The sequence below is a fragment of the Perca fluviatilis genome, chromosome 19 (genome assembly GCF_010015445.1).
Source record: "Perca fluviatilis chromosome 19, GENO_Pfluv_1.0, whole genome shotgun sequence".
In the NCBI taxonomy this organism is placed as follows: Eukaryota; Metazoa; Chordata; class Actinopteri; order Perciformes; family Percidae; genus Perca; species Perca fluviatilis.
This window is the reverse complement of record NC_053130.1, coordinates 29,333,173-29,402,957: the sequence shown is the minus strand read 5'-3', so window position 1 is coordinate 29,402,957 and position 69,785 is coordinate 29,333,173. Positions and strand designations below refer to the sequence as shown.

General features: G+C 40.0%; 1 protein-coding gene across 1 annotated transcript; it reads left to right on the top strand.

Annotated features, from left to right (window-relative positions):
* Window positions 1–30,927: 30,927 nt before the first annotated feature.
* Window positions 30,928–58,409, top strand: cdh1 (cadherin 1, type 1, E-cadherin (epithelial)). Its single transcript, XM_039783645.1, has 18 exons — window positions 30,928–31,298; window positions 32,219–32,333; window positions 36,926–37,014; window positions 37,472–37,699; window positions 42,803–42,943; window positions 43,872–44,027; window positions 44,833–44,977; window positions 47,878–48,050; window positions 49,978–50,106; window positions 50,600–50,785; window positions 50,992–51,236; window positions 52,008–52,150; window positions 52,311–52,402; window positions 53,084–53,216; window positions 54,323–54,541; window positions 56,174–56,304; window positions 57,024–57,167; window positions 57,524–58,409. Exons 1-18 carry the CDS (start codon window positions 31,248–31,250, stop codon window positions 57,737–57,739), a joined length of 2,736 nt encoding a protein of 911 aa, XP_039639579.1. The 5' UTR covers window positions 30,928–31,247; the 3' UTR covers window positions 57,740–58,409.
* Window positions 58,410–69,785: the final 11,376 nt, after the last annotated feature.

Here is a 69,785-nt window from a genome sequence, read left to right as displayed (position 1 = left end):
GTTGTGTGAGATACATTACCAGAGTTTCTGTCTATGGTGAAAAGGCCAACAGGAGGCTGATCAGCTCCTGGTACAGTGATGCTGTAAAAGATCTTCTTTACTTTATCCTAATTAGGATGGATCTGGATAAAACACAATACATCAAAACTCTCACTGACTACAACAATAGTTACAATATTGTTAAACAATTTTCACTACAGTAAGGAATCAATGCAAAAATATTTGAGTTATACTGTATTTACATTTTTGAGGTACAGAAACCTGAAGTTGTCTGGTTACAATATTCTAAATCCTGTTATCAAGACAACAAGTTAGTTACTTTGTGACTACATGCCTGTTTAATCATCATGGTACAGCTGAGAACAACTATGCTCTTTCATTATCGCAATTGAAAAACTTTTGATTTCTCCTGATAACATGATTACAACTGTCATAAAAAAACAACTCAGGAAGACCAAGAAAACAAGAAAAACAATGAAAATCAGAGCTCAATGACTACAGTGGAAACCAACCTGAAGTCATCCTTTTCAAAAACAAATATTCAAAATACAGTTCAGTACCAAATTCTCAGGTACAAGGGGCTTTATTTTCTCTTACTTGAGATACTTTTAGGGGGTAGGGTCCTTGGTCATTCTCAATGACAGTGAGGTCTGGAATAACCCATTCTCTCTTCCTCCTCCTCAGCCCCTCAACCGACTTGAGAAATTGCAGAATGGGCACCTGTTGATTAGGTGCACTCTGAAAGAAGATGCACATTTGTAGCCAGTTATATTGCAACAGAAACTTAAAATGAATCTCTTTACATGACAATGCTTAAATATCTGATCATGTTACTTCTGTAAAAATGCTTTAAAAAGCAGAAAGACTTTCTTCCAGCATCTTTTGTCTAGTAAATGTGTAATGATTTACAGAAGACAGCTCTTTTATTCATCCATACAAACAAAACCAGATCGATGTTTATGGATAGACAGATAATGACGCTAACTACTAGTAATTGGTAGCAAGCAATTTTAATAAATGCCTTAGAGAGCAACTTTATCATCAGATTCTCCTAGAACCCTCCCTCTTAAGAAAAACGCAACAGAGGAGTGGGGGGGAGGGGGAGATACTTAAGGATGTGTGGCTACATAGTATTTGAAGTGGGTGGTGTTGTGGAAACACTGTCATGGATGAGCATGGATTGCAACCTAGAGCTGGTAGTTGGAGCTAACCAGTGAGCAGCTGATTTTGGTCTTCGTGTCATCACTGTAAAGCTAGATAATCTATATCTATAATTTGTTATTGTAAAGATCAGTACAGGGCCAGATACATTTGCATAGATAAACAATTAAACAAGTACTCCTATTAAATTACAATACACAAACTGAAAAAATTATGCTGTGTAGAATTTTTTTTTAATTGACATACTAGCTTACACACATCTAACATTAAGAACATACAGTAGCTATGAAAAAGCCTTGGTCTAACACAATGGAACCAGTGAGTCTTGGACAGTCATAGACTATTTTTTTATGTTCAAAAACGATGTACATTGGTTAAAAGCTGTACTATTGGCTCAATAATTAGTATATCCGGTCATACAGCAATCTTACTCACAATAACATTAAAAACTAGTAGACGTAAAACAGTTTGGAGATTAAACAGTTCACTTCTACAGGACAAGAAATTTGTATAAAAATTCAAAATATATTGTTTGAATATATAGAATTAAACGATACAGAGGATATAGATCCAATTATATTATCCGAAGGAGCTTAAAGTGATGGTTCGGAGTAATTCACCCTAGGGTCCTTTGCACCATGACCTCGAGCCAAACACCCCCCAGAAGCTTTTTTCACCTGGGTCTAACACTGGGAGAGTTAGCTAGAGTAGCGTTATCAGCTGAATAGCTTAGCATCGGACGCTATCGTTTGTATCTTGTACACTTACACCTAATGCCCGAAATGATACCAAACGTCTACAAGTAGTACAAATAGGTTATGCTCTCATAAAACGATGGATTGGAAAGTTTGTAAGTACACCAGAAGTTTATGAACACTTGCCTGCTCTCCTCAGCTCTCTGTTGCTGCTGCTGCTACCTGCAGTTAGACGAGTGCTTAGGGCCGTCTACAAATTACTCACCGAAAAGAGTTACAACAAAAATATGTATTAATTCAATGATTAAATAAGGTAATGTCTCCAAACTTACCTCAATTATTACTTGGCTCCTGCTAGTTATACTACAGCACTTACTTTGAAAAAAAAGTTAATTTAATAAATATTTTTGTTGCATCTCTTTTCGGTGTTGTAATTTATAGACGGTCCTAAGCACTCGTCTTACAGCAGTAACAACAACAGCAGAGAGCAGAAGCCAGCAGGCAAGTGTTATTTACATAAACTTCTGGTGTACTTACAAACTTTGCAATCCATCGTTTTATGAGAGCATAACCTATTTGTACTACTGTAGACGTTTGGTATCATTTCGTGCATTATTAGTGGGGTAATTTACGAGATACAAACGTGGGTCCGTTAGCCCCTGCGCTAAGCTATTCAGCTGATAACGTTAGTCTACGCTAACTCTCCCAATGTTAGACCCAGGTGAAAAAAGCTTCTGAGGGGGTGTTTGGCTCGAGGTCATGGTGCAAAGGACCCTAGGGTGAATTGCTCCGAACCATCACTTTAAGTAGTCATGAGGGGTCACATTATTCCATATTCCTTTGCACAAAAAAAGACTAGAGAAGCACAACAAAATAAGTTATTAGAGCATTACAAATAATGGAGGATAAACAGGATGACAAATAGCACTAAAGATGAAACTAAATGAAGGACAAAGCATTTAGAATTAGATAACATACGCACATTGGAGATTGATAGATTAATGAGATTTACAAAGGAATGCTATGATAGTGGACCAACAGCTCTGAAAATGTTGGCTTATAAACTTAAAAGACAAATGAAGAAAGCCTATCACCAAACTTAAACCAGATCAGGCAGAAACAATAACTAATAAAGAAGAGATTGCAGAGGAATTCGCAGAATACTATGAAACATTATACACAAGTGAAGTAAACAAGGTTAGAAATAAAATTAAAAAATGTTTGAGCAACCTTCAATTACCAAGAGTAATACAGGAAAAAAATATTAAATTGACAAAGTAAATTACTGCAGAGGAAATCAATAAACAAATACAGGGACTGAAAGCAGGAAAATCTCCAGGAGATGACTGATTTACAAATTAATTTTATAAAAAGATTTAGCAGGCAAATAACTCCTATAAAAGCATACAATTATGCATTAGATACAAGAAAATGGGCACAGACATGGCAATCTTCTATAATAACAGTCATTTATAAAGAAGGGAAGGATGCTACAAAGTGTTCCTCATACTGGCCCATATCACTGCTAACACAGACTATAAAATAATACCAGCGATACTAGCTAATAGATTAAAAGTCATCATTACAGATATAATTGATACAGATCAGTGTGGCTTTATTCCAGGAAGACTGCTGGCAGACAGTAAACTTAATTGATTATGCTCAAAAGCAAAACGAAGATGTTTTGTTAATAACATTAGATGCAGAGAAGGCTTTTGATTTAGTGAGTTGGCCTTTCATGTTTGAGACCCTTACCAGCTTTGGCTTGGACAAAAAATGTTGCCTATGGTTACAAGCAATCTACAGCCATCCAACATCCAGAGTGAAAACAACTGGTATACTATCAAGAAGATTTAAAATACAAAGAGGAACCAGGCAGGGATATCCCCTATCCTCTCTCTTATTCACTATATAAACTTAACACAAAAAGTAATTCAATTTGGGTTTGGTAGATTATTTCTCTGTGGTAAGAATCTTGATGAAATATATGAGAATAACTACAGTGTCTTGGAAAGTAAAATAAGACAGGATCTGAACAGATGGAGAATAATACCAGACGGAATATTAAGCAAGGTAGAAACAATAAAAGCGATGGTCCTCCCACAATATGATTTCTAACTTTATTTGGAATAACACAAAACAGAGAATCAAATTAAAAATCTTACAACAACTGAAAGAAGAGTGCGGGTTAGGTGTTCCAAATCCACAGAATTATTTTCATGCAACACAAATTCCCACAATAATGAAGTAGATGAAAGGGAATACAAAAGCTTAATGGATAAAAATAGAAAAAGAAATAGCTACAATACACATTGGGACATTACCATTCATAGGAAAAGCAGCATGGAAAAAAAAATACAGGACAGAGCCAAAATCCAAAATCAGATTACTGGGCTAGTTAAGGGCTAGTAACATACTCTCAACTACTTACAAAATACTCAATAAATTCATATGAAATGACAGCCTCCAAATATGATATGATATAATAATATTTTTTTTTTAAGCATTTACAGGTAAGAAGTTACCTTATGAAATATCTAGAAGAGTTTGAATAAAAAAATGGCCTAAAACAATATTTGATTGAAAATAAAATAAAAGTAAAAGAAAAGCTTTCAAATATCTACAAAATATTACAAAACTCACTATTGTAGAAAATAATGTAAAAGAAAAATGGGAATAAGAAGTGGAAATGATCATATCAGCAGAAGAATGGAGAGAGTCACTAACTGGAAACTTTCAGACTTTTCAAAATACTGGCGGGAGTTTGCCTGCAAAATGAGCATGAGATACTTCATTATGCCACATAAGTATTGGAAATGTTAGCCCTTAGATGGGACTAGTTGCTGGAGAGGATATGGGGAACAAGTAGCAAACTATACACACACATTCTTCACATGTCCAATATTAATACCCTTTTGGGAAGAGATCGAGAAAACCCTAAAGTATATTTTTGTTTTAAAAGGACCTCTGAAAATTGAAAATATATTGGGTATTAACCAACAAGAAATTATACTTTCAGAAGACATGCATCTTTTTAACATACTACGTGTGACTGCCATGAAGCAGGTGACAAGGACATGGAAACAGTTAAATCCACCAAATTAATTAATTAATGGCTGTCAACAATAGAGCAAACTTTTTGTTCCTTTTTTTAAATTCTGGTTTTGTTTTGGCATTTTGCAGTTATTATTTATTAGATATTCATTTCTTTGTACATGTATAAAAAGGAAACGTGCAATGGACTCAGAAGTGTTAACGATTGTCTAACAGAGGCTGAAAGAAAATTGCAATAAAGTATTTTAAAAAAAATAAAAAGATATGTGTTGTGGTAGCCACATCCATCAATGGTTTCAAGAGGTATCACAATAAAAAGCCAATTTTGGGCATTATCAAAAATATGGAATACAAACAGATAATGTCAACAGATTACTCCTGGTGTCAGCTGTAGTCTCCCATAGATTCCCCAAATGAGGGAATCACAAATCCATATTTTGTGGTAGTGGGGGACTGCATTCACACTCTACCCTGTAATAAAGAAAAAATAAATCTGATGTATTATGGTGTAAGTATGAAGATTCTGTCCTGTCTGTATGGGCAGTTTTCTGAAATGGACCGACTAAGGCAAACTTATGGTTTGCAGAAAAGTATGGAACTGTCAGGCTGCATCTTCCCTTTTGGCAGCAGTTTTGGGCCTTTGACAGCTGCCCTGCTGAAGACTATAAAATATTATCTGATAATAATTTCCTTCATCCTTAGTAACAAATAAATATTAAGACAACCTTAAAGACAACCTCAAATATGGAATTATAGTTGAATCTAACTTCTTATATCTATATGAAGCTCAGCGTAAATTCTTTCAGGAAGACTTCTAATAACTTCACCTCTCTCTCCCTAATTTTCGTCCGGAAAGACTGGACCTAGTCCCTCTTGGCTCATAACCTAGGAATTATCCCAAAGTACAGACTCTCTTTTCAGCTGTCTGCTTAAAGACAGTGTACATTTGCTGCCTGCCTAGTAAAACAAAACCATATAAATACCATTTTAATACTAAACCAAACTTGGAGAAACTAGGACAATGGTAAATTGAGTGATAAAACCATGGGTAAAATATTTGTAATCACATTGTCATGATGACTTAAAACTACTCTGATAGTCTCCCTTAATTCAACTTCCTGGATATATATATGTGTGTGTGTGCGTGCGTGCATCAAGCCTGGGTTACCTGGCTTCACACTGTTATACCCATTGTTGTCCAGCAGATGGAGAGACATTCTCATCTATATATCTATACACAGTATGGCAATAAAAAGCATTTAACATGGCGAAATTAATGGAGATTAAACAGTGAATCATGAATTACCTTCATTTTCACAATGACTTCTTCTCAAAAGAGTAATGAATGTTAAGACTTAGGGCGTTTTCACACATACCTCGTTTGGTCCGGACTTTCAGACTTTTTAGTTTGATCCGAACCAAAATTACAGGTGTGAAACCTCCCCCGGACCACGGTCCGGATCAAAAGACCAAATTTTGGTCCGATAAAAAGAGGTGGTCTCGGTCCGGACCAAACTGAACCATGGTCCGGTTCGTTTGTAGTGTGAAAGCGTTTTTTGGATGGTTCGGACTTTCGGACCAAATACAAGAAGCTCTGGCAGGCTCCCCTTGTGTTACAAGACCGGGGAAGCTCCCTTAAGGAACAGGTGCTTAGAGAGAGAGAGAGAGAGAGAGAGAGAGAGAGAGAGAGAGAGAGTGACGGTGAATGCGCTCAAAGAAGACAGCTGTCTGCTATCAGAGTAGAGAATACATCAGCAGTTTATTTGTTAAGTGGTAGTAAATGTACAGTGTAGGTTTCAGTTTGTCTCTGAATAAATGCTCCAGAAAGAAAGTTCCCGTATCTTGCATCTCAACATCACAACAAAGGGGGAGAGCAGCAGTCAGTTGAAAAAACTCCGACACAGAGAGAGGGACGGGGATGCCCGCCTACAAACCAATCAATTATAATTATCTGGAGACGCAGCTCACGTATGTGATGACGGCAGGACGTAGTTTTGTCACGTATAGATCTTTAGTGCGCTTGCAAAACTGCAGTGTGAAACCAAAACTTACCAGATCAAATGTATACAATGTAACAAAAACATGAACCTTGGTCCGGACCTTGGTTCGGACTTTCATGTGTGAAAACGCCCTTACATTGTACTACTAAATTTCTATTGAAGAAGTTCTTCTTAATTACAATACTTAGCAGCTTTGTTATAAAATGTCCACTCAGTGACATGCAGTTACGCAACATTGGACAGTTTAATGATTCAGGTTTTGCAGCATTCCCATCTGTGTTTCACTTGAGGCCAGAACCCACCCCTGTCTATAACAAGGTTTTGTTTAAAGAGTGGGAAGTCTCTTTTGCTGCCATTGTTGCTTTCACTTAGACATTAGTCTCCGATCACAACAGCTGCACAAGGATTCAGTGTCCCAAGACCAGTGACATGGGCCTGTGAAGTAATTTTCAAACAATTAGTCTGCCTATCTGAAAGGAAATGAGCAAATAGATCAAGTAATTTTGTTTGTAATTGATGCTGAATCAAATGACCTTTTAAAATAGACTTGTCTCTCATAGTTCCAAACATACTGATAATCCTCACCTTAACCTGCAGCTCTATAGAGCTTTTTACCTTTTTTTTGTTTTTACTTCCAAGTCACATGTTTGAATCTCACCAATCTCATCAACGCCTCCTTATAGACTTAAAACGGAAAGCAGTTTCCAGCCAATGATCAGACAAGCTGAGTGTATGCAATCTGCTCTGCATGGAATGGTAGAGTTAAAGTGAACAAGCGGCTGGTGAAAAATGTTAAGCATCTTAAAGCTAAAGAAAGATCATTTTCTTGATTTAAATAGGTTCCTCAAATGCAACATGCTTGTTTTAAGAGGATCCTGTGACGTTTTTCTGTACACAAAGTTTCTGTTTACAGTTATTGTTTCTCACCGCTAAGGTTCAAGATTTTTATTATGACACCAATTATATGCGAAGCTGGGCAACTCAACCCACTGATGTGCTGTGCTGTTCGCACTACCCTCCTCAGCGCCTTACAGGTTCATGCTTGTTGTGTCTAACAAGCCGATATCGCCTCAACAAGTGATGATCGCACAAATTATTTTTGACTGCAAAAATGGAGGACTAAATGTGATTTCAGTTCATGTAATTTGCTTTTTTTCTTAATTTGTAGACCAGCAGTTACAGTTGAAATGCGGTTAGTCAATTTTTCAATCAATTTAATGTGTGTCATGTGAAATCATGTAAAAATACAGTTTAAGTGAAATCTGTCATTTCCTTTCATTTCTGCAATAAAAAGCATTGTGCTCATTTTGGATCCTAATGTCATGGGTGTTGTCATTTTCTTTTGATGAGTAACAAACCACCGATTCCTGTAAAGCAGGCCTTCCGGGTGAGTTGATGCTTGCCACAGCCTGCCTGACTACAGTGACTTTGTTTTATAGCTGCACATCTGATAAGACCTGCAACTGTGTGTGTGTGTGTGTGTGTGTGTGTGTGTGTGTGTGTGTGTGTGTGTGTGTGTGTGTGTGTGTGTGTGTGTGTGTGTGTGTGTGTGTGTGTGTGTGTGTTTGTGTGTGTGTGTGTGCTGTTTGCTTCTATTTGCATTGGAATGGAGGATGCTCCGCCCAGCTTGACTGTGAGCTCTGTGTCTGAGCCTGAAGGGAAAAACAGAAAACATTAGCCACACATCGTCAGACCTTGATACTTGAAGACTGGGTATTGTTCTATTGTTTTATTCAAATGCACGATGGGTTCATAGCTCAAGAGTAAAATGTAATGCTTGGCCTGGCTTCTCTGTTTTGAAGGTGGATTTGCTCCCTGTGTTGACTAATGACTGTAATTCTAAAGAAGAACGACGCCTACACTCACAGAGCCATGACAATAGACTGGTAGTTAAACACACGCAGAAAGGATAAAGAGAGGTTAAGGTGTAGGGTGTGGTCTGAAGCTTTAGAGATAAACAGCAGACAGGCCTTGTCCTTAGGCAGTATTCGTCTTTCCAAGTAATATGGGGAATTAAGAATGCAGAGAAATTCTTCTGGTTTGTACAAACCAGTGAAGTTCCATGTAGGGAGAAAAAAGTACTTGCTTACAGCTTGTCAACTGTTTTTTTTTTTTACCCCCAGGACAGACTGTACTGGTTTCCTACACTGTCCAAGCAGATTGGCTCCTGCTGATAATGTGTGAAAACAGCTCACAAACACACTGTTTGGTTTTTGAAAAGGCTCAGTGATTTTCTAAAACAGCTGGCAATTGTAATTTTTATTTTACAAAATGTTACTCAAAAACAGGGATAGATGCTAACATGTGTAAGCACTGGCCCCTGAGCTACCAAGCCCCTAAATTCCGTGGCCAAAGAACATCTTTGGTGGCCCAAATGTAAACTTATAAAATTGGTACAGAAAAGGCAATTTCACGCAACTTAACACAGCCTTCCTTAACTGTGACACTTCAATTAATAAAAAAAAAACTAACAGAATTAAAATGTATGATTATTTATTCAAATTTAAAACAAGTTCTTTGTAATATACAGTATATATTCTCACAGTCTCTTACTTCACAGTCAATCTTTTTCAACCCACAATTCTCTGCCTCATACACACTCTCCTTCCCTCCTTTCACTTTTATCTTTCACTTTGTCTTTTCTGTATTATTTTTGTCAATACTGAAATAACAATCTCGATAAAATATTATCTCTAAGGTCATTATATTTCCACGGAAAGGAGAGTATCTAACTAATTACCTCACACCAAGTGTGGTAAAGATTGAGTGAACCAGAGAGAGAGAGGAGCTCACAACATTCATAACACACAAGCACTACTTTGTGTGTTTGAGGAGGTGAAAGGTTATGTATTTGATGAGCGACTGTGTATTTAAAGTCAAAATTAAAGTAATGTGCCGTTTTGCTTACAGCCAGTAAAAGCTGCCTCTATGTATTTGTTTTCATAAGCGGTTTCCACTTTCTGCGTACATATCTCAACCTCTCTCACCCAAATCAGTGAGCGCTGTACTGCAGTGTGTAGCAAATGCCGGAGCTGATATTAGCATTAAAGAGTGGATGCACAGGCGATTAAGTGATATCCCCGCAGATGCAGTGAGGTTGAAATAAAACCCTGAGGCCTTTTTTGTCTGAGACCGAGACAACAGAAAGTAAAAATGCTGTAAAAGCGCTTTGATTTCCTGTCAATCAGACACGCTCAGACAGGAGAAGAAGACAGAATGCAGCAGCTGTAGTTTCGCTATGCCATACCTTCCTCCACAGCGCTGCAAAGGGGGGTCTGGCTAGTCCACACAGCATTCCGGGGTGGGAGAAAAACGTGTTCTGTTTTTTTTAAACCAATCACAATCGTCATGGGTGGCACTAAGCGCTGGACAGAGCCACTGTGCCGCTGCAAAATAGCTTCGGGAGGGAACTTGTTTTGGTGGAACATGTGTACGTTGAAAATTGTTTTAGTGGTGCAACAGAAAACTCAGATTGGACAGATAGTCTAGCTAGCTGTCTGGATTTACCCTGCAGAGATCTGAGGAGCAGTTAACCATAGTCCTCAAGTTAAAACTATTCAATTCAATTCAATTTTATTTATAGTATCAAATCATAACAAGAGTTATCTTAAGACACTTTACAGCAGGTCTAGACCACACTCAAGACCCAACAATTCCAATAATTCCCCCAAGAGCAAGCATTCAGTGCAACAGTGGTGAGGAAAACTTCCTTTTAGGGAGAAACCACGGACAGACCCAGACTCTTGGGCGGGTGTCTGACAGTGCCGGTTGGGGGTACGATAAACAGTGGCAATTATTGTCACAATAAAGATAATGGAACTATGACTTCTGTAGTTTGCTACACTGTTATGGGTCTTACTGCCTTGTTATCTGTGTTAACGCTAAAGCTATGTTTACTGAGTTACCCTATAACTTCACTACCACGATTGTAAAACTTACAATAATATCAAACATGTTTGATTTTGCTGCCATATTAACAAGTTTGAAAATACATTGGTTGTCTCGTAGATTCTGCTCCATAGCAAAGATGGCCACTGTTGACAGTGGATAGTGTCAAGTGCTCCACACTAAACATTTTGACCGTTTTGAGTTCAGCATCAGTGCACTGCATTTTACCATACTTTGTCAGTGTGAACGCACTATGTACTCAAAATAGCAAGTGTAAGTACAAAAGTGCATGAATTAAGACACAGCACTAGTAACTAGTTTCTGTGTTCATGGTAATGAAGAAACCTGTTACCCAGTGCAACATTGTGGACAACAATGGAACTATATGGCACAGATGAATATGATATATCTCCGTGAACCATCACCTTATCGTGGTGGAGAGGTTTGTGTGTCTCTGTGAACCTGAGGGCTGTGTTGTCTGGAGCTTTGTGCTCCTGGTAGGGTCTCCCAAGGCAAAGTGGTCTCAGGTGAGGGGCCAGACAAAGAATGGTTCAAAAACCCCAATGGAAAAACAAGGTAGAAATGGAGTGACCCTGCCCGGAGGAAGCCCGGGGCCCCCGTCTGGAGCCAGGCCCAGACGCGGGCGCCTCGTGGGCGAAGCCTGGTGGCGGGTTTGCCACGGAGCCCGGCCGGGCACAGCCCGAACAAGCTACGTGGCTCCCATCTTCCAGCCCATGGGCCCACCACCTGTGGGAGGAACCGCTGGGGTCAGGTGCGCTGCCACATGGGTGGCAGTGAAGGTCAGGGGCCTCAACGGACCAGACCCGGGGAGCAGACGCTGGCTCTGGGGACGTGGAACGTCACCTCTCTGTGGGGGAAGGAGCCGGAATTGGTGCGGGAGGTGGAGCGCTACCGGTTGGATCTGGTGGGGCTTACCTCTACGCACAGTCTCGGTTCTGGAACTGTACTCCTGGATAGGGGTTGGACTCTTTTCTTCTCCGGAGTTGCTCAGGGTGTGCGGCGCCGGGCGGGTGTGGGGATACTAACAAGCCCCCGGCTGAGCGCCGCTACGTTGGAGTTTACCCCGTGGGACGAAGGGGGTCGCCTCCCTACGCCTGCGGGTTGTGGGGGAAAACTCTGACTGTTGTTTGTGCATATGCACCAAACAGGAGTTCGGAGTATTCGGCCTTCTTGGAGACCTTGAGTGGAGTCCTGCATGGGGCGCCAGTGGGGGACTCCATTGTTTTGCTGGGGGACTTCAACGCACGTGGGCAATGATGGAGACACCTGGAGAGGCGTGATTGGGGAGGAACGGCCTCCCTGATCTAAACCAGAGTGGTTGTTTGTTGTTGGACTTCTGTGCTAGTCATGGATTGTCTAAACTGAACACCATGTTCGAACATAGGGATGCTCGTCAGTGTACCTGGTACCAGGAGCGCCCTAAGCGGGAAGGTCAATGATCGAATTTTATAATCGTTTCATCTGATCTGAGGCCGTATGTTTGTGACACTCGGGTGAAGAGAGGGGGCAGAGCTGTCAACCGATCACCATCTGGTGGTGAGTTGGGTCAGGGGTGGGGAAGACTCTGGACAGACCTGGTAAGCCCAAACGTGTAGTGCGGGTAAATTGGGAACGTCTGGAGGAGGCCCCTGTCCAACGGACTTTCAACTCGCACCTCCCGGCGGAGCTTTGCGTGCATCCCTGTGGAGGCTGGGGGCATTGAACCAGAGTGGACAATGTTCAAAGTTTCCATTGCTGAAGCTGCGGCGAGGAGCTGTGGTCTTAGGGTCTTAGGTGCCTCAAGGGCGGTAACTCACCGAACACACCGTGGTGGACACCGGTGGTCAGGGAAGCCGTCCGACTGAAGAAGGAGTCTTTCCGGGATATGTTATCCCAGAGGACTCCGGAGGCAGTTGCAGGGTACCGAAGGGCCCGAAGGGCTGCAGCCTCTGCCGTGAAAGAGGCAAAGCGCGCGGTGTGGGAGAAGTTTGGAGAAGACATGGAGAAGGACTTTTCGGTCGGCACCAAAGTGCTTCTGGAAAACTGTTCGCCACCTCAGGAGGGGAAAACCATCAACTTACATAACAAGATGGGACACGTATGACCTCAACCCGAAGAGGTTAAGGCGGTTTGGAAGGAGCACTTTGAGGAACTCCTGAATCCGACTAATACGCCCTCTATGTTAGAGGCAGAGCTGGAGGATGACGGGGGGATTGTCGTCGATTTCCCAGGCGGAAGTCACTGATGTAGTCAAACAACTCCACAGTGGCAAAGCCCCGGGGATTGATGAGATCCGGTCCAGAAATGCTCAAGGCTCTGGGTGTGAGGGGCTGTCCTGGTTGACACGTCTCTTCAACATTGCGTGGAAGTCTGGAACAGTGCCAAAGGAGTGGCAGACTGGGGTGGTGGTTCCCCTTTTAAAAAGGGGACCAGAGGGGGTGTGCCAATTACAGGGGTATCACACTTCTCAGCCTCCCTGGTAAAGTCTACTCCAAGGTGCTGGAAAGGAGGGTTCGGCCGATAGTCGACCTCTCAGGTTGAGGAGGAACAATGCGGATTCCGTCCTGGGGCGTGGAACAACGGACCAGCTCTTCACTCGCAAGGATCCTGGAGGGGCCTGGGAGTATGCCCAACCGGTCTACATGTGTTTTGTGGATTTGGAGAAGGCGTATGACCGGGTCCCCCGGGGAGATACTGTGGGAGGTGCTGCGGGAAGTATGGGGTGAGGGGGTCTCTACTCAGGGCCATCCAATCTCTATACGACCAAAGTGAGAGCTGTGTCCGGTTTCCGGCAGTAAGTCGGACTCCGTTTCAGGTGAGGGTTGGCCTCCGCCAGGGCGGCGCTTTGTCACCAATCCTGTTTGTAATATTTATGGACAGGATATCGAGGCGTAGTCGGGGTGGGGAGGGGTTGCAGTTCGGTGGGCTGGGGAATCTCATCGCTGCTTTTTGCAGATGATGTGGTCCTGATAGCATCATCGGCCTGCGACCTTCAGCACTCACTGGATCGGGTTCGCAGCCGAAAGTGTGAAGCGGTTGGGATGAGGATCAGCACCTCTAAATCGGAGGCCATGGTTCTCAGCAGGAAACCGATGGAATGCCTTCTCCAGGTAGGGAATGAGTCCTTACCCCAAGTGAAGGAGTTCAAGTACCTTGGGGTTTTGTTCGCGAAAGTGAGGGGACAATGGAGCGGGAGATTGGTCGGAGAATCGGCGGCGAGGTGCGGTATTACATTCCATCTATCGCACCGTTGTGACGAAAAGAAAACTGAGCCAGAAGGCAAAGCTCTCCCGGTCTGGTCAGTTTCGTTCCTACCCTCACCTATGGTCATGAAGGCTGGGTCATGACCGAAAGAACGAGATCCAGGGTGCGCGAGCGCAAATGGGTTTCCTCAGGAGGGTGGCTGGCGTCTCCCTTAGAGATAGGGTGAGAAGCTCAGTCATCCGTGAGGAGCTCGGAGTAGAGCCGCTGCTCCTTTGCCTCGAAAGGAGCCAGTTGAGGTGGTTCGGGCATCTGGTGAGGATGCCCCCTGGGCGCCTCCCTAGGGAGGTGTTCCAGGCACGTCCAGCTGGGAGGAGGCCTTGGGGAAGACCCAGGACTAGGTGGAGGGATTATATCTCCAACCTGGCCTGGGAACGCCTCGGGATCCCCCAGTCGGAGCTGGTTAATGTTGCTCGGGAAAGGGAAGTTTGGGGTCCCCTGCTGGAGCTGCTCCCCCCGCGACCCGACACCGGATAAGCGGACGAAGATGGATGGATGGATGGATGGAATATGATATATCAGGCTTTGGATACACACAAAATAAATGTAATTAATATGTTAGTTTATGGTCTTTTCATGGGATTTGTTAAATTTTAAAACGATCCTTTTACAGTGTACAATTTCCAGCTAACTTAAGACTCATACAGACATACATTCTGTTTGACCTGTGTCTCTTTGTGTTGTGTTAGGTTAGCAGTAAAGTATATCATTAACTGTCCAAGTGAACTTTGCTGCTATCACTTGGAAGATCAACAATGGCAAAAAAAGAGAACCATTTGTTCCTCTCCCATAGCACATGACAGGAAATAACCCAGCATTTCAGGGTTTTATGGCTTGTTTGGGAATAGGCACAACATGATGCTCATATTTGGTCATTCCTTCATGAGTCTCAAACACACAAGTCCATCTTCATCAGCTAGTATCACACGGATGAATCAATATTTACAGCATTATCAACTTGTGAGTTATGTGACTTTTGGCTCCCTACCATTGTTTGGCAAGCCACTGCAACTAGAAATCTAATCAAACAAATACAAATATGCAGCTATATTGTGATTTTCAGCCAAATACCCTTTCCCACCAAAGGGAAGGATATGCAGGGTTTTTAATGTGGGTAATCCCTCTAACAATATGCGATAGACTCCTTTCGTGTCACGTGTCATGTTCAACATCATAAACAACAGAAAGCCGGGCTTGTGTGTGTGTGTGTGTGTGTGTGTGTGTGTGTGTGTCCAATATCCAATGCTGTCCAAATTGCTGCAAAATCCAAACCACAAGTTCATTGGGTACCCAGGAAAACAAGTGTTTATGAGATATTTCAAAGACAGACGCACATACATACATACACACACAGAGTCGTCCCTTTTTATTAGATAGATGATCTCTTATTTCTCGATTCCTAATTGCATTGTTTCAAAATCATATTAATAATTGCAGTCTCTTGTACATCTGCAAACCTACGTCCTTCATGATATCTTTTGCTTTTCCACTCTGTAGAGAATTTAAAAACTGTGTCAGTGTGTACAGTATAGTTACTATAAAAAACTTTACAAAATATTATAGCAAGGCATGATAACCAACCTTATTCAGACAATGCAGTGCAGTAAATGGATGGCTTAGAGCTACAAATGTTTATGGCCTATATAGTCATTTAATAGTTGCATGTCGGTTTTTTGACCACTAGCCATGGAAAATACATACAGCCTTTGTTGAATCTGATTGCTATGATATGGAATATCCGTGGAAGTAAAAATGTCAGCGGTCGGCACTACATGGGTCAGCACAAGGTAGAATACTTGCTCTGGATAAAGGGAAGGCTGAAGCACATAGGTAGATAGGACAGATGCAGTATCTATACGGTCCAGCAGTATCAATTTCTCCTCCACTGTTGTTGTTGTTCAGCACTTGTAGGATGTGATGATTGGTCATTGTGGAATTTGACCCGCCCTTCCTCCACTGTGATTGGATGGCAGGGTAAAAACTTCAACTCTCTGCAAACCGAAAGAAAACCAGGCAAAACCAAACAGGCAGCGCTTAGCGCAGAATATACTCTCAGCACCTCCTCACACTTTTTTGCATCGTGTGAATATGCGGCGCTTCCATGGCAAAGCATTAAAAATGTATAGTGGCCTCAGGAAAAAAAACGCTTTGATGGACACACAACACTAGCAAATAAAGTGCACTTAGTGGTCTGTGAACAATTTAGTTAAAGTAACTACTTTGTATATGTAACTTTTAAATGTTTCTGAAACTGTGTAATTTTTCATCTAATGATCATAAATGATCTGTAACAGCAAACCAGACTTACAGTGAAAAGAGCTATTTTTATATAGTTTTTATTAATGCCTTTGCCCGGGTCCGATTTTTCCCGGAAGTCACAAAATGATTTATGTCTGGCAGACCGGCTCTACAATCACATATTTTGATGGGTCACAGATTTCGGTGTAACACCGGAAAAGGCTGTTAGTGACTGTCCAGCCAGGTAAAAGGTAGCAGGAGATTTCTTTATATAGGCCTAATTGTATTTAATTTTATACGTTATCTGTTATAGCTCATACTGGGCGGGAGCCATCTCAGAAAAAGAGGAAATTAAACGAAGAACATTTATAAGCTAAAAGAGAGAGTTAAAGAGAAGTGGCGAAAACCTGAGTCCTCGGTCGGGCTTTCAACAGATGGAGACAATTAAAAGGATTGTAAATGATTTAAAAATAACCCTGAATTGAATTGAATTTACAATACGCAATGTGGTTGTACGTGAGTGGTCTACATTAATTTACGTCCCCCTTCCATTTAGCGTCCGGTTTTTATTTCTTTTCAGTCCGTGTTTGTGTTGGCTTACTATTTTCTTTTTGTCCCCCTGTATTTGTGTAAAGCATCCTTGGGTTTCATGAAAGGCGCTATATAAATCTAAGTAATTATTATTATTATTATTATTACCTTGGTTGCTACAACAAACTCTAAATGCTTTCGCTCATGACACAGTGACAGTGATACCCGGTTTAGCTCACGATACATCCAAAGTAGGCTAAGTTACCGTATGCAACACTTGAAATGCAACGATGCATCTGTAACGTATTCTCTTACTGTAAATAAATGATTTTCTGTCCGAGCAAAACATTTATCGCAAGTATATGACCTCCTGGTAACGATAACTCAGTAATACAGCACCATCAAGAAAAGACCTTTTATGACAGCAGGTGTGGTAAAAAAAAACTACCGCTTTTGTCCAAAGCGGCCGCTAGAATCAACACAAACTGAAAAATAGCCACTTTAATATAGAGCTAACGTGAAGATTTTTTTTCTCCATCGACCAATCGATTGGTTGAAGAGTAGGAAGAATTTTTGTCAAACATGATTTTTTTCAGCCCTAGAAAGTCCCCACCCACCACAACGGGAGGTGGGAGCAATGTTTCAACAGAGTTTCAAGTCTGTCTGAGTTCCTCTTCTCACAGCATGGCCAACAGACTCATCACAGCATGACTCACAAGACCTCAGGGGCATGACACACACGCACACACACACACCACACACCACACACACACACACACACACACACACACACACACACACACACACACACACACACACACACACACACACACATATATCCAGGAAGTTGAATTAAGGGACACTCAGAGTAGTTTTAAGTCATCATGACAGTGTGATTACAAATATTTTACCCATGGTTTTATTACTCAATTTACCATTGTCATAGTTTCTTTTTGCTGTAGACTACTTTGTGCATTGTACGATTCTTTGAAATAGGTTTCTGTCTGTAGGTGTCTGTTTTCTGTCACAACATCAGCACACAGAAGTGCTGCCTGGGCCTTTTACTGTAAATGAGGGGTAGTCTCAATTATTAGTTTTGTACTGCGTTTATGTTTTATCTGAATATTGTCTTGATCTGATCTTGTTTTAGCTAAAACATGCCTTATTTTCCTTTTTCATTGATTATAACTTTAATTCTGCTTGACATTTTTTTGTATTTTCATATTAATGGTGATTCTTTTTAGACAAATTTTAGTCATTGTCATTCATAGTTTTATTAGAGTATTTAAAAAAATACTCTAATAATATATATATATATACACAGTATATTTACTAAGTGTTTTTCCTGGGTACAAATATTTATTTTAGTAGTTAGGTGCATATGTATTAGCACAGAAGTGTTGGGTTTAGCAGGGATTTTAGGTATGCCCTTGTGCTTATTTTATCTGTTTTGATTATAGCAGTGTTTATGTGCTTCATGTGGAGTCAGTAGGCCATTTGCCCAGCCCAACTACCCCTTTTTGTAATCAGCTACAGCCTTTATCTGTGGACTTGCCTGTGTTGGTGGGAACCTTCTTATTTTGAAACTGACAAATGTGTATTCTCTGGGTGAAAGTGCCAAGGTGGCGTTGCTGATCGCTTTTGAGTACTACACGTGTAGTGTTGAAATTGGTTTGTAAAAGCCTTCAAACTTAGATCAAAGGATTTATTCACGTGTGGAACTGGATGTATACAAAATTAATTGCAAAAAATACAGTTTATGACACACATCCTCCTGATGAAGAAAGGAGGATAGTGGTGCAAGGGTGTGAAAAAGTGATGAGACGGAACTATTGCCAAAGAATGTGAAGGTTTGGCCTTATAAGGACTTTGCAGACAGTAATGATGAACTGATCATTTAAAGTTGTATCATGACTAGTTTTGGTAAAGTTTTATACAATATATTACCAGATAAAAAAAAAATCCTTTTTCTGGGTTTTTTTGCAGGCCTATGGCAATGTAAGGTAAATAAGTAGCTGCTGACTACATACTGAATGTCTTCTATAGTTTATATTTTCACTTCTAATGTTATTCTTAAATTTAATATGTTTTTATTTACCTTTTTTTTCTGTACTGCAAACTAAACTTCCTGCCTAGGATATAAAGGCTTATGTTATCTTAATAGGTGACTCCAGCTTTCCCTGGATGGAGCACTTACTCACAGGTTTAGAAGACAATTTTGCATTTTACTCATGAAGCTTGTCTATTTCTAATCTACTCTTCTATTCATGAATGCAGACAAGTAATTTAATCTGCATTAGTTTAGTAGTTAGGCAGTAAACAAGAATGTACTAAAACAATTATTCAAGAAGAGTAAGATGACCTCTCACCTCTCCTTTCCTCTCCTCCCTTTTCTCATCCCCCACTGCATTAATGTGGCACTTCAGGTGAAACCAAAACACAACACACATTCCAGGAAAAGCAATCATGATTGGGCCTGTCCTCAGTCAACACACACACACACACACACACACACACACACACACACACACACACACACACACACACACACACACACACACACACACACACACACACACACAGAGAAGCTGGTTTCAGAAGCCAGAGTTTGTGTCTGCGTATGCATGCATTGTGATCATGTTAATGTGTATATGCGAAGCTCTATTCAGAAAGTGAATGGCTTTTTTGCCATTAAGGTTTGATGGGAACTAAAAGCTTATGAATGGCTTGATGATGGGCTTTTACTGTAACAGGAAGTCCAGTGTTAGGATGATGGAAGTGCTTTTGTGATGTAGTCAGCTGCAGACATATAGATAAACACTGGACTCTGGACTACAGAGACAGAGGGACACAGAGAGCTTATGTACTGTACTCCCTAGGAGTATTTCCTGTTATCTCACTGTGTATTACTGTAACACTGAGCAGGAACTAAGACCTGTCTGCGGGCACCTACTTCTTTTACATTACATTGTCACAGTTCAGAAATGTGGATGTATAATAATTGATTTGCTTTATTAATTACGTGAAGGGATTTTGGTTGTAAAAGGTATGTCTTTTTGAGACTATCTGCCGAAAAAACAACCCCATAGGTTGTTTGTACAAGCAGCGATTATGACCCATATTCACGTCTATTGCAAGGCTAGGCGTCCCCTTCTAGTGGTTGTAGTACTTATGACATGAGCAAAGCAGAAAGTCATGTAACATAGTAATAAGATGTGGTATTAACGTCCGTTGAGGGTGGGCAGGATTGGATGTGCATGGGTTATACAAATACAGGACTTTCACCCAGGAGACCGCTGTTCGTGTGCCGTTTGAAACTAAAAGTAAACAAGTTTTTTTAACTTTACTTAACAAACGGAACTATGTCACAGTCTGCTTCACCTGTAGTTCAAAGTTAGCCTGACTCCGCCCTCCTACGTAATTCCGCTCAATTTTCATTTTCCTTCAGTATATTTCAATTTCAATTTTATTTATAGTATCAAATCATAACACGAGTTATCTCGAGACACTTTACAGATAGAGTAGGCCGAGACCACACTCTATAATTTACAAAGCCCCAACAATTGCAGTAATTCCTTCAAGAGCAAGCAGTGCGACCAGTGCGACAGTGGCGAGGAAAAACTCCCTCTTGGGAAGAAACCTGGGACAGACCCAGGCTCTTGGTAGGCGGTGTCTGACGGTGCCGGTTGGGGGTGTGATGAACAGTGGCAATAATAGTCACATTAATAATGGAACAGTGACTACAAATGGTAGTCGTAGTAGTTCATGTCATATCAGGGCGCTGCAGGGCGTTACAGGATGTAGCGTGGCCCAGCAGAGCATGGATGGACGTAGCAGGAAGCAGCAGGGTTCAGCAGGACGCAGGATGACATTGCAGGGCACCGCAGAGCTTAGCAGGGAGTGCAGCAGGACCACGGCGACAGCTGCAACCAAGATCTTGGTGCCAACGTTCTCCGTTCTCAACGCTGGGGGAAAAAACATAAGGACTAGGATTAATAACAAGCATTTCTGGAACGGGATGCACACAAATGGGTTTTCTCCGGCCAAATATTTGGTAGTCCAATCTGCGAACAGAGGGAGTGGTGGAGAACGATGCATTGAGGTTGTGTGCTAGTTTGAGTTATAGGCGGAGAAAGATGCGAGCGAAGCCATTCGGTCTGTTGTGAACGCTGCAGAAAATCCAGAAGTTAAAGCCCGAGCAAGAACAATCTTTGCTGAGTTTTGTTGGCTGCCATGATGTTGTGGCCCTTCTCCCCACGGAGTTCGGGAAAAGTTGGATTTTCCAGCTCGCTCCGTTAGTGGTGAGTTGGCTAAGGCGAACGCTAGCGATGCTAAGACGACGTCACAACCAAACGTTAGCAATTGGTTATGGCAGATCCAGAGTGGCTTCGGGCAGATCCAATAGTTTTAAACTTCAACAGAGTACCCGTCTTCAAGGAAGTTAACACTTGCCAATGGAGAGTGGCCAGCTCTCTGTACAAATGAAATGTACGAGAGTTTGGTAGGACCAAGCTAGTAAAATTAGGGAGAAATATATACTGACAGCTAGAGTTTTAAATGGGTACTGCAGTCCAAATTCAAAATACTGGAGAGAGTCATCTCCCCCAGCCCCTCCTTCACAGACTCGAAGCTCACGCAGGTTGCCAGATTAATGCTGAACCCAATGTCAATGTTAGCTTGATGCTGGCTAAACTTAACTGCAATGGCCGCTAAAAAGACTGTGACCTAACAGTGCTCTGTACCCAGGTTACAGTCACCGTTTGTCAGCTAAACTTATGTGCTACATTTCGACAAACATAAATCAACAAAGAATCCTGTAACGTGAATCTGTCTCTACCGTAATGAGATCTCACAATGCCTTTGTTGTGGATGCTGTGGTCTCAGCCTGGCAACTTCCGTGAACTTTGAGACTGGGGAGGAAGGGGCGGGGGAGATGACGCTCTCAAGAATTTTGAATTTGTACTACAGTAACTATTTTAAACACTAGCCGTCGGTATTACATATTGCACCTTTAAGCTATTAAACTTACTCAGTGCTGTTGTTTTAAATCCACCAGTTTCCCCACTGCTGTCAGCAGATACTAGATTATTCTAAACATTGACCACACAGTTAATGATTAACTTGACAACCCTTTAGCAGCCACCACTAACAGCCTAAACAAAGGCAGACAATCTGCTGGGGAGTAAAAACAAAAAGTACGTATAGGTTTGCTTATTTTGTGGTCTGTGAGTATGGAAGCCCTTAGAGGCAATGGGCCAAAGGAACATACAGTAGAAGAAATAACAGTTTGCGGCTTGCAGCTCTCTCTCTGTCTCTCCCTGTCTCTCTCCCTCTCTCTTTCTCTCTTTCTGTCCATCTTTCTGTCCCTCTCTATAGATACATAATTGCAATTATAAATGTGGCAAAGTATAACAGTTGCCTTTCAACAAGAACACAGTTGGCAGAACAATGGCAGAAAGAAAAATAAAAATAGTCCTGACTGATGAAGTGCAAATGCTTTCCTCTAAACTTCAGGAAGTAATTTTAACGGGACTGTCCGTCAGTGCTGTTGCTGTTTTCAAATGCACATCTTCGTGCGTAAATGTGCACAGCTCTCTTTTAATGGGGAAACACAGCAGCAGCTGACAGTGGTTCTGCAGCTTTGCTCTGCTCTCTGCTATGTTCACATTTTAGAGAATGTAATACATATTTTCCTCATTATGATGTATTATTTAACCCACATGAACCCATCCGTTATCAATCAGAATGTTCATTTGACCCGCCTGATACATGGATTAATTGCTAGGCTGCGGCTTTGACTGCAAATCATGTGTGTTTGTGTCACCGGTCTACCAGTGTGTCTTGCTCCTGGGTGTGTGTGGTGTATTTAGCCTTCTGCATGACTCTTCTACAAATATGAGCTACTGTATGAGTGCTGCAACAATGATTGTGGAAACATTGCCTGTTGGCTGGTATTTGAAATCCGTGCAGTAGGCTAATCAGAGTTTTATGATGGCGTTGTATCAGTAACGTTAAAACATGCAATAAACATTAATCAATCCCTCTTTCTCTTGCTTACTCACTTGCTCGCTTAGTAGACTGCGTATGTGCGCAACCTAGACATTGGGCTGGTGGTTCTTCTGCGTACTATGAAATAGAATCCTGCCGGCGCCTGTGCTCAGCTCCATTATGTTTTACAGTGGACATTAAATTAGTTAACTGAGAAGGCCCCACATTTCAATAATGGTGCACTAAGCACTTCTTTCTGCAGGCTTTCTCACTCTCAAAATAGCCTATTTAAGCCTAAAAGTGTATCTCAAGTAGGAGATATTCTAGAGATAAACATTTTGGCCAACATTGCCCGCAAAAAAAAGTTTTCACCTTGCCTCTTAGGGCTTCCATAAATGAGTAGTTGGACTTAAAAAAACAGACATAATGATCAAAACTTAACAACTGAGCCATCTATATGGCAACTGAGTAAAGACCATACGCTATGGTTGAAAGCTCCGGAAAAAGCTATTTTAATGGATCTTGAGATAGGATTCAGTTTTTTTAATGGGTTTTGTTGTACTACTACTACTATTACTGGTGTGGACTAAATACACATGGTATAAAAAATAAACTGAGTCAATATATGTATGTATGTATGTATGTATGTACGGTGCGCATATACATATATATATAGGCTATGCATACACAATACAATTAATATTTAATTTATTCATACTAAAAAACAACAACAGAAAACGTAAAAAAATAAAAGTAGACCGTTCAATTTGTGTTATTTCATTGTATGCTAATTTGTAATATACAATGTGTCAAACTGTATTACTGTAATTCTCAAATAGTGGCTGAGTTTGTTGTCGCCTCAACTGTAAAAAGAGCCAGGCATTTATTAAAAACAGGCTTGTATTCATGACTGGCCTGTTTAATGTTGCTGGTGATGCTGAGCGCAAACATCCTCCCTGTTTACCTGTTGTCTTGGTAAATTCAGTAGGCTATACTGTTTATTCCCATAGTGTTAGTCTCGCTTTGCCAGACCTATTTTTACAGCGCTGTGTCAGCATGTAAGGGTTGGCTACACCACACATACATTCTGGGATAAAAGATAAACAGTAAAAGAAAAGCAAACATTCCACTGTTCTTTCCTAATGTGATATCAGTGCAGTTACTCATTGATCATGACCAGTTGTTTTACGACAAGACAAGAGTCTGCAGTCATGCTGGCATACTTTTGCACAGCAGTGCTTTGAGCTAAATGCTAATGCTTGCATGGCAATATGGAGACAGTGACATTGCTAACATGATGATGATTAGCAGGTATATTGTTAACTATGTTTGCTGCCATAGTTTAGCGTGTAAGCTTGCTAACATTTAGTTATAAGCACTAAGCACAAAGTACAGGTGTGGCTGATGGAAATGTCATTAGTTTTTCAGGTATTTGGTTGTGTTCTTCCTGTAAATAACGGCCACTGTGTAAGTTGTGCTCTAAAACAGCTTTAAACTTAACTTAAATAACGTAATAACATTTGCTTGCTTGATACTTCTCAGACACTATCTCTCCTCCTACCAACTATTTGCTTTATCTGCCAATTAACCAGATTCAAGTTCATCTGGAGTTTGGAAGCTTGTTATACATTCCAGTATGATAGTGAGGGACACAGTGTGTGTGTGTGTGTGTGTGTGTGTGTTAGTGATAAGTGATCTGGTCAGAATAAACTTTGTCTCTTGTTTGATACACAAACACAGTCAAGGTCAGTGGGTTTTTTGTTCTACTTGAATAAGACGGGTGGTTGATAGACTGCTACAGCTCGGTTTCCTTAGTCTTTACTCACTGAACTGTTAAAGTTGCAATACAAGTCAAGACATGTATATCTGCATTAAGAATACAAATGGACCATCAGATACCAGATAAAGTTTGATAGGGTCAGCACAAAGGCCAAAACTATTACTTAATTTGTTTAGCTTTAATTTTAATAATTTAGGCAGTTCAAACTGGCAGGGAAGGCTGGATGGCACATTGAGATATTATTGTAATATCATGCATACCTACCCAACTGGTATTAGGGATTATGGTGAGTATAGATCAACCTTACACTAAACACACCAATATCAGTTTTAAATCAATGTACAGCACTTAAAAGTAAAAATTTAAATTAAGACAGTGTTTCAGGCTGAGTAGTGGAGAAAATGCTACATATGTCAATGCCTTTTCAAACCTGGAATTCCTAACATTGCTGGCTTCATCAATCTATTAAAGTAATGGCTTTTTGTTATTTAGACATTGGTGTATGTTACATAAATATTCGTTATAGTTTTATTCCGACATAACAGGACCGCTACAGAAAGAATTGCATTAGTAGGCCTACTTAAAAGGGTTTGTTCCCTGGTAGTAAAACTGACTTTATTAAGTACTTATTCAGACATGAGACCAACATGTAAAACTGCCATCACATTTATGTGATGTGCATGTCTGAAAAGGGCTGACATTAGAACCACTGGCAGATGAATTATGACAAAAATACCAATGACAGGTATGGAAATGGTATCAACAAAGTCACTGTCAAAGTCAATGTCAATGGTGATAGGTAAATTATCATACATAATTACATAATTACTTGTTTCCCTAAACAAATGCAGTTAGATAAACCCAGTCACTCACTGTCACCTCCTGCACTTTGATACTTATTTGATCATTGCTCTTTTACTGTTTGTATTCTGTTTTATATGTCCTGTTAGGATTATTTATTGTATTTATTGTATGCACCCAGTGGAGTAGCGCTCCTAATTTTACTGTATTGTAAAGTACAATGACAATAAAGGCATTCAATTCAATTAAGGAGAATGACGTGTTTTGTAATTACATTTTAATTTATCCTTTAACAATACCTAAATCTCAAAATAAAGGTGTTTATTAAAAGGTGATTAGAACTCTCGATTATTGGTATTTTGACGTATTTTACAATCCCACAATTTTGTAACCGGTCCACCTCTACTTTTGAGTCAAAAAGATAAAGTCAAGAAAAGTAAAAAAAACTCCTTCAGCTAGGACACCACCTGCAAGGGCAAAGAGCAGAGTTGGAGCAGACTTTGTCATGGGACCTTGGCAATGGAAAGGGGCACATGGAATGTGAAACGTCACTTCTCTGTTGCGAGACGGTGCTGAGTTGTGTTGGCTGTGGAACTCTACTCTCTGATAGGGGACGGTCTTTTTCCTGGAGGACAGGAAGACTACTTTGTTACCAACCAATTGACATGTGGCAACCACACTAAGGCTAATATCTCAAATATAAATAGGGCATTTCCTCTTGCTGATTTTTCTATGTTGTTTTACAGTCTGGTTTCCATATATTCATTTGAAAATGATCAAATTGGTCAAATTTACCATGAATAATGGAGGGGAAAATATTCCAGCCAGCACAAACTAAGCAATAATGTGATGATTCAAAAGTGCTTGTGCATGGTTCAATCTTACCCTGATGAACACTTGATGTTGACATGGTGGTTTCCAAAAGGCTAAATTAGTGTCCACTTAGCGTAAAAATGTGACAAAAAATTACATTCTACCCATAGACATTGAAGGCGTGATTAAACCCATAGTCACACATAAGGAAATTAATCCCTTATCTTCAGACCCAACAAACTAAAAAATGTAATCTGACACTGCCTTCCTCCAACTACTGCCCCCCTTTATTCACTGCCCCCTCAATTCCATTCCTTTTCAGTGGTGACCACTGTAAACTGACCAGTCTTTCTTCTGCCCACACATCCCTCTCTCTTTCTGTGGGAAGGATGGATGACTGATGGGAGGAAGAGCAAAAGATAACATCATTTAATTGCTTTTCGAGAAGTCCCCATTCTTTCATGTTTATCTACTCTAAAGCTGTAAGAGGGCTATATTACAATGCCTATGATGGAAGGGCACATACAATAACTTTTACAATCGAATGTTGCTTAAGACTGAAAATCTCAGATCTGTTAAATCAAAATTCACAGTTCTCCTTCCATCTTTTTTTACTTTATTATTATTAACTAATTATAATAATAGTATGATTATTATTATTATTATTTATTTATTCATTGTGTTCAGACAAATGTTCACTGTAAAATAGGGATTGAAGTACCTTCATGGCTCGCACACTCATCAGTAGGCATAGTTGGTGCAATATGATATAATAATAGAATGTGGTGCGCAGTTCTTTTGGAAAACATGTTTCTTTTAGGATATTTCCAGTTATGTAACTATTTATTGTAGAAAAGGCTTGACAGGGTGTACAGGCATGCATTTGTCTTGTACATATTGTATTCACATGTGTGTGTGTATGTGTGTGTGTGGTTGTGAAAAGTGAGAAATTAGATACAATGTAAAACAATACTGCAAACTATTGAACCACTCATTAAAGCACTAACAATACACCACTATGCTTAGCACTGCTAAGGTAGAACCAAAAGACCGGGTGCTAACCATACTAGCCTAAATTATCCCACTAAATAGAATAGGTAACAGCTAGGCAGCAATTAACAATAAAGATGTATATAGTTATATAACACATATATAAGATGTATACAAGCATATGAAAATTCTGTCCTGGGTTTTAATTTATTAATAATCCAAAGGAAAAATCACAAAGACATGTAAAGGTCATGAAAATGTATTCCGATTTAGCAATCTGATAATGAATCCACCTTAATTATTGAAAAGTATCTGTATCATATCGGTATCGGCAATACTGGCCCTGTTTACTTGGTATCGGATCTATAGGCCTACCAAATTTTGCAGTATCGCACACCACTATACCACACTAGTATAGCCTACTGAACGCTCAAAACAACGGATAGACGGAACATATCACAGAGGGGGGCGGAACGTACCACTTTCAGAAAGGGGGTGGAAGAGTCCAAGTGGTGCTGGCCTTTTTTAACCTCGTTTACGTAAATAATACTAAATACATTGAAAAATGCATTATTTGTGATTAAAAAAATAATGGTGGTTAGCAATGTATTAGATTAACGACCCCCAAGATGCATAATTGTATTGCTTTCATGGGAGCTAAGACCCCTCCTTGTGGGCCACGTACTCCAACCCTGGTGGTTGCAGGCATTGACTGTTACCATAGACCATATATTATTTGTCTATGTTATATAGATCCACTGGGGATCAATAAACAGTATAAATTGTATAAATTATCTATGGTTAAAACTAGCGCCCTTTATCTATATAAAGGGCACTAGCTAGTTAAAAACTAGGTTGACTGTTTGCTCCCGCGCACGGCGATCGCTTTTTGGCACGACATGGCATCAGCCACTTTCCAATCTCGTCGTCACCTCACTTGGGGTTAAATAAAATAATAACAAATATCGTTAATTTACAAAGACACAAACTATTTTTAACATTTAAAAACACAGTCACAGTAACATTAAAATTACGATGGTCCTTCATTTCTTTTTAAACCAAATGTATGTTATGTATTTATTGATCAGCCCCAAGTCAGAAAGTAAAAAGCAAGAGGACGTTAACATTGCCTGCTCCTGAGATTGTCTTATAACATAGCTATAGCTACTGATGGTAAGTACATTAAGATTTAACGTTAGTGCTTTTACTTTAAGTTAACGTTACTCATATTTGAAGCAGTTAAATGGTTGCAGCTGTTAAATTGTTTGCAAACTGGTTTAGTTGAGTTAGCTAAGTTAATAAACATTAGCAAGGACTTGCTAGCCCCTTAGCAAAAAATCCTGCTACAAGGTAAAGTTAGCTAGCTAACATTAACGTCATATCATGATCAAAACATCATGTATTAACAGTCATCATTTAAATAAACTGAGTAAAGTTACACAGCTAACGTTAAGTTGTAGGAGTCAACACTAGACTTATGTTAAGCAAAATATTCTGTTAACATTAAATATAAAATAGTTAATGGCTATGTTATCTAGCTAGCGTTAGCATTGCTCCATTGCTACCCCCTCTCCTCAGCCTCAGAGGAGAGGGGGTAAATGCGGACTAAGTTAGTGAGTTTCAAACAGTAAAATGTTTAAGTTGTTTTCTTCATTCCTGTATTTTTTCATTTGACACACACATATAATCCGGTGCAGCTAGCCTGATCACTGTGTTAAGATATTCACAAACGTTAAAGAGCTAACGTTATAACATAACATTCATGCTAAAAAGGGAGTGACGCCGAGATCGAAAGGTGGGCTCATGGTCAGCGGCATAAATCGATCCCCTGGCGGCCTGTGCCGGTCGTCAGAGGAGTGGCATGCCGCTTGTGTTCCACCGGCACACCTTTTAACAGCAGGTGGAAGCTTTTATATGTCAATGGGTGGAAGTCGTAAGCTGCTGTCAGTGACAAACAGCAAAGTAATGTCATATATCCTTCCTTGTCGATGTACTCAGTGTTAAAAGGCTATTAAAGATAGCATGAGCTAACATGGTCGTTCGTTCGTTCTGTTGCTGGGATATGATATATATATATATATATATATATATATATATATATATATATATATATATATATATATATATATATATATATATATATATATATATATGCCTTTGAAAGGAAAGTAACGTTTTTAATTTCATACAGTAATATCATCATTACCTATGTACCCTAAACCTAAATTAATATTAGAATTGCCTCAGCTAACAGTCTGATTAATCCATAACAGATAGTTAAAGCTAACACCTTTAGAGCAAACTAAACTGTACTTTACGCCATAATAAAATGAAAAATAAAAGTCGAGACTGGAGGAGAGAGCGCCCAGCGGGACAAAGAACAACGCAGCGAGTCAGAGAAATAAAACGTCTTTTAAGCCATTTCATCACTAGAAATGCAACTGTATCAAGCATCTCAATATCACTAACGTTATCCACATTCATATTTAGACGAAACAAATGATATATTTACCTACAAAAAGCCTGGAAGTCGGAAGTTAGAACGGAAGTACAAAGAGTCGTCTCGTCGCATTGGTGTGAGGCTGTGAGCTGGCAGGTTTTTGAACGCTGCAGACCGACTCGTTGCAAGAAGTTGAAAGTTTCAACTCGTCGCGAATCTTTGGTCTGTACTGGGCTTTAGGCTACTTTAATAAGAGTAAATCAAATTCAGCCTTATTGTGAATCAGCTAATGATGTGTGTGTGTGTGTGGGGGGGGGGGTGGGGGGAGGGGGCATAAAAGTAGCTGGCAAGTCAGTAGTCCCTTTTCAGTAGTGGTCACTGACTGCAAAACGATCACAGTGCAAGCATATAACCTGTCTTTCAGTCAACTGCCACAGACAGTCAGGGGAAGAAAAGAATGGATGGATGAAGAAAGTGCTCCTTTCTTAGAGATTAATTATTGATACTTGACTTCAGTGAGCACATTAAGAAAATGGTTTATAGGAATCGCTGTACTACAGCCTGTTAGCTAATGATTTTGTTAATGATGTATGTTGCATACTTAAATAAAACACTGAAGATAGAGGTATGAAAGAAAGATAAATAGACACATCCAGCAATTAGTATCGGCCACTATACCAACTCAATATTTCTCTGGCAGGCCTGCCTATCAGTGGGCCTGAACTGTGTACTATGTAAATACAGCATCAATATTAAACACATCAAATCTTGCCTTAAATCTGTGGTGCATGGCGTTCTGAAATCTGCCTTGTCGCACTTTTTTTGGGGAATTAGGTAAGGATCTCATTTAGTTTTATGAATATGGGGAACCTGAAACTTCCACTTCTACTTTCAAGAAGCTGGTTTCATACTAATGACAGCAGTCCTTAACTAGGTACATATTATTTTGTCATTCTTGATGAACAACCATAGTTTGAATTTTAATTCCCACAGGGTAGTTTATTATCGGACTCTCACGTCACCAAATATGAAAACATGTTGTCAATATTAGAATATAAAGTTTTGTCAATTTTACGCAATGTGAAAGAGAGATAAAGATTTTGTCCTGCCAATAAAGCCAACTGAAATTGAAAATCGAAAATAGAGAGAGAAACAGACAGAGAGAGAGAGAGAGAGAGAGAGAGAGAGAGAGAGAGGGGAGGGTCAGAATGAGGAAATGAGACAGACAGTTGTTAGAATTGCTCTCTTAGCTCAGATACAGCTCATTGCTGGTAAATAAGAATCCCGTCGCTCTGTTGTATATGTGATAGGCCTACCTATTTATGAATACGAAGTAACAGAAACTGTCTGCTGGTATCTGTCTCTTTAGGTGTGTTCAGCCTGTATGACCATACACGGAACCCGGAACCCGCGCACCTGTAAACTGACGTCATACGCTGAAAGTACCTGCAGCAACTCGTTCAGCTGAACTCAGTCACTTACTGAAGCTACTTTCTGGAGAGAAGACAAAGAAGCCACGGCCAATACTCGAAAAGGAATATATTTATAATTCACTTTTTTTGGTTTACTTTTATTGCGAGGAATATTGAAAGAGGATTTACGGACAAATGGGGACCGCTGGGCTCGCGGTTTTGGGCATTTTAATCGTCGTTTTTCAGGTGAGATTTCCTGCTCTCGTAACGTTAACTCTTCAAATGGGCTTGCGCTCATTTCTGTCATTCCCTCGTGTTTAACTTAGAGAACGAGAAATAAACTGGTCACGTTAGTTAATTTAACCTTACTTATTTACATTTCAAATAACACTATTTGGTTGTTTTTTTGGAAACCTTTTGTTTTGTATCAATTTCTGATAATAATTTCGGTTATGCAGCAAACTGCTTTTTATTTAAGTAAAATGTCTACTTCTACTAGTCACATAACTTGCGCGGCTCTGCACTGTATTTAATTTAACGGAGCTAAGTTGCTGGAGAAAATAGCGACATTTTTATTTTAATAAATGCTGCTTCGACAATATACGTTAACAAGGCTGAATCCAAGAAAGGGCCTAGAACCTCACATAATTAAATTCAATGCATAGGCAAAGGTGTCAACCCCACACAAGACAGCTTTAAATCGGCTTTTTTAGAGTTTGACTTTTCCTTCCCTCGAGTCGGTGAGTCAACTCGGGCCTCGCCCTAGTTCCGTTGATGACGTTGTTGGCAGGTTGAAATTCCAATCCAACATGATAGATAATTGATTCAATTGTTATTAATTAAAGAAAACACTAGTTGTGATGACATATTTCAATTTGTTTTTATGTTTCTTAGACCAAATTAATAGATCAACAAAAAAATGGAGAGATTAATTGATAATGCAAATTTGTTAGTTGCTCATTCCTGAATGGAACTCGTTGTGTGGTGGTTTAGTTTATCTACTTAGGTTGCGGATTACGTAGGTGTTGAATAGTGTGTTTTAATCACAAGGAATGCCATATTCAGTTTCCTCAATAAATCAGATAGAAAAAAAGTTTTCTTATATCCTCTTTAACATTTTCTGTACATCTGGTTTATGATTCATTAAAACAGTTTTCCTCTCTTAGGCCTCTGCTTTAGTGACAAATGAGGAGCCAACATGTGTACCTGGATTCGAGTCAGATATGTTGATTTTTAAAGTGTCCAGAAAGCACCTGAAGCAGAACACAAGACTGGGAAAAGGTATGAATAATCCAGAAAGCTGTTCTCTTACTCATTGGCTAATGCACACACACTTCTGAAAGTAATGGTGTTCATTTCTAATGTTCAATACTATATGAATTATTTTTTACATTGTACATTCTAGAAAGAACATTTTATCTATGGAAGCATCTAGGCTTTTTGGCTTTCCTTTATTGTTATCTATCTATCTATCTATCTATCTATCTATCTATCTAATGTAATAGGTTTACAAATTGAAAAAGTCCTCCCCAAAGGGACTTAACATCTCCAACTGAAAACACTGTTCACAAACTGCTCCAAACAGCTCTATTGTAGTCCAGCCTTGACTTCCGTGACGAACGTGCGTCACTTCGTAACCCACGTTATAATGCTCGCCCCGAAAATTAGCATAATATGAGCACTTTAAAGCTTAACTCCTCAGCTTTTCTAAAGTGCTCCTCTGGCTCAGATGGCCTTCTACAGATTAGCTGTTCACATTGTATTCACCCCTAGACAAACTCGCGTCTCAGCTTGCACTCACTCTGCACCTATGTAATGCTTTTACCTGGAGGGCAAAACCACGTCCCTGAGCCGGTTTTGCAGGTCTTTCTTTTAGGGCTGGGCGATATGGCCTAAAAATAAAATCCCCCATTTTATTTTCAAAAAAATCCGATTTAAGATATAAATTTATTAATTTTTTTTCTCTCCCCCTACTTAAAATCAATCTGCAGATGACAAAGAAATTGTTCAAAACAATTTTTAACTATTTTGTTTTGACTCATATACACACACACACGGGGCTATATATTCAACAATAACTAAACGGATGCGTGAGATAAAGCTTCTCGTTCCTCGCTAAAAGTTCAAATAATTTTAACGTTGTTGCGCAACCTTGCCCCTATTTTCACCTTTTGCTGAGTAATGTACATGAACATCCCATGATCTCATGAATGTAGCATACCTGTAGCAAGCTCCTTCGTAGTAACTAGCGGTAAAAACAAATGTCAAAGAGGAGCTCCGTGCTACAGAGCAGCGATTGTTAGTTGTTTAAGCTGCTACAGACCTCCGTCACAGCTCGGTCGTATCAGCGGCATTTAGTAGATGTGTTGAGCCACAACAGAGCTCCTCAGCACCGCCTCTGGTGCCCCGCATGGTGCTCCATCAGGTCAGCTGTAGTTGGTGGTTCAGTTATCCGAGAATAGGTGACTCAGCCGGGGACAGAGCACTGCGAGCAGCCGGTCATTTCGGCGGAGATTACGGATAAGTAAGTAATGAAACGACTAGTTATTATATATATATATATATATATATATATATATATATATATATATATATATATATATATATATATATATATATATATATATATATATCACACACGTAATGTTAGTCCCTGTCGCTGCCATGTTGTTTGTGTATCTCTATAGCAAATGCGCGGGGGGGGGGGAGGGCTGAGCCCGTTCGGAGCTATGGGAGGGGAGCAGTTCTGATACTGATACCTGGGCGATACCAAGTACCATATAAAGCTGTATGCCTCACTCTGTGAAAGTGACTGGGATCATTTTCCTAACGTAAGATAAAATGTAACCGTCGAACTAAATTTACTGAATTGTTAAAATAATAAACTGTACAACAGCAAGTTGGTAAAAAAGCTTTAAAATTACAATTCAAGTATAAACCTTTTTAAATGCATCAACAAACAACTTAATTCCAGCTTATATTTTGTATAAAAACATTGAACTGAATTGAATAGATCTGCCACATCATGCCAGATACCAGAGGCCTGTACTTTGTTCAATTGGATGCACAAACTGAAGAGAGACATGCCTGGGCTGTGTTTCCACTGAATTTCGTCTCAGAACAAAAGACGACAAAAAAGAGGAGGATATTGTGGATTTGTGCAATTATGACGTTACATGCCGCACTAGTGGGTAGAACTGGGGCGATACGCTTTTGTCCTCATTTTAATTCTTTTACGATACATGGGTGCCGACTCAATGTGTATTGCGATTTCATTTATTGCAATTCTAGAAGTATTGCGATTTGATAGTATTGTGATTTTATATAACATGTATTTTCTGATCATCATAGATGTTGGTTTCTGACTGCCAGTGTTGGCAAGTGCGCAAGCGAGCCATCCTTTTCTCAGAATAGGGTCTGGTGGCAGACAGAATTGCATAATGAAATGCAATCCAAACGCACAATATATAACCTAACAACAAAGAACACTTTTTTTTGTGTGTGTGATGGCCTTTCTAATACCCCTTTCACACCAATGACCAGGGTGGGGCACTGGTTATCTGACCAATGTCCAACCCTTCTTTTGGAAATTCAAGTAGGCTGCTTTAGTATCGATTTATGACAATTTTAAGAGGGAGAACATTTCTCTTATCATTAAAAGTTGGGATTTGCTGTCGGGCTTACGACTCATTTAAAAAAATAAAAAAAGCGAGATTCACGCTAGCACGCAGCAGATGCACTGAACACAGGGCTTTAAACAAAAAAAACAAAAAAAAAAACTTGCATGCGGTTTAATATTTTCAAGTCAATTGATTTCACATACCAATTTATATAAGAGGAACGCAGCTCTAACACAGGGTTGAAAGTAATCGGGCCTGGTGCTGGATTTCTGGCATATGAATATTTTAGAAAAATAAATAAATTAAAAAGTCCACATGGGATTTGTTTTTGATGCTCTGGGTTTAACCAATCATCGAACTTCCACCTACCAATGAAACGAGTTCTAGCCAATCAGATGCAAAATAGGGCGGGTCTTTGCCGAAAAGCGATATGAAAAAGTCATGGTTTTAAAACCACTAACATTTTCTGTCATACCGTTCCTAAGGTATGAGTGTTTTTTATTTTAGTTTTTTTAATGAGTTTTCAAGGACAGAAAGTGCACTTTAGAAATCCTTCTCCCTGCCAGTGTGCTGTGTGTTTAAAAATAAATACATTGTGTTCAATTGAAAAACAACACAAAGTCAACCTTGGTATAACCCTGGTTGAGCCCAGGGTGTAATATGGGTATATAATGAGCAGTGGTGAAAGTTGTGTTATGATCGAGGAGTTGATGAACAGCGGAGCTAGTTAGCGTTGAAATACATACACTTATAGATTGAAATACCGCAGTGGGTGCTAAATATGGGTCACGTGGGCCTAAGACATGATGCATGCATGCATGGCTTAGTGAAAAGAAATCCTGAGCCTGAAACTTATTTGGAAAGGGGGGTGTAGTCCTTACATTACACATCACAATCACAACTTTGCATTGTTTAGCTTTTCATAAACTCTGGGACAAGGCTATTATGTTTAAATAACATGAAAACGGGTCAGGGGTGAAAAAGGTGAGAAGGATCTTACCCCTCTGGGGGGGTCCGGGGGCATGCTCCCCTGGAGGAAAATTTTAAATATTCCATATTTTAAAGCATCAATCTGATGCATTTTGAGATGCATTTTTTTTGCCAACCAACAGTGTAATATTTCAATATGCACTCATTAAAGTTAATTTGACTGGCGAAACAGTTAAAGTCCTTCTGACATTACACAATAATAAGTCATAATTTTCAAAAACTAAAAGGTTTTGGATACATTTTTACTTCTTCCAACCATATGTTAAATTAAGAGTCAATGTGGATTTACATATTGCAATAATATCATAATCCTACAATGAATCATTGTGAAAACTAAACTTTACTACTTTGGCCAGGCCCTCATCAAAAAAGTGAATTAGTACATTCATGATTTTGTCCATGTTGATATTTGTTGCTTTATTCACATTTATTAAAAAGGTTGCATTTATCTTTTCATATAGCTAGACGTCTAGACTCTGGGACAAGGCCGTTATGTTTAATACCTGCCATGCTGATTCCAAATAGACAGCTTTGTCAAGGCAGTTTGGGCTTCAGACAGCTACAGTGAACGTGCACACACATTGTTTGTATCACGGTCGGTCAGTGAAGGAACAGTCGCAGTCATAGCGGTCGTTGCCGGTAACGTTCTCGTATGACAGAGTGCACGGACCGAAGCTTTGTGACTAGCATCTAATGACTAGCGAGCCCTGTCTTACCGCTGCTGCCGTCCAGTGTCTTCCTTCAACATGCGCTGAGGAAGCACCCGGCTCCCTCAGTTTGAGGACCTAGTGCTAAACGGCTTCCCGTCTATCCTTTAATTCCGTGGTGTTTTTTCCGCTGTAGCGCCGAGATTGAAAAGTGGCTGGTGGTCAGCCACTGTGGCACATAGTGATCCCCTGGCGGCACATGCCACTCATTACAGCGGTATGTGCCGGTGGCTGATGGCATATGCCACTTTGATAGTGCCATTAACCGATCCACTGGGGACACTCCAGGTCTCTGCAATACTCACATGACTGAAAACTATGAATACACTGGCTGAAACTCTGCTGTCCATGTCAGAGATGGATCGCAGATGGCGTGTTCTTTTGGACAGATAAAAATAAATGGTAAAATGTGTCGCCAAATGCCCTTAATACATAGCCTACCTGAGCAGCCCGCCCCAAGTAAAGTTTGTGTGGGAAACATTGTCAATAGTGAGTTTTTGTTTTCTCTGTATGTACTGCATTTGTAATGATGACAATTTCTTCTGTCTAATTACAGTGGGCTTCACTGACTGCACAGACCGCACAAGATTTGTTTTTAGCAGTGATAACAGCCATTTCATGGTACAGACAGATGGCATATTGAAGGTAAGTACAGTTCAACAGACTCGATTGTAAAATTGCGGTTTCTAATGTTCACCTCTACAAATATCTCCCACATAATTTTACGCCTATATAAAGTAAAATTATCAGGGGATTGTGTCAGTGAAAATATAATTTCTCAGCAACAATTCAGATAGTTTATCAAAGATGTGGTAACAATAAACCACTTTGACTTAACTTAGATTAAGAATGGGTAATATCCATTTCATTGAATAGAACCCATGTGAGTTCCAAGATGTGACAGCAGTAGCTCTGTTGAGTGGCCCCTACATGTGCAAGTTTTCTTGCACAGATTTTGTCTACACGTTTGTGAAGAATGTCATCAAACTGTTTGATTTTTAGATTCCCAAAGTTTGATTTAGTCATGTAGAGAGCTAGCTTGAATCCAAATCTGTTGCGAGCATGTTGACCTTTGATAACGAGTGGTGTTTTTCCCCTCCAGGTAAAAAGACAGACTGATATTCATGGACACCGGGAATTCATTATCCACGCCTGGGACTCACAAGGTCGCAAAATGAGTGTTCGTGTCAGAGTTTTGCACCATGGGCATCACCATGAGGGGCATCACCATGAGAGCCACCACCAAAATGTTGAACATCGCCATGGTGACCACAAAGGCAACAACCATCAACACCACCATACTGAAGTGGAGAATGCTAATAACGCAGAGGTAGGATTAGAGATACTGTTAAAGGCACGTAATGGAAACTTGCAAACCCATTTGTAGTCTAAATTAACTTTTTCAAAACAATATATGCAAAATATGCTTTGCAAGTGCTGTTCATCAAGGATCTAGTACAATAAAGACATTGTTAAAGGCAGTTTTGACAGTGTTAAGGCTCACCATGCTAAGACTTGTTTTCATATAAAACACTGCCAATCTATGGCTGTGTATGACTGGTCAAGACTCAATGGTTTCATTTTGTTTGTCCAAGTCTCATTCATAGCTAAGTTATTATGGCAGTAAGCAGTTTTGTGTATGTCAATTTTAGATAATGCTTTTTTTTTTTTTTTTTTTCTTTCAGACGCATGATTTTGGCATGCCTGATATTGTTGTATGTAGGCAGTATTTTCCAAGTCACATGACTTGTATTCAGCACAGGTTTAGCTACAATAATATCCAAGTAGAATGTATTTCAAGATTGCACTTCCAAGTTGTAAAAAAAAAAGTTTTAGAAGTGTGCAATTTGTGAAAGAAAATTACCTTACCCATTGTGACAACCTTTTTGGTCACTTGAGGAGATTCTGTGAAGTCTTAGGTATATAATGAGCACAAATACTTTGATCTGCTGTCTTGTGTCATACAACTAATTTGCAATTTAAAAATGACTGTCTACTGTTTTGTTATCAAGGGTTGGTGATGGCAGAGGTAATGACTCTTTACACTTTGCACATGTGACTGCACAAAGCTTACAGCAGGGCTATTTAACTAATATTGTTCAGGGGGACACATTTTCAGAAAGCTTAGTGCCCGGGAGCTGGACATTTTCCTGAGATATTTTCAGTAAAATAAATCTTGTTCCTGACAGAGAGAGAGAGACGGACACACACTGGTTTGTCAGCCAGCATCTAAGTTTACAAGAATTTGCTTAATTTCAAGATTGTTGGCAAACAACCCCAGAGGGTTAATGAGATATGTTGGCCTGAATAACCGTAAAGGCCCTGACACACCAAGCCAGTCGACAGTCAGCAGCCGGTCCTAGTTGGGCTGACAGCGACCAACCGACGACCTAGTCTGTGTGGTGTGTCCCGCCAACGTCAAATAACCATGTTGAATCGGCGTTGTCGGCGTCGCGAATTAGCTGTTCAGGGGGCTGTTTCACAAAAGCTGAATTTATTAATCCAGGATAACCGATAAAGCAAGGCTTGACCTAGTCTAATCTGTGCATCCTGGGTAGGTGCGTTTCACGAAGGCCAAGCCAGGCTGAGGAGGAGCGACTAGGTCAAGCCAGGCTGAAGTAATTTGGATAGACGCGCGTTCACGGCTTTCCTTAACAGACCGCAAGGTCGAGAACAGATTTGCTGATGCTAAAATGGAGAATATGTATTCCATCATTTATACAGAGTGAGCAGCAGCTTCTTGTGGAAGTATAACGTGAAACACATTTGTTTAAAAAAAGAAAAGGAAGAAGAGATGCACGGCTGCTGTAATGAGACAGCGAGAGAAAGCGTGGCACACGATCGCAGACCGACTGAATGCGTAAGTAGCCCAAAAATATACATTAATTGACCACTGCTCTGAACTGAAACAGTCATAACCATACCATTCAAGGATTAGGCTACTAATCATTTGCACAAATTAACAGTTGTACTCTTTGCCTTAAAAGCGAGCAGAAGATAATGTTACTCAGGAAATTTACTGTGAAGATCAATTTTCTACAACGCTAGAATAGTAAATATCTGTTTCACCCTGTTTCTCCCTCTCTCTCATGGGCTAATATACAAATTTCCTAAGTCATATTAACTTCCATTGCTCGCTTTTAATCTAAAGTGTAAAACTGTTCGTTTTTGCATTTTACAAGTGACTCATTGAATGGTTTCAGTTAAGTAGTTCGTAAATGTATATTTTTATCATTCAGTCGGTCGCTATTATCTGCCACGCTTTTTCTCACGTTTTTTTTTTTTTTACTTCATAGAGGACGAGTTTCCTTCTTTACACCTCCATATATGGCCATAGAAAAGAGACACTGAAGAAATTGGACTCTAAAATCTAGAAAATAAAGATAATGAAGTGATATATTACATTCATACAGTAAACCTAAATGTAACAGAGTGATATTCATCAGTTATTTCCCCCCATCAAAATATAAGGTCAAAAACCATTGAGGTGTCCTCTCCCTGTTGTTACATGAATGTACAGTAGTCTACACTATATAGTTACTGGTTCAGTGAACTAAGACTATAATTTGGGAGTATTGTACCATTAGGATATGTTCTTAAAAATGTACAATCCTTAGTTTTTTTTTGTTTTTGTTTTTTTTCAACTAAAATAATTTAAGGTGCATTGTTCCACTATAGAAGCAAATGTACAGCACTTTATATATTGCCCTTAGTAATAGACTTCATTTGGCAACTTTATCAGCCTTTTCTATTTATCTCAACAACTGCCGTAATATATTCATTAAACTTCTAACAACAATATGAACTGCAGTCTTCATACAGCAATATAAATTAACAATGACTGTCACATGAATTATTATAAATCTAATGGTCACAACTTTAAATAACAGTACTTAAATGAACAGCAATATGCACATGTTGTATTTTAATACAGGCTGATAATAGGGTAAAACCACTAAGTGAACAGAAAAGGCTCCAGGATTAATAAATCCTGGCTGTTAGCCTGGTCAGGAGCAGGCTAGCTGCACAGAGTAAGTCTCCATGGTAACTTAGGTGTCTCTGCTTTTGTGAAACAGAGTCAAGGCTAAATTGAGCCAGGAGAACTGGAAACTTCCAGCTTAATCCCTTATCTTGGTTTTGTGAAATAGCCCTCAGCTTGGAAACAAGAGTAAGGGAAACAACTGCGACAGGCACACCCAAGGCTCCTAATTTTTCATCTCATCTGATCAATCCAAAACACATAAGAGCTGTCAAAACTGGTCAAAAATGACATTTTAATGTTACTTCTAAAACCCACAGGTTCGAACTATTGGAATAACTATTTTTGCACATATGTCCATAAGATGGCAAACCTAGCCTACAACCAACGAGATATACATGACTACTTGTTTAGGCATATTTAATGAGCCAGCAGCTGTCCCTCTGCTTCCCTCTGTTCTTTGACGCCGCACGCACGCACGCACGCACGCACGCACGCACACCTTGTAGAGCTGCTAGCTCAGTTATGACACTGATACCAACACAGTGACTCTCAAAGGGCCATGAATGAGTTTATAGTGATAAAGCGGCAACATCAGCTGCTCACTGGTTAGTTCTGACTACCAGATGTACATCGCTTTATCAGACGGTGTTTTCACAAAATTGAGTAAAATGCCACGTAGCAACACATCTTTATTATCGTTATTTTCCCGCCCCTTCTCTGTTGCTTTTTTCATAATATGTTGAGAGGTGGGGTTCTAGCAGAATTACAGGGTCAAGTTGCTCTTTAAGGCAATTATTTTAAAATCATTTGCTACCAATTACTAGTAGTTAAAGGTGCAGTAGGTTAAGACTTATGAAACTAACTTTCTGTCATATTTGCTGAAACTGAGCGAGTAGCGACTCTAGAGTCATAGTGAGGAACAAAGTGTCTTCCCTGTTCTTTCTGACCACGGTGAGAAATCTGGAGCAGGAAAAGTTAACCCTCTCCTTGATTTCATGTTTATGGAGAAGGAGAACCAGGAAATGAGTCTGGAAATGCAACGCTGCAAGTCACGGCCGAGAGAGGTGCGTCGCTGCAACGTGTAGTTACATTTTGAAATGCGTGAAAAAGCCTCGGAATCTGAATTGAAAATGTTTACAAGCAAACACATTTACAAAAAATAATGCCCATTACAGGTTAGAATATTAAGGGCTGCCTAATATTTGTTCGAATATCATTATTTTTTTTAAATATTCAAATTATATTTGCATAACGAAGTTCAGAGTCAAAGCCCTATATTCAAGTAGAACTGCTCAGGCACATGCATTCATTCTCCCTCGTGGGGGGAGAGGCCTATGAGACTGTTTGGGCTTTAGCAGAAAGGTGGGGAGGGACTGAGAAGTTGCTGATGTTCAAATTCTTTGGCCAAGTCCTGGATCTTCACAATCCTACCTACAGCACCTTTTTAATGTCATTATCTGTCTTACAGTATGCATTAATATTGTTTTGTATTTTAGCCTGGACGAATGAAGGACCTCAGTCTTTCTGTAAGATGAACAGTTTTTCAGTTAATGATAACAACTAGACAAAAGATGCTGGAAGAAAGACTTTCTGCTTTTCTAAGCATTTTTACAGAACTAACATGTTCAGATATTTATGCATTGTCATTGTAATTTGCCTGATTCAGTTTTTTAGGCCAATTGGAATTAGAGATGCACCGATAGACCGGCCGGTGACCGGAATTGGCCGGTTTTCACGTGCTTGGCCATGACCGGCGACCGGCAGGTCAGTCTGACATATGCCGATTTCATGCCGGTCAATGCTACAGTTAACTGACAACATAAGAGTTACAGTTCTCAAGGTCGCACGGACGCAACAGCACGCTCTCTTTTTCCTTTCTCTCAACTTTTCCGCCGTGTGTCGCGTGTACCCGCTTGCGGTGTGAAGCGCGTGTCGGCGCTATTCTCGCACATGTAGGGAATCTCGTGAATGAACCTGCAACATGTCAGCTGTTTGTAAATTCTTCAGTGTGTGTGCAGAAGATAACAAGTTTGCAATATGTAACACCTGCAAGGAACAAGTAGGGAATGGAGGGACGACACCAAAAACCAAAATCAAATTTTTTTTTAGTTGGATACTGGATGTGAAAAGAAGGAAATGGTTCTAACATTGCACTTTTAGATGTGTGTGAATTTCCGACACCAGGAGTAATTTATAGTTCTATTTTATAGTGATATTCTGTGCAAAATGTTCTATTAAAGAAAAGATAGAAAATAAATATTTGTGTGTGCTGTAAAGTGGTTAGAAAAAATGAAATCGGCATTTGCTAAAATCGTTATTGGCTGGCCTAACTCAAAGAAAATTGGAAATCTGAATCGGCCTAGAAAGTTGTAATCTGTGCATCTCTAATTAGAATCCAATGTCTTATGCCTGTTGCACTATAACTGGGTAAAAATGTGCATCTTCTTTCAGAGTGCAACTGATCAACCGGTGCCCATTCTGCAATTTCCCAAGTCTGTTGAGGGGCTGAGGAGGAGGAAGAGAGAGTGGGTTATTCCACCACTCAGTGTTGTTGAGAATGACCGAGGACCCTACCCCCTAAAAGTATCTCAAGTAAGAGAAAATAAAGTCCCTTGTACCTGTGAATTTGCTTCTGAACTGTATTTTTTATATTTGTTTCTGAAAAAAATGACTTCAAGTTGGTTTTCACTGCATTCATTGAGCTCTGACTTTCAATTATTATTTTTGTTTGTATTTTATAAAAAAATACTCATTTACAGTATAGTGTTTCCCATAGGTTGAGAATTTACTTGTGGTGGTGGGTGGCGTTTTATGGCTGGGTTCAGTAATATACCAGTCAAACAAAGGTTTATGAACTATTTATTGAAGAAAGTTATTACTAGATGACTTTGAAATGACTATTTACAGATAAAGCAAACCACACTAGAAGATGATACAGATGAATTATAACCTATGATGTGCTTTGTCAATTAAATCTGGTTGGTTCAGACCCATTTGAAAGTTTTTACACCAGTCCAAACCTACTCCACACTCCTCACTAAATATAACAATAGCTGCACTATTTAACCATTATCTTGTGATAAAAAGTGAATTTCCTTGTCTTCTCCATCATACTATGTTTTTGTGTGTGCAATCATCCTGTTATCAGGATAAATCAAAAGGTTTGTAATTGTGATAATGAGAGAGCATAGTTGTTTTCAGGTGCACCATGGCTAATATGACGAAACGGCATTGTTGGACAACATAGACATGTGATCTTAATAACAGGATGTAAATAGCCACGTTTTGGCTCAATCAGATTGATCAACCAACACACCCCCACTCATGTGACGTATTAGTCTTACCCTATCAGCTCACTACTCTAAACGACCTGGCGTAACAAGTCTAACTCAAATACTTATGCAAATAAATAAAAATGTAATTGCATTGCTTTCTTACTGTAGTGACAGTTGTTTAACAATGTTGTAACTATTCTTATCAGTGAGAGTGGTATAACTCAGGCCTGTTGTGTTTTATCCAGATCCGTTCTAATGAGGATAAAACAAAGAAGATCTTTTACAGCATCACTGGTCCAGGAGCTGATCAGCCTCCTGTTGGCCTTTTCACCATGGACAGAAACACTGGTAATCTGTATCTCACACAACCACTGGACAGAGAGAAACAAGACAACTACATGGTAGGTATCTTCTCTGGTGTTAGTTTTATACATACCCTTTTTTTTTTTTTATCAGACAGGGAGTCATCTGAACACACTTTGTACTCAATTTCCCTTCAGAATTCATTAGTTTTAAATCCGAACAAAACCTGAGAGAGCTATGGATTACTCCAAACTAGTTCTACTAATCGGCACAATCACAGATGTTTATTCAGAACATTAGTCAACTTTCCAGCTTGTCTTTAAAGCTATACTTTACAAGAACATGGGTGATTTTTAATTCATGTAATTCAAAAACCTAATTTTCACGCCTGAAAAGCAAATGTCCAAAGAAGCTTCTCATGCCACACCTGCAAGATAATCAATTTTTCTGCTGCCCTACCATGCTTTGTATGTTCCAAAAAGTCAAATTTGCTTAAACATGGCAAAATGCCTTTTGGTGTTACTTTTGTGCTCATCATACATGGGAGTTCTCGTAATTCTCTAATGTTGATTAATTGTCTTGCATGGCTCGGTCATGTTTAAATTTTCCTCAGTTTATTGAACATCTAAATGCTAGGATTATTGTTATATCACATTGAAGTATCCCCTGTACAAAACCAAACTTTATGTACGTTTTTAAAGGCTTTCACTCTTAAGAAAAAAAAAAAAAAAGAACTACATCAACTGACGACATGGTGACACTATGACCACACCTTTCATGTTTCTGGTCAATAACAGGGTTTCTTGAATTGGTATGCATCTTTGCATTTTCCATGCCTGATCATCTACATGGAATATTCTTGCATGTACGTATTATAATACAAATGTGTTTATTCCTATGCAGTTTCAAGCCCATGCTGTAGCAGAAGGTTCAGGAAATGCTGAGGTTCCTATGGAAATTATAGTGAAAGTAATTGACCAGAATGACAACAGACCTGTCTTTAATCAAAGCACCTTTGTGGGACAAGTTCCTGAGGCCTCACCAAAAGGTACCATCTGTGGATCTCATTTAAGCCTGAGAAAGATGTATGTCACATGTTGAAAAGTATGTTTCACTTTTACAAGACAAAAAAGCAGGATAGCACTAGAACTGTTTAAAATGCAAGACCTCGGGTCCGTTTATGAAAGCAGGTTTAGTGAAAACTCTGAGTTTGTTAACAATGAGATGAGGGGAATTCTGGGTTTTCTGTTTGAGAAAGGGAGGTATCTTAACCTCAGAGTCAGTTACTGTGGTAACTGAGTCTGTGAACCTAACCTGGTCGGGAGCAGGTTTTCTTCAAGAAACCTCGAGTTTCTCTCAGTCTCCTCCCCTCTGAAACGGCGCTCTTTCATTTCCTCATTCATTCAGTCTGTATCAGGCGCAATTTAGCACAGTTTATCTGCATGAATAAAAAAAAAAGTGTTTGTTTATTAACCATGTTAGGCAGACTAAAAAACGCTTTTTCTTAAAACATGGCATTTCCTTTTGTCAACGATCCCGTTGATGAAGAAGCTGTATTACTTCGCAGTAGGGCTGCACGATTATGGCCAAAATGATAATCACGATTATTTTGATCAATATTGAGATCACGATTAATTATCACGATTATTTGTTGATTTTAGCCAAAACAAATTTTATTGTCACATAATTATATAATTTTAACTGCTTTTACATCCATATTGTGCTACATTCCTACTAATACATCCATATTGTGCTACATTCCTCCTTTATTGAAGGATGCCATTTCAGGTGTTGTGCGACCGCTTTCCACACATGCATGTTTGCCGTGAAAGATACAGGCAACGCAATTTTCTGTTCACGTTAACGGCGCATGTGGTGCCTGGTATCTACCAGACGAAATAGCTACGCGGATTTCTGTGGCTCATTACACTGCCACTTACATGTCTGCGTTACGCTCTGATGCTCCGAAACCCACGTTAGAGGCAACATAAACATCACTGCATGTCACGCTAGTAAACACTAATAACACGTTACACAGCAGGTAACGTTAGCCTACCGTTAGCCACAGTAGTAACTGGATTAAACACGGCTAAAATGCTGACTGCTAAACAGTGTAGTGTATCTGTATTTCACTGTAGGATTCCAACAGCGGGACGTCCAACAGTCTGCTGCTAAAGCTATGAGCTAAAAGACACAAACTAGCACTGGTCACTGCTGTTGTCTGAAAAACAACACAGCCGGGACAAAACGTTGCGTTAACTGGTAAACATTGTGACCGGCTTATGATGACCGACTGCTACCTACCTGTTGTGGAATTTTCCTCACGTTACTCTGTCCTCTGTGACTGTCTACATCTAGAAACTAAGCTGCGCGGTGCAGGCAGGGAACAGCTCTGATTGGCTCATGGAGACATGTGATCAGACAGTGGTTTATGGGTTTATGGAGCGCTAGATTGGCTTTGCAAAAACTGTTCTATGAAGGGAATGACGCATTTTAAATATCGCTCGATCACGCAAATTTGATCGTGGGAAGCCAAAATCATGATCATGATTAAAATTCGATTAATTGTGCAGCCCTACTTCGCAGGGAGTTAAACAAACATCCGTCAGGAGATGATATTGAGGACCTGACGCATTTTAATTTCCAGATAACTTCCTATTTGAGCGTTTTTTTTTCTTCTTCCCAGTCTATCAGTTATGTAGCCTACACAAACCTATCCGCCCTTATATCACTAAAGTCACCCATCGTGGACCTGCTCTACATCCCAGCAGATTATTTGTCATATTACATTATTTGGCAATGGCAGTTTTCTTTACAACATTGGTGATGTGGAGCATTTTAGTAAAGCCACTGTATGCAGGGCCATCAGAAGAGCTCGCACTGAAGCGTGTTTTAAACGTTTTTGTAGTGTTCTCTGGACACAAACCAGTAAGAGCCATTAAAAAGGAGTTCCACAGTATTGCAGGTAAATTATGTAAACCCTTTGAAATTAGAGATTATTAATTATAATTCTGTTAATGATGGTGCTGCAGCCTCAGAATGGGGTGTATATGTATAAAAAATAAAGGGGCCTAGGACTTTTTCGCCCTTAGTATTGCATCTAAATGAAATGGGTTCAATACGATTTCACCAGTAATATTATACTTATGATTAAATAGGATATACACAATATTGGAATATAAGCATTTACTCTAGCAGCAAATGCTCTCCCATGCAAATTTCTCTTTTTTGCAGCAGCCGCTGTGTTGCTTTTTATTTTTTTATTTGTTAAAACAAAATGCATGTTCAAACTCGCTGTATGTGCGCATGAGTATTTCCGCTGACCCGTTGTTTGTGGTTGTTACCATGGTGCAACATAGTATCATGGCTCCATTCATGCTGTCTTTTTATTGTGGTGCCTCATATCTGCTGTTCTGTTTCCCATCTCAGGGTAAATCAACTCAGACATCAGGGTTAGACTCAGAGTTTGTTAAACCTCCTTCCTGAAACGGGCCCCTGCTCTAACACCTTGTGGAAAATACTACTCAGTGGATGTGCTAGTGCTGAATGGGATTTTTTTCTAATGTAACATGTAACCCACAAAATATTGTCTAACGATACCAGTTGAAACAAATGTTTTGCGGTTCTCTCACTTTAATGATCCTATGTTCTTGACGTGCTATAGCTATACAGTGGAATAAGACATAGAGGGGGAAAAAAACAAGTTTGAACAAATCTTAGTTGAAAGTATATAGGTCTAGACAGGTGCCACTGTTGTGTCCAGAACACAAGCACACTAATTAAGCTAAAATTCATGGCAGATGGCAAAATCAATAACTTTGTCATGTTGGTCATTCTTCTCATCTAGTAGTCTAAATCTATTGCCCAGCTTTCTCCTCTTGAATGTTGTGCTCTGAATACTTTGAGAAGTCTGTACTTAATTTTCACTTCTGACTTCCCTCTCTCCAGATTTTGAGGTGATTAAGGTTGTGGCCACAGATCTTGACCAGCCAGATACTGACAACTCAGATATCCGCTACCATCTGATGAGCCAGGAACCAAAGTTTCCCAGTGACTTCCTGTTTGTTATCAACTCAGTCACAGGAGTCATCAGAGTCAATGCTGGTGGCCTAGACAGAGAGGTAAGATAAGATAGACTTTATTAATCCCGAACTGGGGAAATTCCTGTGCTAAGTAAGACTTTGTAAACAAATTTCACTACTATTTGCTTGCTTTCATGCTACTGAAATGATCCCTATTCCAAAAAAAGTGCTCTACATAAGAAAACAGTCTAATAGTAGATATGTTACATCGGTATAAAGCTACTGATTAAGCTCTCATACAGTTGATCATGGGAAGTGTCATGGAGTGATCTTGACAGGTATGGAGTGGAAAAAGCTATACATATTATAACGGTCAATCTTCCCTGATAATACCATTCAAATTTCATTTATTTGTATATATTCTAATCATATTCAAATATTTAATGCTCAAATGCAGCCTGTTATGTACTTAACTTCTCAGGCTTATGTATTGTCAATGCCACTATAAGCATGTGGTGTTTACATGTTCTGTCCACTAGAGGGACTTTGAACATTAGTCTGGCCTTGAAGGGGACCTGAGTCATGGCGCATTTAGTCTATAACCACGATGTTCCACTTCTGGGATTGCTCCGGTGCCGCAGAAAATTCCTCCGGATGCATGTCTTTTTCACCGATGTCAGTTTCCTTTTGCTTTCTTTGTGTTGAATTTTAAACTCCAGTCGATTTAATGAGGACTATGGCTAAAGTGGCCATATTATGCTCATTTTCAGGTTCATAATTGTAATTTGAGATTGTATCAGAATAGGTTTACATGGTTTAATTTTTTTTTTTACATGGTTTAATTTTCAAAAAACACCATCTTTTTGTTGTAATGCACATTGCTGCAGCTCCTCTTTTCACCCTCTGTCAGGTCTCTGTTTTAGCTACAGAGTGAGACCTCTCAATCAGCTGTTTAAGTCACAGAACGTAAGGGACGTCACTTGTTTCAACAGCCAATAAAGAAGTCAGCTATAAACTATAGAAATTAAATAATCCATAATCCATTTTATTTTAATGTTACAAACCGCTGGTCGAAAAAGTTTTAGACGGAGCCTCAATGAGCGCCCAAAAGCGCGGTAACGTTATATGGTGGGGAGAGAGTGAGTGAGTGACTGAGAGAGAGAGCACCCAGCGGTGTTAGAACAAAGCAGTGACTCGGAGAAATAAAACATGTTTTTGCAGATTCATCACTAGAAGTGTAACTGTAGCAAGCATCTCAATATCGCTAACGTTATCCACATTCATACATAGACGAAACAAATTATACATCGGCTACAAAAAAGCCTAAAAGTCGAAATTTAAAACTGAAGTACAACGAGGCGTTGTCATTGAGATGTTTCACCGTCTAAAAATGCAAACAGCTAGAGAAAATCTTACCCTGGTCCTCAAAGCGACTGCTTCCAAGAGATTGACAGGAGAGTGTGTGATTACGTAATGATGTCATTCAGCTGAAGGCCTTGGAAATATTTACTACTTTAAATGTGACACTTTCATCTAAACAGATATTGAAAATATTATTTCATTTAAAAGATGTTAAAAACAAAACTGCCTACCTTGTTTTATTCAATGTGTTTTTATATTATTATTATTATTATTAATATTATTATTTTCAAATAAAATAATTTTCTTTATGAAAACAATATTTGGCTTTTATAAAGTATCTAAAAATGTCTTAGAGTCTTGAAAAAGGGGAGTCGTCTTATATTCGGACCAATACTGTACTTTTATATCACTGTCTGCAACCACTTTAAAAGCACCCTTGCTTCTTTTCTTAGTACAAGGCAATTTCTAAAGCAAAAGGACTTAAAGATGTAATCATGTAACATCACACCGGCTGAGGCTAGTGGAAATGTCATTAGTTTTGCAGCTATATCAGCTATATGATGTGTTTTTAAAGGATTCTGCTCCAACTGAGTCTGTAAAATGACAGCAAAATATTTAAGCCATTAGTTGATGAGTTGAACATATTGTGTGTCTTTTCTAACAGAAATACCCTGAATACACTCTGGTGGTACAAGCAGCAGACATGAAGGGAGAAGGATTGACTGGAGAAGCTAAAGTAATCCTTACTGTCACAGATAGCAACGACAATGCTCCTGTCTTCACTGAGCCGTCGGTAAGTCCAACGTACTTTTGACTGGAAATTTACTGTTTGCTAAATACTCCTCAGATCCGCAGTTCTCCAAGCATCGCTTAGCAACCATGACTAGGCATAGCAGATCTGTCAAGTTACAGGGTTCTCATCATGCTTAAGCAGTGTCCAAGGGGCTGAAGTAAACTATAGTCAGTGTTGTACATTTTTGTAGTGACTTTTTAAAGCTGACTATGTATGTACTGCCAGTTCATTTTCTTTTAACATTGCATTTCACGTTTGATGAAACTTTCACTCTAAAAAGATCTATTGGATTTTGGAATGCAAGTTTAAACACTTTTTGGCTTTAAGTGAGTGAGTGATCTATATTTAACGGGGAATCTCAGATCTCACATCTGTACAGGGGAGTAATGAACTGCATGATGATGCCGATCATTAAATTAAGATTTTAAACAAGCAACAATAGTCTGTTTTCTCCATTTGTTTCACTTTTAACACATCCCTTGCATTCTCCCAGTATACGGCATCAGTTGATGAAAATAAAGTCGACGCTCAGATCTTAACAATGTCCGTAACGGATGGTGACGAACCACATTCCCCAGCCTGGAACGCCAAGTTCACGATTGTCCATGGTGATCCTGGAGGACTTTTTACCGTGAAAACCGGAATTAACAAACAAGAAGGAATCCTTTCTACTGCCAAGGTAGGATATAAACGAATAATTCTCAAATAAGCCGCAATATTAAAGTTGTGAGAGATTAATACTTTTTTTTTTCTTTTTTTTTTTTTAACTGATTGTTTTTCAGCGACTTATTGTCAATTCATAAGCTAACAATCGCTGTTATGTATTTAAGTAAAAAGTGGGCGTTTTAGTTTCACAGCAGCATGCTTTTCCTTTCATCCAACCAGGGTCTTGACTTTGAGAAGAGCAGCACACACACTTTGTTGATTGCAGTGGTGAATGAGATTCCTTTTGCTGTTCCACTGCCCACTGCCACCGCCACAGTGGTGGTGACTGTGCAGGACGTCAATGAAGCTCCAGTCTTTGATCCAGTAGAGAAGCTTGTGGTAAAACCCGAGGACCTTGCCGTTGACAGTAGTGTGGTGCAGTACACTGCTTCTGACCCAGACACTGCACGCAAACAGAAAGTCATGTAAGATCAAACTCTGATGTACCTTATTTTCAACTTGTATTTAAACACAATATTATCATGCTAGAGAAAATTTGATTAAGACGTTTGTTAATCGAGCTTTAGGTGACACCTTTAATTCTTTAACGCCAGGCATCAATAAGTGCATTTATCACTAAAATGTCTGAGCCTGCAGATGGTGACCGTATTACTCAAGATAAAATGTAAGAGTAGCTGAGATTTTAGTGAATGTGATGAAGCTTATTTAGAGGCTGCAAATCTATCAGTTTCTAATTTTCAGTACATCCTAGGTCAAAACTTCTGCAAAGCAGAGAAAGGGGAGGTAACCTTGCTCCATATGACCTCCATAAAGAGAAGATTCCAGAGCTTTCATTTTCTCAAAGGCAGAGCAGGATACCCAGGGCTCGGTTTACACCTATCACCATTTCTAGCCACTGGGGGACCATAGGCAGGCTGGGGGAACGCATATTAGAAATGTTTTAACCTCATAAAGTGACATTTTCATGCCATGGGACCTTTTTAACTATTGAAATTCAGCGATTAATCGTGATTAAGAAAAAAATTATCGTTTGAGAGCCCTAATTGTAACATTATAAATATGACAGAAAATACAAAAAAAACATAATAGGTCACCTTTAAGTAATAGAAACTAAAGTGTACACCGTATTTACTACATGTTAACTGGTGTTACTCAATTGATCTGCTCCAATCTGTTGTATGCTGGTCACTTGCATAGCATTTACATCGGTCTGTGATTATCTTGTTTATGTCCAGGTATAAAATAATTAGTGACCCTGCTGGCTGGCTGAACGTGGCCACAGATACAGGCCTGATTAAAGTAAAAAGTCTCATGGACAGAGAGGCTGTCTTCGTCAAGGACAACAAATACACAGCACTCATTGGTGCATATGACAATGGTAGGTGGGAGGCAAATCTTAAACTTGTACATGTTTATCTGGTTTTCTGCACTCCTTTAGGGCCAAAAGGTTTGGTCTTTATCTTACCATGATGTTTTAGCTTCCATATAATTTTCACTTGTTCTCCTGATGTATGTGTATATGTCTGTCACCTCACCAGATGTAGTCCCAGCTACAGGAACTGGTACTCTAATAATCCAGCTCCAAGATGTCAATGACAATGCACCCACCGTTGAGGAACGTGCAATCAAGGTGCGTCTCCCTTTCCAAACTGTTAAAGGACCAGTGTGTAGGATTTAGTGGCATCTTTTGGTGAGGTTGCAGATTGCAACAAGTGTGTAGTTAAAACTATGGTGTCATTCAGGCTAGGGCTGCAGCTATCGATTATTTTAGTAATAGAGTATTCTAGCGATTATTCCATCAATTAATTGAGTAATCGTATAAGAAATACTTTTACTTTATACTAAACGTCAATAGTAAATATACAAAAGAAAGGTTTCCTTATTAGAACAAGCAACATTTTTATTGCACACAATAACCGTGTTAGTAGGTAATATTTTTATTGCACAGGCCACCAAGCCCCCTTAGTCTTTCGTTCTGGGCTACTTAAACCTGTCCGGCTCTGCGGAAGAGGACTTTGACTTTAGATATGAAGGGCTCATTTTAAACTAATGAAAATGATTCTCAGTTTCACGTGATGAATGAAAATATACTTGTGAATCTTTTTTTCCTTTTCTGCCTATAGGTTCTCCTAAATCCTATAAACTGGTCCTTTTTTATTTATTTTTTTAAAGCAATTTCAATACAGAAACATTTTAAATTGACGTTTTGGCTGCAGAACTTGTGATGCGTTGGATTTTAAAATATATCACACAAAAGCCACTGTTGTGCAGTAATGACTAAAGACTTAACTCTGACATTCTGTTTTCCCAGGTTTGTAACAAACAATCAGCTCAACAGCTGCTGACGGTAACAGATAAAGATGGACCAGGCTTTGGTGCTCCATACAGCGTCTCTTTACAGGGCATGGCAGCAAAGAACTGGACCGCTAGGATGAACGAATCCAGTATGTTGTGTGTGTGTGTGTGTGTGTGTGTCTCCATGTCCATGTATGGCAGCCTCGCTCACACGCATGTGTGTGAATGATGATTAGTAACTGTACTGTAAAAGCGCTTTGAGTAGCTGTTAAGACTACAAAAGCGTTTAAATAAATTCAATCCATTACTACTGCCATCAAATAGCCAGTTTCAGGAGAAACTTATAGGTCATTTCTGGGGGGGGGGAAACATTTTAAGTTTTAAAAGGCCAGCAGACAAAAAACAATTAGGTCAAGAAAGAGGTTAAAAAAATGTTCACTGTTGAGGAGCTGACATTTTTCCTCATTGTTTTTTGTTGGTATTCTGTTCAGCTGGCCAAAAAGTCAGTTAATATATTAGGTACTCCATTTTCCCAGGCTAGTTAGTAAGTTCCACACATTTCAGGTTGTTTCAGGTACTGGGTCAGAGATGCTTTAGTTTCGGTATAAGAGATTGTTTGCTGAGATTTGAATGATTGGAGTTTACTGGGGAGGCGATCACAGCATGGGAGTAAGCAATGTCTTAGGAAGACACCTCAGTGAAAATGAGCCCCTCATGCAATGCATTTACAAAGAAGCTAGATTGTTTAGGCCAAGATATGCTTTAACAGTGTTTTCCACAGGTTGAGAATTTACTCGGGGTGGTGAGGGATGTTGGTGGCAAGGGATGTGACGGTGCGGCATCATGCCATTATGTTCAGTAATTAACTAGTCAAATAAAGGTTTATATTTATTGACAAAATGACTACATAACCAGATAATTTAGAAATAAATAACTATTTACATATTTATAGTGCTACTATAGAGGATCTTTGCCACTACCAACGTTGTACTAACGTAAGCCTGGCTACCTGGCCTGAAGTGAATTGTTAGCTCTGTGACATGCCCGCGAGTTCACAAGGGGCAGGGGCTGGAGGCCGCTGGTCTGTGCGCTATACAATTACATTATTGATTTGGGGGGGGGGAGCCAGAGTATAAATATTGGTTTTACTTTGAGTGTTTCTGTTAAATCATTGTTGGAATTAGACAAAATTACAAACTTAATCTGCACATCAACTGCACAGGGGCTATAATGGCAATTTTCCTCTTTGTTGCAGAAACTGGCATCATCCTGAATTTAGTCACAGAGCTAGACAGTGGAGAGTACACTGTGGTCCTGAGGGTTACAGACAACCAGGGTCTGGGGCAGGACAGCACGGTGCAGGCCACAGTGTGTGACTGCGCTGGGGAAGAAGTGTTATGCAAAGGACGTGTGGCAGGTGGCACTGATCTGTCTGTAATCCTGGGAATACTTGGAGGCATCCTGTTGCTGCTCAGTAAGTCTGATATTTGATTTACGTTGTATATGTAAAGATGCTTATGCTTTCTTCTCTGCGAAGTAGGAGGTGGTTGGACTTGTAATGGTCTATATCCTCGATGTTCCACTTCCGGAGTTTGCTCCGTTGCCGACGGAGATTCCGCTAGATTTCAATCATTTAGGTAGGGCTGGGCGATAAATCGATTTTATCGATTAACTCGAATGTCTAGTCAACGTGGATTTGTTTAAATGAAAAATCGATTTTCTCCTTAACATCCGCCGACGCTCCCCTCTGGGCTCATCCCTCCCCCGCGCGTTTGCCATAGAGATACACAAACAACATGGCAGCAACAGGGACTAACATTAATTATTTTCTTAACCAGTCGTTTCATTACTTACTTATCCGTAATCTCCGCCGAAATGACCGGCCGCTCGCGGTGCACTGTCTCCGGCTGAGAGTCACCTATTCTCGGTAACTGAACCACCAGCTACCGCTGACCTGAAGGAGCACCATGCGGGGCACCAGAGGCCGTGTTGAGGATTTCTTTTGCGGCTCAACACATCTACTAAATGCTGCTGATACAACCGAGCTGTGACGGAGGTCGGAAACAACTAGCAATCGCGGCTGTGTAGCACGGAACTCCGTTTCAACGTTTGTTTTTATCGCTACGAAGGAGCTTGCTACAGGTATGCTACATTCAAGAGACCATGGGATGTTGACGTACGTTACTCAGCAACAGATGAAAATAGGGGCAAGGTTGCGCAATAACGTTAAAATGATTTGAACTTTTAGCGAGGAACGAGAAGTGAATTACCTGTATATGTGAAAACAGCTTTATCTCACGCATCCGTTTTGTTGTTGAATATATATAGCCCCCAAAAAAAATAACCTCAAACCAATTTATATTTCCACAAAATTGGCATGAATAATCATAATTGTGTGTGTGTGTGTGTGTGTGTGTGTGTGTGTGTGTGTGTGTGTGTGTGTGTGTGTGTGTGTGTGTGTGTGTGTGTGTGTGTGTGTGTGTGTGTGTGTGTGTGTGTGTGTGTGTGTGTGTGTGTGAGTCAAAACAATTTCTTTGTCATCTGCAGATTGAGTTTAAGTAGAGGGAGAAAAAAATCGATTTAAATCTTAAATTGGATTTTTTTTGAAAAAATCGGGGATTTTATTTTTAGGCCATATCACCCAGACCTACATTTAGGCTGGATATCCGTCACCTTCCGCTTCCTTTGTGTTGGCATTTTAAACTCCGGTCGATTTTATGAGAACTATGGTTGACCTTTTCTCAGATCTCTGCAGGTTAAATCCAGACAGCTAGCTGGACTATCTGTCCAATCTGAGTTTTCTGTTGCACGACTAAAACAACTTTTGAATGTACACGTTCCACCAAAACAAGTTCCTTCCCGAGGCTATTTTGCAGAGGCGCCGTTGCTCCGTACAGCGCTTAGCACTGCCCAGGACGATTGTGATTGGTTTAAAGAAATGCCAATAAACCAGAGCACGTTTTACTCCCATCCTGGAATGCGGTGTGGACTGGCCAGACTCTCCTCCAGAGCGCCGTGGTGGAGGAAGGCCAGGCAAAGTGAGACTAGTCTTGTGATGACTTAATCATGGGTGTGTTGTATTAAGCTTTGTGCTCTGTATGTTCAGTGCTGGTGTTGCTGCTGCTGCTATTTGCAAGACGGAGACGAGGAGAAAAGAAGGAACCTCTACTGCAAGACGACGATATCAGAGACAACATTTATTACTATGATGAAGAGGGAGGTGGGGAAGACGATCAGGTAAATTAAGACGGAGGTTTGGAATAATTTCTTCCTGACGGGGCTCAATCGGGTGGGCTTCATATTGCAACTTAAAATAATCGAGGTACATCAAAGTTAGAAACCGAAAGCATTGGCTACATGTCTCTGGAAGTCACAGGCGAGCAGCGCTGCTGGTCAGGCACCCAGTTAAAATGAATCGAAAGACGTTCACCAGCCAAACTGTTTTCAAACATCTGTAGATTATCAGTTCCTCTGATCAGGTGGTTGTTTAAGTGATAGCACCACATCTTTTTACACATTTTCTGGAGGAAAACCCATTGGAAGTTTAGTCATGGCATTAGTGATTGGGGCCATGTGATAATTCTAATAATAAGGATCCTACTACTTTGGTAAAAAGTGTATCACAACTATCATTTAAGATTAAATATATGATTTTAAGCAACTGTAACATGAGGTTATGAAAGCATAATAGTGGAAAATTGTCCAAGAAGTTTAAAAAAAATCCCTTCAAAAGTATCAGTACCAGACGGTAAACTCCTTTTGCAAACATTTAAATTACCTGATTATTAACATTGTGAGCAGCAGTTCATTGTTTTAGGTAGTTGAAGTGGAGCTGATTTTAATGTAAAATATTGATCTGCTACATTACACGTATTGTATAAATGTACAAATGGATGTCTTAGTTAAAATAAAGATGCTGTATCTTATGTGTGAACCCCTACGTGTGTCTCCATCAGGACTTTGATCTGAGCGTTCTCCACCGTGGTTTGGACAACCGGCCCGAAGTGTTCAGAAACGATGTAGTGCCGAACTTCATGCCGGCTCCTCAGTACCGGCCTCGCCCCGCCAACCCAGAGGAAATTGGCAACTTCATTGATGATGTGAGTCAAACATTCGAGAGCTCATACAAACCTATTCAAATCTAACATTGTTACAATAGGTAATTTATTACTGCTGTAAATACATTATTGTTTTTAGAGGGGGGGGTAAATACATGATTGTGAAATCACAAATCCCATTGGTCAACACAATCTTCAAAATGATTAAATTCCAACCCCATGGGGCTCCTTTTGGTGTCCAGTTGTTTATGGTCATGTTTGTTCGTCATGGCAAGATTTTTTTAAATATGGTTTTTGATACTTGTCGCATCATCCTCTCTCCCCATCTTTTCTGACTTGATTCTGCTGTATATACAAAAAGTATGTCAAATAACATATACTCTCTGCTCCTCTCTCAGAACCTGAAGGCAGCCGACAACGACCCAACAGCACCTCCCTATGACTCCCTGCTGGTGTTTGATTATGAAGGGGGTGGCTCTGATGCAGGAAGCCTCTCCTCTCTGAACTCATCGAGCAGCGGAGACCAGGACTACAACTGCCTCAATGAGTGGGGACCCCGCTTCAAGAAATTGGCAGACATGTACGGAGGAGGAGAAGATGATGACATGCTGTAAATGTACCAAAGATCAAATAATTTGGATAAGCAGATGCACATATGGCTGAATGTATGTTTGATTGATTAAAGCATGGACTGATAAAGGACTGCATCCCAGTGAAAGTATAGTACAACCAGTACACCCAACGATGGGTTTTATTCGGTTTGAGGGTATTGACGGTTTATTGTTGTCAGTACAGTCCTGTTAGCAATAACAGACACTGCTCAAAAGCCAAAGGATGTTATTTTTTTTTTTTTAATAAATGAGTTTCCCATTTTGAATGGTTAAGCTGTGTCTGTCTTTTAGATACCTGTTTAAATCTAGGCTAAAGACTGTTTTCTCTTTATTTTCTGTTCATTGAGTCTTGGAGCCAAATTATCTGGCTCATGGTTGATTTATGAATTTTGTGCAGATATTTCAGCCTGTGTTGTAGCTTAGTGGGTGACACTGGATACATACACAGATGCTTGCAGTTGCACTGTAACATTTGTTATTTTGGCAACGTATGGTACTTTACATTTTTTCTGTTTGTTGTGCGTTTTTGTACTACTACTTCAGTTAACTTGCATTGTTTTGTATTTCTGTTTGAGGAATGAAATTACAAATGATTAAGGGGAATTCTAGCTAGCCAGCCAACACTACATCACCCTCTGTCAATGAGGTATCAATAAATGCTTTTTAAAATGTAGAATTGTTTGTTTTTGAAATGTTAAGTGTCTTCTTAGTTGACATCTTTATCACATTTTATGTCTGAATGCTTTTTGGCGCTCCAATGGTACTTTATTACGAACGCTTTGTTAATTTTGATTTTTTTTATAAAGTTACTCTTAATACAATAATGTGTTTGTGACTGGTCTTTTATTTCACTAATGGAGAGTATTTCACGAAAAGACAAACATCAAAATGTGTACAGTAGCCTACAGCAAAGCAGCAGTCATGACCGAAGTATTGCAGGAGAGAGGCAAGTTCTTGAGTACTCGTGTGATAGTCCTAGTGCAAGACTTCCCCTCAATGCAGGTGATTGCAGAGAAAGCTGTTTTAACAGACGCCCAGCAGTTTCCATTTACCCTGGCTAATTAGATCTCTGCCAATGTACTTAAAGTTGCTCCCCAAAACCCAACTGTCTGAGCCAAATGGTGTCTGCTAAATTGGTTACTAAAGGCATTTAATTTCAGTTTTCCTGTCCAATTGATGCTAGCCTATGTAATTTGCAGTGCACCACAATCACTAAATGGGAGACAACCATACCGTATATAATTTTTATCTGGCATCACACACACTTAGGCGTCGACAGGAAAGTCGCTGATTTTCAACCCTTCTGATGAGAGTCATCTGATTGGTGTTGTGCCGGCAATGTGTTTTCCCCGGTCTAAACCTGAACCAAACCATAACCAATAAGGGGGGCGCTACGCGTTAACAGGAAAGAAACTATTCAACAGGGGAACAGACTCCCACAGCACTAGTGGTGTTCTGAGAGTTCGTGCTACCCATGCAGGTTGAGCTACATACTAGTCAGATAAACTAATAAGCCTCTCAATTATGACCTACCCTAGCAAAAAACATTGTTCAGCACCTACTTAGGTCAGATATATATAAAAAATGGACTACTGCCTCCTATAAATATGGTTAAAAGTAGAGTAGCTCATTCTATCAGGTAGGAAATATCTATCAGGATGGACTACCATCTCCCAAAAAATGTTAAAAGTAGAGTAGCTCTTACTGATCACCCAACGCATATACACACAAACACATTTATCACTTATTTTTACTATTATTTCACAAACTTATTGTTTTAAATGTTTGCATTTAATTTGCAGGGACAAATTTCATACAGTTGTGATGTGCCCATCGGACCAAATGTCACACTGCACATGAGAACAGTGGTCAGTCAGACATTTCTAGATAGAAGATAGAAGACAGAATAGGCTATTAGCATGGACGTCGTTAGGCCTAGTTTAGGGCTGCTGAAGCTACCCCAAAATGTTCCTAAGCCAAACCCAATAATACTTTATTTTATTTTTTTTTACAGTGCACTCTGTATCACTCAATACTTTGAATCAATCTTCCTTCACCATTCATCGGTTTGTGTCGTCGTGCACTGCAGTCTGTCTGTTTTATTTATATTTCACGAATTGTCAGCTGGTGGAAAAGGCAGAGACCGAGCCCGCGTGCACGTAACGGTATGTGGATGAGCGAGGTAGAGAGTGACTGAAGAGAAGAGTGCCTGGCGCCATTAGAACAAAGCAGTACATCTGAGAAATAAAACGTTGTTTTCGCCGATTTATCACTCGAAATGCAACTGTAGCGAGCATCTCATTATCGCTAACGTTATCCAAATTCATATTTAGAAACAACAAATAATATATCCAGCTACAAAAAAGCCGGAAAGTCGAAAGTTAGACAGAAGTACAAAGAGTCGATGGCTATGAAGATGATACACCGTCCTGTCTCGTCTCATTGGTGTCTTTCTTTGGTCTGAACTTGCTACTGCATATACAGTGAGTGATACAGAGTGGAATTGTAAGTTGCTGTTAATGACTTTTACTTGCTTAACTTTAGCTACATTTACTTGAGGTAAAGATAAAGGGATATTTTAGCTGGCTATATTAAACAATAGTCTAGCTAGAGTGAATTAGTGAAATACAAGAAATAACTAATTATCTATCCGAAGTTCTCTATTCTTTGCCATTAGTCTAGCATGCTCTCTCTCTATAGTATTAAAAACAATATCAGTCGCCACAGAATGTTGTCACTGAAAACTTAATTTCATAGTGTCACTGTTAATGCATTTTACCGTTATCCTTCAATTTATTGAGCAGATGGATACTGGAAGATATTTTGAGGGAGGGAGAGAGAGAGAGAGAGAGAGAGAGAGAGAGACTGATTCTGAGGGAAGTGGCTTGATTGAGGTCAGTAAGTGGTCTGCAGCAATGGTTCTCAAAGCGGGGTCCAGGGACCCCCAGGGGTCCTTGAGGGGAATCCAGGGGGTCCCCAGCAAAATGTGAAATAACTTATTTTAACTATTATTCCATCCAACACGGAGAGGAATTAGGTGGTATTATTTTATCACACATTTACATGAGCAGATGGATAGCATTTAAGTCATAGCCTACAGATTAACTCAGCAGGAACACAGTCTGTCCTAAGAATGTTCCCCCATGCAGCTTTGATGTATCTAAAAGTTAACATTAGAATAACGTGATTTCGCAAGGGAAAATTTTGCAAAGCTTAGGGGCTTTCAATCCTAGTGACATCTCTGGCTACTAGTTCAAAACATTTTATATAATCAACCATTTACATGGACAAAAATGACCATCATACTGTGAATTTCATGTGAGATCGTTAAAGGTAGCAGTGGACTTAAATGCGTTTACAATTAAGTACTGGAATACTATATAAACTATAGTATCCTCTATTACTAGAGGCACAAATAAATCTTGTTATTTCTATACATTTTCAAAATTAATATTTACAGTAGGCCTCTACCATGCTTGCACTGTCTCTTTCTGTGTCAGGGTCGATCATTTTGCAGAATATGCAGTAGTCTTCAACATTGCCTGTTTGAAAAATAAATTAGACTTAGGAGGCTTTCACACCTGCCTTGTTTAGTTCGATGGAATCGCACTAGAGTTCGATTCCCCCCCGATGAAGCTTGTTTGGCCAGGTGGGAATGCAACAATTCACTCGGATCGCTGCATCGCAGATTGCTAAACACACCTGACTACAGGAGACATTAGCTCAGACTTGCGGAGTACATACACTCACCTAAAGGATTATTAGGAACACCCTACTAATACCGTGTTTGACCCCCTTTCCCCTTCAGATCTGCCTTAATTCTTTGTGTCATTGATTCAACAAGGTGCTGGAAGCATTCTTTAGAAATGTCGGCCCATATTTATAAGATAGCATCTTGCAGTTGATGGAGATTTGTGGGATGCACATCCAGGGCACGAAGCTCCCGTTCCACCACATCCCAAAGATGTTCTACTGGGTTGAGATCTGGTGACTGTGGGGGCCATTTTAGTACAGTGAACTCATTGTCATGTTCAAGAAACCAATTTGAAATTAAAGCTGCGAGCAGCGATGGACGGGCCCTCGCGACTTCGCGCGCCGCGTTGCGGCGTGCCGCGCCCTTGCGCATCGCGGCATTCGCGCGGCACTCGGACGCCGCAAATCGTCACCAATTAAAAGGGAACTCCCCGCCGAGTTCAACGATACCTCACACAAGACTCTACGTCATACGGTTCATTAGCTGTGAAAAGGGGCGTGGCTAAAGCATAGGGGGCGGGTCAAACCATCACCAATTAAAAAGGAAGTCTCTGCTGAGTTCAATGATACCTCACACAAGACTCTACCTTAGATGGGTCAGCATTTATTAAAAAGGGCGTGGCTTCAACATAGGGGGCGGGCCAAACCATCACCAATGAAGTAGGAAGTCTCTGCTGAGTTCATTGATACCTCACACAAGGGTATACCTTAAACGGTTCAAATTGTATGAAAGGGGCGGGGCTTAACAATAGGGGGCGGGTCAAACCATCACCAATTAAAAATGAAGTCTCTGCTGAGTTCAATGACACCTCACACAAGACTCTACCTTAGACGGTTCAAATGTTATGAAAGGGGGCGTGGCCTGAGTAAGTGGGCGTGGTCATATTATAGGGGCTAGCTCAGTATCACATGTAGACCACATATTATAAGTTTCATGTAAATCGGATGATGTTTGTCATATAAGGCAGATTTCCTGTGGCCAGAGGGGGGCGCTATGACCAAAAGTCAATTTTGGCCTGTAGGTGTCCTCAGGCCTGGACCCTTGTCCATCCTGACAAATTTCGGGCAGATACGACAACGTACACTCAAGTTACAACAACTTCTTTGGTCATCGCTAAACACTCAAAATGGCCGCCACGCCACGCCCACACCGTCTGACGAAAAGTTTTTCTTTTAATAACTTTTCATCGTTAAGGTGTTGGGATGGTACAGACCAAGTTTGAAGTCCATCGGATGAAATCTCTAGGAGGAGTTCGTTAAAGTATAGCACCTTGACTTTTAGGCCTACTTCCTGTTGCCACTAGGGGGCGCTATGACTTTAAGTAAATATCGGCCTTTATTTGTCCTCAGGGTTGGACTCTTATGAATCCTGAAAAGTTTCGAGGTAATCGGACAACGTACACTCGAGTTACAGCCACTTCCTGTTTCGGCGGCGAAATGCACAAAATGGCCGCCCCGCCACGGCCACGTCCTATGACGAAAAGTTTTTCTTTTAACAACTTTTCATCTTTAACATCTTAAGATGGCACAGACCGAGTTTGAAGTTGATCGGATGAAATCTCTAGGAGGAGTTTGTTAAAGTACGACATGTGGAAATGGCCAAAATCGCACTAATTTCGAACTTTGAAATCAAAATGGCGGACTTCCTGTTGGGTTTAGGGTATGGCTCTAATGAAGTCTTTTGTACATCTTGACATGTTACATAGGTGTACCAAGTTTCGTGAGTCTACGTTAAACGCACTGGAGGGGCTCAATTTTCTTAACTTTGTAGGGGGCGCTAGCGAGCCATTTTTGTGCGCCTATTCCCGAAACCCTTAAAATACGTAAATTTTCAACAGACTTGATGCGACCGCCAAATTTGGTGAGTTTTTGAATATATTAAGCCCCTCAAAAAGCCAATTCATTTGACGGGAAAATAATAGAAGAAAGAAAGAAAGAAAGAATAATTCCTTCAGTTTCAATAGGGCCTTCGCCGCTGTTGGCGCTCGGGCCCTAATGATTCAAGCTTTATGACATGGTGCATTATCCTGCTGGAAGTAGCCATCAGAGGATGGGTCCATGGTGGTCATAAAGGGATGGACATGGTCAGAAACAATGCTCTGGTAGGCTGTGGCATTTAAACAATGCCCAATTGGTACTAAGGGGCCTAAAGTGTGCCAAGAAAACATTCCCCACACCATTACACCCCCACCAGCAGCCTGTACAGTGGTAACAAGGCATGACGGATCCATGTTCTCATTCTGTTTACGCCAAATTCTGACTCTACCATCTGAATGTCTCAACAGAAATCGAGACTCATCAGACCAGGCAACATTTTTCCAGTCTTCAACTGTCCAATTTTGGTGAGCTTGGTGAGCAAATTGTAGCCTCATTCTCCTATTTTTAGAGGAGATGAGTGGTACCCGGTGGGGTCTTCTGCTGGTGTAGCCCATCCACATCAAGGTTGTGCGTGTTGTGGCTCCACAAATACTTTGCTGCATACCTCGGTTGTAACGAGTGGTTATTTGAGTCAAAGTTGATCTTCTATCAGCTGGAATCAGTCGGCCCATTCTCCTCTGACCTCTAGCATCAACAAGGCATTTTCACCCCCCAGGACCTCAGCATACTGGATGTTTTTCCTTTTTCAGACCAACCTTTGTAAACCCTAGAAATGGTTGTGCGTGAAAATCCCAGTAACTGAGCAAATTGTGAAATACTCAGACCAGCCTGTCTGGCACCAACAACCATGCCACGCTCAAAGTTGCTAAGATCACCTTTCTTTCCCATTCTGTCATTCAGTTTGGAGTTCAGGAGATTGTCTAGACCTGGACCACAGCCCTAAATGCATTGAAGCAGCTGCCATGTGATTGGTTGATTAGATAATTGCATTAACGAGAAATCTTACAGGTGTTCCTAATAATCTTTAAGGTGAGTGTATAGTTGGTGCGGTTCGAGTACGGATCACGTTCTCACCACAAACGAACCACTCCAGAGTTCGATTGAAAGCGTACTGAGACCACCTCTTCAAGATGGTCTCGGTACGCTTTCAATTGAACTCTGGAGCGATTTGTTGTAAGTTGATGGATAAAGACGCTAGTCAGTCTGTGACTTAAGATCTGTGTATTTACATACAGCATACAGACACACAGTGGAACACGTCAGCTCTGACTGCTGTTACAGATCAATACCCAATTTAACCACAGAGTGGAGCTGTTGCCTAAGCAGTGAATCAAGACACTTGGATGTTGGGCCAAAATAGTCTGTCACAGGCTTGCCTTATAGCCTCTCTCCCTATGTTGCTGTAGTGAATCCGGAAACATTACAAGCCATGGGACTCACTCGAGGACTCATGAGTCAGACAGTCGCACGAATCAGCCGGCTATGTTGTCATGAGTGGATCTGTAGAGCGAGTGAAGTCCCTCGAGTCAGGGTGAAAGGCAAATCCACAACAAAAGCCATTCTTTCACTTCTGAAATAACATACAATGTTCTCAGATATGCCAACCTCGAAAAACGTTTTGGAGTAGCAACTTACTGATTTATTGTCCAAGTTCTGGTTCACGAACACGGCGGCACGCGCGCAGAATAAATGTGCCGTTAAATGTCAAATCTTTATACATTTTAAACCCTAGAAAATAATTATGTTCAAGTAGGCTACTTGAATTAAATAAAACATTTTATTTAAATTAATCGGTCATATTTAATACAATTAATTGGATCATAATATAATCCAATAAAATACATTACACTGCATAATGAGCACTTTTACTTTTGGTACTTTAAGTATATTTTGATAATACGTTTGGACTATTACATAGGGAAGATGTTGAATGCAGGACTTGTAACTGACAAGTAATTTGTAACTCTATAACACAGTTTTTTCTACTTTTACTGCAATACATAATCTGAGTAAGTCTTCCACCTCTGGAAATCACCACCAACAGTCGTGCATGAACAGCTGCAGCAGTGTTTAACACTGAAAACACACAGCTCAGTTCAGCGTTTACTAGCAGATAACCTTTGACGTTACCTGCCGGTCACATCGTCTCTAAACAGTCCGCTCACAGTGAAGTCCTGCACGGATCAACAGATGTTTAGAGTCCGCCGGCTGCTAGCTCTGTTCGTTATAAGACGCACACCGAGCAGATTGATGCGCTCACAGAGCCAATCTTTGCAGAGGTTACCGCTCGGTGTTTGGCTAGCTAATAAGCCGTTAGCCTGTTAGCTTGAGCTTTGTCTGAAGGCGCCGAGCGGCCAGCCAGAGTCCGACAGACACCGACACATTCCGCACATCCTCCGCTCAGTTTAACCGCTAACCCCCCCGGTACCGGTCGGAGAGGCGTGTTTACTTTGTGTCTCGGTCCTCCGGTGCGTCCAGTGACGGGCTCCGGTCAGTTTTTAATTAGCCTACATTAGTAACAGTTAATTTTGTTACGGTATGAACTTAGCTAATCCTAGGAAAGGCAAAACAATATAAGACCTTTGTAACGAAATCCAAGACTTTATAATAATAATAATATTTCTCCAAAGTTGACCGGTAGGCTACGTAAATTAATTAATTTCACCTTTCTACATCAAATCAGCTAGTTTACCTTTGCAAGCACCGTCCTCCCTTGGGGAAACCCATAGATATATGGGGGGAAACATTAGAGGAAGGAACCCGACGCTGTGATTGGTCAAACTCTTCAGTTATTTTTTTCCAGCATGCTCGTGGCTGCTACGCTGTTTTAGCCATACGTTTTAGCTGCCTACTATCATCAAGAGTTAGACTGAGACGGCTACCGCTCGTCAACGAGTGAACTCAAAGCAGTCACCCGATTTTCGCGTAGTTTAAACAAATCGTATCACCGTATTTTGATGTCAAAATGCGTATCTACTACGCAAAATGCGTACAGGTTGGCAGGTCTGTGTTCTGCACGTAGCCTAGGCCTACTGTAGGTTTGGTGTATAAATGTAGTATATTAAAATCAGAGCTGCTCTACTTAAGTACTAAAAGGCTGTATCTGTACTCTACTGGAGTATTATTTTTTCTCCTACTTCCACTTTTACTTGAGTACATATTTTCGATGAATGAAATACTTTTACTCCGATAATTTTTTAATGTGCTGCATCGTTACTCATTACTGTTGTGAATTCCTCACGCTACGGAGACTGTGTAGGTTAGTGTGTGTACGTTAGTTACGTACGCTAATTTACGTAAGAAATCCCCAAGATTGCGTCGTGTTTCTTTTCATTACGGTTGCCCGTTCAGAAGTCAGAGACGATGTAAGTTTGTACTCTTTCTATTTAGCTATTGTTGCAGCAGATTAATCTATTCCTGAGTTGTTTCAGTCTACAATGACTACTGAATGTTAACCATTTGACCCTGTGATGTGAAGCTGCTATTAGGCTATTATCTGTCTTGGTGCAATTTTACTTGCACAGTGTGATAATTGTACATTTTATTTCAGTATTTGTTAATATTTGTTATTTTTAATATAATTAATATTTGTTAATTCCTTTGGCTACAGCCTTGGCTAAACATTTGACATAATATAAACAATATGATATTCAAACTTTTGACTGCTTTCTTGAATAAGTAAATAACACAATACTTTACACAATACAGTACTTTTACTTTCAGTACTTGTGTAGTACATTTTAAAATAAACTACTTGCAATACTTACAGTACAAAAAATGTTGAATACTTTAGTACTTCTACTTAAGTGTTGTGCTTAAAGAGCACTTCTACTTCTACTCAAGTCACTTTTTTGATAGAGCACTTGTACGTTTACTCAAGTATGGTTCTATAGTACTTTATACACCTCTGATTAAAATGCAATTAGGTCGAGCAGACAGTCAGAAACATTGCAAGCTCACCTCAGCTCGCAGACCACGGGACTCATGAGTCATCATGACTCATGAGTCCTCGAGTGAGTCAGTCAGTCGCAACAATCAGCCGGCTACGTTGTCATGAGTGGCTCTGTAGCAGACGAGTGAGTGAAGTCTCTCCTCAGTCAGGGTGAAAAGTAAATCCACAACAAAAGCCATTCTTTCACTTCTGAAATAACATGCTTATATGTTATAGGTTTGGTGTATAGATGTAGCATTTAAAAAAATAAGGTCGATTGATAAAAAAATAAAAAAAGCCTGTATATCGCATGTGAAATAGTAAGTCTGCACCGAGTGAATCCACAGAACTTCCTACTACTTTAGTGGTTAGAGACAATGGGCTAGGACTGAGTTTCCTTGGTGATTTAGCAATACTGACTCAAGTGACTCGTACAACCCAGATCAGTTTAGAGAGTGACTAAGAATAACCCAAATCTTTAAAAGGAATCGAGTTTGCCAGGCCTATCTCTGGGTGCTGTCGAAATTGTGGTGAAGAGTGTAGTAAATAAAATATGAATAATGAATAGCCCTAATAATCTTAACCTATTCAACACTCATTTCCAGATAGTACATTACACCACTGGATTTCATATAATTTTAATCCACTTAAAAATCATTAATTTATCATACATTCTGTGTATCTAACACAGAGGTTAAATTGGGCCGGAGCTGTCTCCTTCAGCATCAAACATTTTGCCGGGGCTTCAGCCCCGAATGTTTTGAGTGTAGCCCCGAATGTATTTTGAAAAGTTGACTGACAAATATGAAACTGGACGTCGCTTTGTGTCCATTCTCACTGTAAAAAGCTGTGCAGCTTCAGGTTTATGGACGCGCTCTGCTGTCGACATGCTGCGGCGGATGTGCCGCGTTTGTGCTCCGTGCATTTCTGCCATAAGTTTCGGGTTTCCACCACCGATGTAGAGCAGCGTACAGCCACTTCCCTAAATGCCTCAAACGGGGCTCTGTGTCTGTCAGAAGTTCTGAGATCTACCGTATCAGCAGAGCAATCACGTAATGCTCAGCAGACTATAGTGCAGGTAGATTATTTTCTAAAATATAGTGACTTTATTCTTGTAGGCTAATAGCCTATTATGACTTTATTTTTCACAAAATATCACGAAATCTCAGAGAGCACAGATGGGATGAGTTATATTTTGAATGTGCACAAAGTTGTGGACATGAGCAGAAATCTTGCTCAAACATCTGAAATATTAAAGTCCAGGGGTTTATTAATAAATTAAATGAATAATGTATCACTGAGGTGAATAATTGTCTTATGCACATTTACGGAGGTTACTTCCCCAACAAAAGATGCAAAAGAGGAGGGAAGAGTAAATTATACTAGGCTACATGTGTGCTGACTCAGATATAATTAGAAAAGTCGATCTAAAGGAGAATAAATAGATGAAAGCAATACAGAATGCCTGACAGCCTTACTGCAATATTTTCCATTATGTTTTTATATTTGGATTGTAATGTTTCCCTTTACATAAAGATATTTCAGGCATATTTATTCAGTAAAAGGTAGAAATAGGTGCATAAAAATTCACCAAAATGCAGGAAATGAAGTGTTTAATGCTATAAAAATTCTGGGAGTGGACCCCCAGACCCCCACATCATAAGTCAGCACACAAATAGCAAGCAAAACCTTGGCCTTTGGGTTGCCAGGCCAGTTATGATAAGACCAAATGTTGGTGCCATCTAACAAACTGGAAGCTAAAATGAACATACACTGGCTATTAACAAGCTGGGCAAGCCAATCACTGTTTAAAAGGCTATAATAGTGGTTTCTGATTCTCTTAAATCAACATAATTTTCTTTTTTAAAAAGATGTTTACATATTTGCCAACCAATATTTTCAAACACGTTCAATTTCATACATTTTCCAAGGGTGAAATCCTCCTTTCGCCTGCCTCTTAACATTAGCCTATAAAAGGTAAATAATAAAGTAAGTGAATTGTAAAGTATTTCTTTTTGTTTGAATAACTAATCAACCCTACCTTACAACATTTTATGCTGGAAAAAGAGCCCCTTTGGTGTAAAAACACATTAAGTCATTTTACGGCGCGATTTTGAATGACGACCATTCCCCGTAAATAAGGGCTACCCCTCCCTACAAAAGCCAATTTAACCACTGATCTAACGTGTGTGTATATATATAAAATTACTTACAGCCATGGCATGAATTGGTGCAACATTGTCCTCACTGACGTAGCTCAGCTTGAACTGTGGATCAAGCGCAGAAGCCATATCAAGCAGTAGACTCGTGTCAGAGGATGATTGTATTTTTCATCCAGATAGCTCAGGATTTTTGTCTTGATGGGGCAGGTTAGGTCTCTCTCATCATCGTTCACTTTCAACATGGAGGATCTGAAGAGGTGGAGGACTGGCTTCGCAAAGGAAACGCTGACATACTTCTCACTGGAAAGCGCATCAGTAAATTCCA

What these genes read in the sequence shown, in the direction of transcription:
- cdh1 (XM_039783645.1), top strand. Translation starts at nt 31,248, where the DNA reads ATGGGGACCGCTGGGCTCGCGGTTTTGGGCATTTTAATCGTCGTTTTT. An exon ending in TCCTGAGGCCTCACCAAAAG is followed by an intron (nt 44,978 to 47,877) that starts GTACCATCTGTG and finishes CCCTCTCTCCAG; the next exon opens with ATTTTGAGGTGATTAAGGTT. An exon ending in TTGGCAACTTCATTGATGAT is followed by an intron (nt 57,168 to 57,523) that starts GTGAGTCAAACA and finishes CTCCTCTCTCAG; the next exon opens with AACCTGAAGGCAGCCGACAA.